Raw genomic sequence first — 72,089 nt, 5'->3', positions numbered from 1 at the left:
CGGTGTACGCTGGTAACCAAGATAAATATCGGGTAACCAAGCAAAGCACTTTGCTTACTTACCCGATATTTACCCTGGCTATGTTTGCAGGGAGCCCGACACTTTCCCGCTCGGCTCCGCCCCCTCCCGCACTCCACTCCGCTTGTACACACGCACACACACACACACACACACACTCACCTGTCCCCAGCCATGCAGTCCCCGGCCCTGACGTCCTCAGCGCCATGGTCCCGCTCGGCTCCACCCACCCCGCACTCCGCCCCCCGCACACATTCTCGGCGGACGAACGATCAGCTGATCACCCTGCGGCCGGCTGCTGTGAGCGATCAGCTGATCACCTGGCGGCCGGCTGCAGTGAGCGATCAGCTGATCACCCGGAAGCCGCGTGATCAGCTGATCGTTCACAATAGTCTGCCGCCGGTAAAACTGTAAAGAAAAAAAAATAAAGCAAATTACGTTGTTTTGTACGATCCATTGCATCAGTTGTGCCACTATATGCAACGCATCCGCTGCATCCATCACACAATGCAATGCAACGGATGCCGTTCAACGCAAGTGTGAAACTAGCCTAACAATTTTAAAAAATTAAAAAATAAAACCAAACTATTAGTTACATAGTTACTAGTTACATAGTTACTAAGGTTGAAAAAAGACCTAGGTCCATCTAGTTCAACCTAGTGATCCTAAAAAGGAAACAAGTCAATAATGTCCATTCTTTACTAACAATGTATCCTAAAGTAGGGTGTTAGGGTGGAAGAGCTGCCAACAAATTTTATTGAGAGCAAGTCTGACCATAAGTGAAAAAGCATAATACAATCCAAGGAGTGAGCTTGTAAGAGTCTGAATTTTATGTCAAGTCCAAACGAGTATAAAGAAGATTTGCCAAGAAATTGTACACTATGTAATCACAGTATTTCATGATGTTGGGTTCTGGAACCATTTCCTTTATTTAATGAAGAAATTAAGTTTAATCCCTCCTCGGTGGATCTAATGGGGACTATTTTTCCATTCAACCATACTAATAGCTTGGTGGGGAATCCCCATCTGTAGAGGATGCCCCATTCTTGAAGCTGTTTGGTGGTTTCACAAATGTTCTCTGTAGGACCACAGTCTCCCTTTGAGACATGACTGAAGACCTTCATTTGTCAAAAAGGCTCAGGTAGAGATCTGTTCTCTTTCAAGAACTTTAACAGTAACTCCTTTGTAAAGAAGAAATGGAGCCTTAAAATAACATCCCTAGGTATATGGGTTTGGGTAGGTGGTGCACCCTATCGATTGTAATTTCTAGTTCCGATAGTGGCGGTAGAGCTGATTTGAAGATCCGCTTTGCAAAGGCCGCAAGATTGCAGCCGCTACACATGCACTCTAGCACCATATTACTAACTCAGCTTGGTGGTTGAGGTAGCACACAAGACTGCTTCATCAACTCAGAAAACAAAATTATCCTGAGCAAAGTTTTAAACAGAACAAAGTCCATATAAAGAACTGTATATACTCTGTGTGCAGAATTATTAGGCAAATGAGTATTTTGATCACATGATACTTATTATACATGTTGTCCTACTCCAAGCTGTATAGTTTGAGAGCCAACTACCAATTAAGTAAATCAGGTGATGTGCATCTATAAAATGAGGAGGGGTGTGGTGTAATGACATCAACACCCTATATAATGTGTACTTAATTATTAGGCAACTTCCTTTACTTTGGCAAAATGGGTCAGACGAGAGATTTGATGGGCTCTGAAAAGTCCAAAATTGTGAGATGTCTTGCAGAGGGATGCAGCAGTTTTGAAATTGCCAAACTTTTGAAGCATGATCACCGAACAATCAAGCGTTTCATGGCAAATAGCCAACATGAACGCAGGAAGCATGTTGGGCAAAAAAGACGCAAAATAACTGCCCATGAATTGAGGAAAATCAAGCGTGAAGCTGCCAAGATGCCATTTGCCCCCAGTTTGGCCATATTTCAGAGCTGCAACGTTACTGGAGTATCAAAAAACACAAGGTGTGCCATACTCAGGGACATGGCCAAGGTAAGGAAGACTGAAAAACGACCAGCTTTGAACAAGAAACATAAGATAAAACGTCAACACTGGGCCAAGAAATATCATAAGACTTATTTTTTAAAGGTTTTATGGACTGATGAAATGAGAGTGACTCTTGATGGGCCAGATGGATGGGCCAGAGGCTGGATCAGTAAAGGACAGAGAGCTCCACTTCGACTCAGACGCCAGCAAGGAGAGGTGGGGAACTGGTATGGGCTGGGATCATCAAAGATGAACTTGTGGGACCTTTTCGGGTTGAGGATGGAGTGAAGCTCAACTCACAGACCTACTGCCAGTTTCTGGAAGACAACTTCTTCAAGCAGTGGTACAGGAAGAAGTCGGTATCGTTCAAGAAAAACATGATTTTCATGCAGGACAATGTTCCATCACATGCATCCAACTACTCCACAGCGTGGCTGGCCAGTAAAGGTCTAAAAGATGAAAAAATAATGACATGGCCCTTTTGTTCACCTGCACTGAACCCCATAAAGAACCTGTGGGCCCTCATAAAATGTGAGATCACCTCTCAGAACAGTGTCTGGGAGGCTGTGGTGGCTGCTGCACACAATGTTGATCGTAAACAGATCAAGCAACTGACAGAATCTATGGATGGTAGGCTGTTGAGTGTCATCATAAAGAAAGGTGGGTATATTGGTCACTAATTTTTTTGGGTTTTGTTTTTGCATGTCAGAAATGTTTATTTCTAACTTTTGTGCAGTTATATTGGTTTACCTGGTGAAAATAAACAAGTGAGATGGGAATATATTTGGTTTTTATTAAGTTGCCTAATAATTCTGCACAGTAATAGTTGCACAAACAGATATCCTCCTAAGATAGCCAAATCTAAAAAAACCCTCTCCAACTTCCAAAAATATTAAGCTTTGATATTTATAAGTCTTTTCGGTTGATTGAGAATATAGTTGTTGATCAATAATAAAAAAAATCCTCTAAAATACAACTTGCCTAATAATTCTACACACGGTGTATATATATATATATATATATATATATACAGTATGTGTATATATATATATATATGTATGTATATATATATATATATATATACATGTGCCGCCCCCGTGGAGTAGCCGAGCTGCTCGGATCCGGATTCTCTGTGGCTTGAGGGACTTCGGACCCGGGGGTCGTGCGGCCAATCAAATGAAGGGGGGTATTTACAAGGGGTATTATAGAGTTTGTGACGCCACCCGTGATATGTGGTAACTAGGAGTACCACCGCTGCAGTTGGGGAGTACCCGAGGAAGTTGGAATGGGGCAGCCAGGTGTTATAACCCTCCACAGGTAGGGGGGAATACCCCGGGACTCGGTGGTTGAGGGGGATGCCATTGGATGCAAGAAGATCACTGTGGTACTCACTCAGTCCATTAAGCAGACACAGACAACTGGTCAAACAAGTCTCTGGACACCGCTGCAGCTGAGGGGAGCTTAGTTCGGGTCCCGTCCCCAATGGTGCTGCCTGGTGATCCGTGACCTGCCTCCTGGCACTAAGTTTACTTCTCTGATGGTCCCGGTAATATGAAACTTGCCGGGTCCCGCTCCCCACTATGACTAAGTGTGGAAGCTTGCTCTCAGGGCTCATGCTTGGGATTTTTTGGACTGTTTTGGATTGGAAAGTCCTATCCCCCTCGATGCGCTAATGCCCCGATTTTGGAGTGGGTGTGAACGGATCTTGAAGACTCCGTTCTCCTTGGGTAAATTATCGGGTTGCCTGAAGATACTCCCCGACCTAGGGTCCACGTACCTCGTCATGCTTCAGTGCCGGACCATTGACTGTGTAAGGTCCGTACCCCTTGCCACGATCCCCTGCGACCGGGGGTACGAATCCTCTAGGCCCAGACCACCGTCTGCCACCTAGATCGTTTCCCAGGAAACGTAGCTTGTCCACGTGCTACAGGACATAAGAGGTTTTTTTTTTTCAAAACTGTAGAATAGAAAAAGAAGAACATTTTTATTTACCGGTTTCATCCCACATTAGGGAGGCATACACTTAAACGTTACTGTAACTTTTGAGTTCATCATATCAACAATGGAATGCTACCAGTTATGTTAGTAGCGGAGGCTCAACCTGCTCCATTTCAACCTCTTCCTGCGACAGTCCAGTCCCAACGTCCCGGGTTCCCATCAACCTACCACCCAAACAACCTGACCTGCTGCATACCTATTCGTGAGTCTGTGACCAGGTTAAGGTCCCGGGTGTTGCAAACAACGACTCTGGTGGGCACAGGAGGTGCAACTATTTACAATACACAAGTCTGTGTTGGCCACAACCAGTCTCGTGGCCATGGTCCATTTTTACCAATAAACATAGGTGCACAATATAAATAACGGGGTCCATGCACCTGGTGTGCACACTATATTAACCTCTTCTTAATCAGGTGACTTTCTCTATTGATTAAACCTGGTTGATTAAAACTCTTTTGTTTCATAACATTACTCTATATCGAAAATAATAAACTATGTAAAACAATAAAAGAAAACATAGATACCTAAGAGTTTATACTTTTACATTACAGGGTACCACTCACTTGGAGGCTGGTAACTAACAGCGGCGGCTGGTAGAACCTGCTCGTTAACCGTAGCGAGCCTCTTCACATCTAAGGCATACTAACCCCGCTCACTCCAATGCCGAGTATAGGTGACCACTAGAGATGAGTGAGCGGTGTTCTAATCGAACTGTTAGCCAATCTCAAGTTCGACCTGTTTTTGGCAATGTTCGAGTCGTTCGACGAACTCGAACGATTAGCTTCACGTTCGACAGTTCGAGCTACCGTTCGATAACGGTTCGATCACCAAAAGCGTAGCTAGTTACTAGCTGGCTTTTCACAGTAATACTGTCATTCAATGTTAATAATAATATTCTCCAAATTCAGCGTATAGTGTGTGGGGGGGACGGGGTTTAGATCAGTGCTGCTGAGTGCTGAAAGAATGGCGATCGCCATTTTTTTCTCCCTAACTGCGCGTCCAGTGGAGCGAGCCAGGCTGTCAGCCAATCACAGACACACACACACAGCAAAGTGCATTTTTGGCAGACAAGCAAGAGCATGTGTCATTGGCTGTGTATGTCACATGTCCTTGCCCTATAAGATCCGGCCATTTTCCCCATCGCCGCCATTATCTCAGTGCTGCAGTGGTGTGTCAGTCACCGCTCCCGTTGCTGCTGCTGTGGGTGCTATAAAGTGCAATCGAGACATTGGTTTAGGGAGTAGGGACTAGTTGTAATTTCAGCCCTTTTCAGGGCTAGATTAGAGCAGTTCATAGCAATATTTGCTAGGTAGGTCTGTGCCAGTGCTGTGCAAGTGTTTTTTCACAGCATCTGTCCAAATCAGCTCAGGCAATTAGTGTGTGATAGTCAGCGGTGTAGCAGGCTTGTAAAGTAAGATACACCACCTGTCTTCATCTCTATTAGCCAATTTTTAACTGCAAAAAGTCCAGGCAATTCCTTTGGGCATAGTATCTGTGTGTGATAGTGGCATAGCACTGCTGTCAAGAAAACTACCCCACCTCTCCATCTGTAGTAGCCAATTTTTGACTGCAGCTAGTCCAGGCAATCCCTTGGGCATAGTATCAGTGTGTGATAGTCAGTGGCGTACCACTGCTGTCAAGAAAGCTACTCCACCTCTCCATCTGTAGTAGCCAATTTTTAACTGCAAAAAGTCCAGGCAATTCCTTTGGGCATAGTATCAGTGTGTGATAGTCAGCGGTGTAGCAGTCAAGTAAGATACACCACCTGTCTACATCTCTAGTAGCCAATTTTTAACTGCAGCTAGCCCAAGCAATCTGTGATGAAGGTGCAGGCGGCGATATAATGTTGCCTTCATCCAAAGGGGGTGCTCTCAATGTCTGAGAGAGCTCAACAATAGCAGCTGTTTCCACTTTCAAAACAACTGACGACCTGCCAATCACACTGCCTGTTGCGGGTAAAGAGGTGGAAGGTCTGCATCCAAAATCATGTGTGACTGCTGTCCCCACAGTCATAGAGAATGAAGAGCACGCAGATGCACTTGATGGGGCAGACGCTGGTTGGCCCGCCCCGCTAGGCCGCACAGTGAGCTTCCCACTGCGACTTATGCTTCATTGAAAGTCGTGTACAGGGTGGGCTCCCCAGTATACAGCTAAATTACACACCAGGAAGAGGACTCTAGACAGTTGGGTCGATAAATGATTGTTTTATTTTACCAAAGCAAAAAAAAAAAAACATGCATGAAACAGAAAGAATAGAACAATCTATTCACAAGGCCAAAAGCCTACACTCCTATGCTGCGCCACTCATAATGGCGATTTATACCGCCTTCTCACCAACATTTGCCTAACCTAGGGACTGTCTAAACAGTCGCCTAATACCTGGTAATCCCTCTGGGTAGCAGGAGTAAATGTGTGTGTGTGTGTGTGTGTGTGTGTGCGTGTGTGCGCGCTGCGCGCGAACACGACCTACTAGTGGCACAGCACAAGAGCTTACAACATATCTACCTAAACATAGGCAAAACCCATTAACCCCCCTGAATACCCTTATTTGCTGAAGCCTCACAGATAAAGTAGATGATAACAGTGGGGAGGCAAACCACACAGCTCAGCAACACAGTCCTGGAAATCTTCTACAGCAACATTCAATGCAAATATTTGGCGCTGTCACTTTAAGATATTAACTGTAACTGACGAACTGACAGAGCAGAGTCAGCAAGTCTTATTGTCTATATAGTCGGCCTAAACAGAACAGATATGTGTTTTGGTACCAAAACAAAGTGTTGCGTGCACGCACTCCTGGGCCCAGCCTACTGTACCCGGGTACTGTGGTGTCCAGCTGCCATAAATAGAGACTTGAAGATCCTCTCATGGTAATCAGTATAGCCAGCAACTACAGAATGGCGGTCTCAAGCACAGGATGCTGCTCACACGCGTTACGGTCCTCCTCACTAAACTCTAACACGAGTCTCCTCACAATCTACCTAAGCATTCCTGCATCGGCTCCTTTCTGTTACGCACATGTGATGCCCTGGACTAGCCAGGTAGTCACAGGTAGACCCCCTGCACAAACACCAGCCCCTAAAAAGGTGACAGCAGCCAACCTACAAACCCTGAGTCACCTCCCTCAGAGCTTAATGAACACACCAGGGGGCAGAGCCAGGCGGTTGGCCACGCCCACCGAAGAGTTCAGAGGGCCTGAGGCAGGAAACACAAGCAGTTTAGTGACAGGAGTGAAGGAGAGTGGTAGCAAAGTGTAGACATCTGCAAGGGGTCTGGGTAGGAGCCCGGACACCCCAAGACCAGGAGGCAGATGGTGGTGGCCACCTGCAGGAGCCAGGAAGACGGCTGGTGGAACTGTAAGGGACCTGGACAGGGTAGTGGCTCGCTGGTACCGAACCGAGGAACCAACTGGAAACTGGAGCACCAGGAGGGGTACTCAGACCCAGAACGAGGTCCAGAAGCCACTGGACCACGTCAAATTTACTGATTGAGGTCTGGACCTTAGGTCCTTTCCCATCCCAAGACCCGAAAGACGGCAACAGCCCACCGAGGGGGATAGAAAGCCACCGCACAGGCGGAGAGATCCCACGGGCCAGCACCTGCGGGCAAACGGGTTCCCCGACACACATAAAGCCTGGGAGCAGACTACCGTTGCTGAAGCATAGGCAGTCAAGATCTACAAACAAAGGTGCAGGAGAAAGGCGGAAGCCATCAACCCGAGTAAGGGGCAAAGCGCAGCCAGCTGCGGGCACCGACCACCATCCTTTTTGGTTTATCAGAGACTCCAGTGTATCTGTCATAGTCAGTACAACAGTGCCCTCGGGCCGCGCACTGCACCGCACCAACACGCCTGCACCTATCCCAACCACCGGGCCCCGGGACCATCATCGCCCCTGCCCACGGAGGGGTTAACACCAGGCTGCATAACACCGTCCCCAGGAGCCTAGTTAATGGCAGCGGTGGTGTCCACATTCACCACAACCCGCGGGTGGCGTCACAAACTTAAATCCCTAAAACACCACGGCCCCGGCCGTGAACCTCCCCACCGAAATCCCTACACGTAGCACCAGCTTCCCTTCAGAGCGATGTGACCCCCGGTTCCGGAGGCGCTCAAGCCACCCACCAGAAACGATCCCAGACCCGAGCGGCTCGGCAGGCAGCCGAGCACGGGGCGGTACACACACCTTTCGCTTTTTCTTCAGCTCACATACAGCATCTCCTCCGGTCTCCAAGTCCACAGCCGAAGACCGTTTTGCTGTTGCTATGGTGACCAAACAGTCAAAGGCAGATGCAAAACAGCAGCCCCTTGTTGGTGGTCAGCAACAATGCACACAATAGACAGTAAATAAGCCTTTTGCATTTAAAGTGAATAAAGGTCATTTATACACTTTTACCCTTTTACAGTGAATAACAATGCATACAATGAACGGCAAATAAGCATCTTGCATTCACAGTGGATAAAGGTCAGCAATGCACCCTTACCCTATCACATTATATCCATGTGACGGTTCATGGACGAATTACTCAAACTAGTAAGTTTTTGGCCTCTACTTAGAGATTGGTGATAAATCTTACAGATGACAAGAGTTGGGTGATCCTTTGCAATGACAAAAAAGGCCCAGGCTAGGCAAGGCTTAGAGCCCATGCGACCTGCAGAGCTACCACGACTTCTGTTCAAAGGCAGAGTTGTGGCTGAGGATGCACTTGTTGACGTGCTTCCAGTACTCCGTTTCTGTCCAGGAAGGCGCAACCTAACCTCGTCGTCAATAGTATCCTCCTCCACCTGCTCTGCAGACCTCATCGACTGGCTGACTGTGGGTTGACAGTAAGTGGGATCTCCAACCTCATCATCACCCTGTGTGTTCTCACTCCCCTCGTCCTCAGAGCCAACCTCTTCCTGCCCTGACCGAATAGTAAAGTTGGCGTTCCAATCACGTATCTGAGTCTCATCAGAACTAGATGGACCTAGGTCTTTTTTCAACCTATGTAACTAACAATGTAACTATGTAGCATGTTCCTCATTGTCTCCACCAAGAGGAGTTACAGTTTGGGAATGAAGGTCTACATTATGCTCAGAACCTTCTTCATCTGGGCCTGGATCCGACTCACAAAGCTTCTGGGCATCAGTGCACATCATTTCCTTGTCTGGACTCACTGCAGCTTTGGAGCAGACCTCTGATTCCCAGGCTTTAGTGTGACTGAACAGCTCTGCAGACTTAACCATCTCTGTTACACCATACTCAGTAGGGCGGGTGGAGACTTGAGAGCTGTTAGGAAGCAAGTGCTATTGGGGTGACACCACAGAGGAATGGAGTATTTGGGATATATAAGTTGAGGTGAAGGAGAGGCCACTTGATGGAGCACTTGAGATCCATTCAAGCACCTGCTCTTTTGGTGCCTCATCTACATTTGGTAGCGATGGTCATGTCCGTAAGAAAGGGATCATATCAGATTGTCCACGGAAAGAAGTAGACATCTTACTTTGGCTGGAAGATGGTCTTTCTTCAGCAGATGTTACTGTTGCTTTACCACCTACCCCACGGACACAAACTTTTTTCCCTTTCCAACATGCCTGTTCCCCTTTCCACCAGCATCTGGCCTTTTTCCACTCATTTTGTAGATGACCAAATTTGCAACTCTGCAGGGACACCCTACTCAACGCCGTCTCAGCACAGCAGCCAGCCCTCGATCCCTCAGATGTGGACAAGTAAAAGACCATTTCCTCCTAGCCATGACAAACCTGTGAGATTCATTCTGTGCACCACTGGTGTTTATTGGAAAAGCCAATCTAAGATTGCGTAACAGCTTTTGCTGATACTCCTGCACACGTGCGTCCTTTTTATATAGCAGGAATTATGTCGCCAAATTTTTTCTTGTACCGGGGATCTAACAGTGTGGCAACCCAGTAGTCAGCATTACTTCGAATTCTGACAATCCGAGGGTCATGTTGTAGGTAGTGCAGCAAGAAGGTGCTCATGTGTCTTGCGCATCCAGGAGGAACAAGTCCTTGCTGTGTTGTTGGCGGCGAGGTGAGTATCATGCTTCTTCCTCTGCCCTCTCCCCCCAACCTCGCACAACAGAAATGTGATCAAGGTGTCCCTCATCTGCTGAGTCTTCCATGCCCATCGCCAGTTTGTCATCCAATTCTTCCTGGGCTCCTGCACATGCCTCAATAGTTTGGCTGCTACCATGCGCCCTTGTTAATCCCTCTCCCCCATCGTCGCATGCCTGACGCCTTGGTGCTGCTGACTGTCTGGACCTTAGAGATCTTGTTATCCCTTCTGCATATCACTCCTCCTGTACTTCCTCCCATTCCTCTTGTCCCACCACCTGACTCTGAATACTGTTTATAGTGTACTCCAGCATGTAGATGACCGGAATTGTCATGCTGATAATGGCATCGTCAGCGCTAAACATCTTCGTCGCCATTTCAAAACTGTGCAGAAGGGTGCATAGGTCTTTGAACTAAGACCACTCCAGCAGTGGGATCTGCCCCACCTCTGGATCTCGTTGGCCCAGGCTATACGTCATAATGTATTGCAGCAGGGTTCGTCGGTGCTGCCACAGTCGCTGCAACATGTGCAGATTCGAATTCCTGTGTGTCGGCACATCGCATTTCAGCCAGTGAACCGGCAGGCCGAAAGACTTCTGGAGCGATGCAAGTCATTGAGCTGCGGGGTGTAAATGGCGGAAGTGAGCACATAGCGAACATGCCCTGTGCAGAAGCCCATGTAGGCCGGGATAGTGGTTTAAAAATTGATGGACAACCAGGTTCAAAACGTGAGCCATACAAGGCATGTGTGTCACATTGCCCAGGCGAAGGGCCGCACCCAGGTTTGCAGCATTGTTGCACACGGCCTTCCCTGGCTGCAGGTTGAGTGGAGACAACCATTGATGAAACTCGGTCTCCAGAGCTAACAGTCCACAACTCCTCAGTGGTGTGACTCACATTTCCCATATATTTCAAAGTAAAGAGTCGACCGCCTGATGCCATTGAGCTCTGCTGCCAGCATAGTAACGAGGTGTGCGGGATTCTTTGTGCGCAGTTACAATGCAGGTGGCGTTACCAGACAGGCTTGGGGTGGAGGTGGAGGACCGAGACGAGGTGGAGGATGCAGAAGCAGTGGAGGAACTTCTATATACAGAGGATTGACGCACAACTCGTGGGAACGGCAAGATTTGTACAGCAGACCCTTCTCCATCTCTCACCATAGTTACCCACTGCCCATTCAGCGACATGTAACGCCCCTGTCTATGCTTACTGTTCCAAGTATCTGTGGTGAAATGCACCCTGTCACACACAGAGTGTCTCAAGGAAGCGGTGATGTTGTGTTTGACTGTAAGGGGGTGTAAGGCTCGGTCACCCCGAACCTGTGTGTATGATGTATATGTAAAATGTGTAATATGTAAAGTCCATGTTATAGTGTAATGTTATATGTAAAGTCTGTGTTATAGTGTAATGTAATATGTAAAGTCCATGTTATAGTGTAATGTAATATATAAAGTCTGTGTTATAGTGTAATGTAATGTATTCAAATGGCCACTAGGTGGCCACAGTGTGTGGGCTGTTTCCCTGGTGATCCCGAACAGTGAGGGGGAGGAGTCTAGTTTGAAAAAGAGCGGTTAGAAATCAGTTGGTGAGGAAGGTCCCTGAGGAGAAGTACACTGCATCTGTGAGAGGCGTAGTGAAGAAAAAGCCCAGTAAAATTAATTTGGTATGGCCTTCTGGGCGGAATCCGGTTATTTTTTCGGACACAAAAAGCGGTCCGGAAAAAGGGTGGCTATTCCCTGGTGAGATCTTACAAATCCTTCAGTGAGAAAAGAGTCAGTGGGCCTCTAGAGGCAAGAGTGGTCCTGACTGACTGAAAAGATGGTTAAGTCTACCATAGCTAGTGTAATTGGGTATCCCAATATGAGCCAGAACACCAAAGAAACAGTCAGCCGGATGATATGTAAAGAAAAATGAAATTTTGTGGGAAAGAAAAAGATATTCCCTGTAACGTTCAAGCAATGTGCCCGCCTAAGGCGAGAAAAAGGAATGTATATAAGTTTATAAGTTGACAAGTAAAGAAATTTAGTTAAAAGATCCTGTGACCATGTCTGTGACGCCTGAAGAGAAAATGCGCTTAATACTGAATTGCACTGGAGTGGTGGTTGGGGCGCAGAGGAAGAGTACCGGGCTATGCAACAGCCAGAGGGCAGTATCTGCCTCGACTACAATGGCCCTCGATCGCCCCTCTAACACGACATGCTGGTGTAGCGCAGGCACACCTTTCTTGGAGAAGTAGTGGTGACTGGGCATTTGGTACTGGGGCACTGCGACGGGCATAAGGTCTCAAAAATCCTCTGTATCCACCAGGCGGAAAGGCAGCATTTCTGTAGCCAACAGCTTGCGGATGCTGAATGTCAACCTCTTAAGGCCACTTTACACGCTGCGACATTGCTCAAGCGATCTCGTTGGGGTCACGGAATTTGTGACGCACATCTGGTCGCTTTAGCGATGCCGCTGCATGTGACACCTTTGAGCGATTTTGCATCGTTGCAAAAACGTGCAAAATCGCTCATCGGTGACATGGGGGTCCATTCTCAAATATCGTTGTTGCAGCAGTAACGAAGTTGTTCCTCGTTCCTGCGGCAGCACACATCGGTACGTGTGACACCGCAGGAACGAGGAACCTCTCCTTACCTGCCTCCCGCCCTCAATGCGTAAGGAAGGAGGTGGGCAGGATGTTCGTCCCGCTCATCTCCGCCCCTCCGCTTCTATTGGGCGGCGGTTCAATGACGCAGCTGTGATGTCGCTGTGACGCTGAACGAATCGCCCCCTTAGAAAGGAGGCGTTTCGCCGGTCACGGCGATGTCGCAGAGCAGGTAAGTAGTGTGACGGGTCTGGGCGATGTTGTGCGCCACGGGCAGCGATTTGTCCACATCGCATAACCGATGGGGGCGGGTACCCACGCTAGTGTAAAGCGGCCTTTAGGCATATTATGCCCTTCTAAAATCATGTAAAACACAGCAAGGGGACTCCAACAAGAGTCTCCATGTTTTCCAAAAATTTGGCCACAGACACCACTTAAGTGGCATCAATTGTCCCACAGTTGCAAACTTAAAATGGTTATTTGCATGAAGCACATTAAAAAATCCATAAGCCTTTAGTCTCCCCAGGATGACACAGGGGTAGAAAAGTCCTTGAAGATCCATGAATTGTTCATCTTGATGAACGATCATCTAAAACACAGTAAGGTGACTCCAAGAAGAGTCTCCATTTTTTCAAAAACTTTGGCCACAGCCACCTCTTAAGTAGCATCAATCGTTCCACAGTTGCAAGCTTAAAATGTTGATTTGCATGAAGCACAATCAAAAATACACAAGCCTTTACTCTCCCCAGGATGACACAGGGGTAGAGAAGTCCTTGCGGATCCATGATTTGTTCATCTTCATGAACGTTAGTCTGTCCACATTGTCCACAGCACCCCCCCAGCAGTACTGAATACACGTTCTGAGAGAACGCTGGCTGCAGTACACGACAAGATCTCCAAGCGTAAGTGGCGAGCTCAGGCCATTTTTCCAGATTGGAAGCCCAAAATGAGCAAGGCTCCAGTTGCACAGTCATGGCATCGATGTTCATTTGGAGATACTACTACATCTGTGTCTCCTCCTCCTTTTACTCGTCCAGCTCTTTTCTTTCAGCATGTGTGACACCCTGGACAAGCCAGGTAGTCACAGATAGAGCCCCGCATTACACCAGTCCCCTAACAAGGTTTCATCAGCCAACCATTTAAACACTAGTCACCTCTCTCAGTGCTGGATGGACACACCAGGGGGCGGAGCCAGGTGGTTGGCCACGCCCACTGAGGAGTTCAGAGAGCCTGAGGCAGGAAACCACAAGGCAGTTCAGTCTAGTCTGGGAGTTTGAGTCTAAAGCCTGCTTTACACGGGACGACCGATTGTGAAATCGCACAATCGATCGTACCCGCCCACGTCGTTTTGCGTCACGGGAAAATCGCTGCCCGTGGCACACAAACTCGTTTAATTCCTGTCACACGCACTTACCTTCCGGACAACCTCGCTGTGGGCGCCGAACGTCCACTTCCTGAAGTGGGAGCGACATTTGGCATCACAGCGACGTCACACAGCCGCCGGCCAATAGAAGCGGAGGGGCGGAGATGAGCGGGACGTAAACATCCCACCCCCCTCCTTCCTTCCGCATAGCCGGCAGGTGCCAAGGGACGAAGGTAAGCTGCTGTTCATCGTTCCCTGGGTGTCACACGGAGCGGCTTGTGCTACCCCCGGGAACGATGGGCAACCGGCGCCATTTTAATTAAACGAGATTATGAAACCGAGCGACGAGTACACAACTCACGATTTGTGAGCGATACTGCGTCGCTCGGAGGTGTCACACAGCCCGATGTCTCAAGCGATGCCAGATGTGCGTCACAAAAACCGTGACCCCGACGATCTATCGCACGATAGATCGTCTCTTGTAAAGCACCCTTTAGGCAGGCTTTGCACGTTGCGATATCGGTAACAATGTGTTACCGACGCTGCAGCGATAGTCCCCGCCCCCGTCGCAGGTACGATATCTTGTGATTGCTGCCGTAGCGCACATTATCGCTACGCCAGCTTCACATGCACTCACCTGCCCTGCGACGTCACTCTGGCCGGTTAACCGCCTCCTTACTAAGGGGGCAGGTCATGCGGCATCATAGCGACGTCACACGGCAGGCAGCCAATAGAAGCAGAGGGGCGGAGATGAACAGGACGTAAACATCCCGCCCACCTGTTTCCTTCCGCATATCCGGTCGGGACGCAGGTAAGAGATGTTCCTCGCTCCAGCGGCTTCACACACAGCGATGTGTGCTGCCTGCTGGAACAAGGAACAACATCGTACCATTGCAGCAGCGGCATTATGAAAATGTCGGACCCTACACCGATCATACGATAACGACGCTTTTGCGCTCATTAATCGTATGTAAAAGGCTTTACACACTACGATGTCGACAGCGACGCCGGATGTGCGTCACTTTCGATTTGACCCCACCGACATCGCACTTGATATATCGTAGTGTGCAAAGCCCGCCTAACAGTTGTGGAAGAGGTCAGGCCTGTGTGACAGGCCTGTAGCAGACTGACAGGTGCCAGGGTTGGAGCCCAGGCACCTTTAGCTAGGAGGCAAAGTCCCTCATAGAAGACAACAGCCCAACGAGGGGGATTAGCAGCTACCGCCACGGCTCAGAGATCCCACGGGCCAGCGTCTGCGGGCAAACGGGCTCCTTTGGCCACATCAAGCCAGGGAGCAGACTCCTGAAGTTGCAAACAGCAGGTAGTCCAACATCTCAAACAGGTGCAGGAGAAAGGTAGAGACCACCAACCGGGTGGGGGACCAGACTGCTGCAGGCACCAACCACCATCATCTTGGTTTACCAGAGACTCGAGTGTTTCATTTTAATAGTGAGTACACCAGTGCCCTCCGGCCGCTCATCTCCCTGCATCGCCAAAACACCCCAACGGGTCCCGGGGCCACCATCCCTGCCCACGGAGGGGTTAACAACTTGCTGCACACCATCTCCCCCGGGTGCCCCGTAACTGCAGCGGTGGTGTCCACCTTCACCACATCCCGTGGGTGGAATCATGAACTTAAAACACGGCTCCGGCCATACACCTACGTCCCCATACCACAAATCCCCCTTTTTCAGTTGGAGCGACCGCAGGACCCCCGGGTCCGGAGACCCTTGAGCCACCCACAGAAGGTCCGGATCTGAGCGGCTCGGCTGCCGTCGAGCACGGGGCGGTACACACTCCAATTTCTGGCGTCACGAACAGGATACTTATCCATCCACTTACCTTGTGGAAGTGCGCCTTGTAGAGAAGTCAGCGGTGACCTGTTGCAAAATTTTCAAAGTCCGCCATCTTGCCGCCATTGTTTGGCGCGAAGATTCACGCCAGAGTCTTATTCCCCATGAAAACTGAAGCCCCGCCCCCTGGGAACATGGCCGTAAAGCAAGGCCGGAAGTTGCAAAACGAAACTTACCGGCCAGAGAGAGGAAGGCCGCGAAAAGACCAAGGGGGAAAAGCGGGAAGATGTCCGCACCGAACCCTGATTGCGGAGTGGCGCCAGCCGCTAAAGTGATGGCGCCCGCAGGTGCGCTTGATGACGGGAATATGGTGGCGTCCGCTCCGGTCGCAGGAGCGAGACAGGCCGTGGCTCCAACGGTCACCCAGGTAATGCCAATCTCCTTGCCCTACGTGCCCGGTGCTGCCTGGCTACCCCAGTACGATGGGAAGCCTGATGCGTTGCAGGTGTTCCAGAAGATAATATGCACAATCCTTGACTTGTATGCCATGACTGGCAAGCAGCGTGCAGCGGTAGTACTCGGGCAGCTGACTGGCGCCGCTGAGAAGGAGGTGGAGACCTGGGCAGACATGGACCGGGCCTCGGTAACCGCCATTTTCGATAAACTCCAGGTCGCCTTTGAAACCCGCATGGAAGTGGAGTTACGGATGCAGTTTTATCATTGTCGGCAGCGACCGAAGGACAGTATGCGAGACTATGCCTTGCGGCTGCAGATGGCCTTGTGTACACTGAGGCGGGTGGACCCCATCAACGAGACTGACATAACAAAATGCTGGTAGAACAGTTCCTGCAGGGACTGGGGTCCGCCGAAGATCGCAAACAACTGTGGCTGTGGTCTCTAGAGCATGCCATCTGGACTTTGCACTACTAAAAGAGTGGGCCATCAAAGCCCTGCAGGCATCGGATGTTGGTGCCCCGGTTCCGCTATCTTGGCCGGCTGACACCGCTCCCGTCTCAGTAGTACCCCCCTTTGTTGGCCCTGCCGGCCCCCGCTGCAGCCACTGGGGTTCCGGAAGATCTGTCATCGCAAGTTCGGCACCTGAATGAGGACGTCGTCAGGATCCTTGCCGCCCTGCAGTTACCGACAAAAGTCAAGCCAGCGGAGAAGATACAGCTCGCCGACAGCCCGGAAGACGTCCCCTATATGCAGCGGAGAAAGAACAACGACCCCCGGTATGGACCACCTGTTTTCTACAAGTGTAACAAAACCGGGCACTACTCCAGACGGTGTCCGTTAAACGAGCAACCCCTGAGGCCAAGGGCCAATCCTCAGAAGTAGATCCTCAAGGCGCAGCTGACTGGCGGGACCGGTATGTTGGAGGTCGCCCCATCATCTCCCTGGCGGTAGACGGTGTCCCGACTATGGCTCTTCTCGACACCGAATCGCAGGTAACGACTATACCTATACGTTGTACCACCGGTATTGGTCTGATAGCGAACTTGCCCCCCCCGGACGATAGTCTAACCATCAATGCACTCCCTATGACCCAAGTGAGGTTCAAGGAAGTGACTTTGACTGCAGGGCGAACAGTGCTGAAACGTCAGGGGATGATTGTGGTGCTGAATGATTCCAGTGACCGTAACCCAAAAGTGGTCCTAGGGACCAATGTGATTGAGAACTGCATGGGGGAGGTGTTGAGCCTGTTGCAGCAATTATCTGCCACTGCGGGAGGGGGCCGGCAGAGGGCTCTGCAACGCGAAATCCGGGCCCTCCTACAGCAGCAACAGATGAATATGACCGGTGGAGAGGTCGGTGGTGTGTGAGTGATGGATGCAGCGCCTTTGGTGATGCCGCCGCAGAGTGAGATGATGATTTGGTGCAGGGCAGCAGTAGGCCCCCAGGGACAGGATTTCTTGGCAGTGGTGGAACCGCTGCCTTCAGAGCATTGGCCCACAGTGATGGCAGCCAGAGGGGTGATTGATGTCAAGAAGGGGAGAGTGCCCGTGAGAGTGCTGAACTGCAGAGAGGAAGAGGTCAGGCTACCTCGTTACGCCACCATAGCCAAATTGTTCACTGTAGACGCACACGCTATCCATGAAACAGCCGCCACAAACACCACACCACATTCGGACAGCGACCCTCCACCCACACAGTTAGAGAAGTGGTGTTGGGAGTTGCATGTCGGCACCGAGTCCACACCCATGCATCAGAAAGGAGGGGTATATCGGGTAGTGCAAGAGTACGGGCAAGTTTTCAGCAAGCACCCGTTAGATTTTGGGAGAATTAAGGGGGTTCAGCACCTTATCCCTACAGTCACACATCCACCCCTTAAGGAGAGGTACAGACTGATCCAATCTGCACACTACCAATGCGCCAAAGATATGTTGAGGAACATGAAAGAGGCAGGGGTCATCCGGGATAGTTGTAGTCCCTGGGCAGCTCCGTTGGTGCTGGTGAAGAAGAAAGATGGTACCATGAGAATGTGTGTGGATTACCGGAAGATTAATCAGATCACGCATAAAGATGCATGCCCTCTCCTACGCATTGACGAGTCACTGGCTGCGCTGAAGACTGCTAATTATTTCTCTACCCTTGACCTTACTAGTGGCTACTGGCAGGTGGCGGTTGCAAAAGAGGACCGCGAGAAGACTGCGTTCGCTACTCCCATGGGACTCTGCAAGTTCAACAGTATGCCGTTTGGACTGTGCAAAGCCCCGGGAACCTTCCAGAGGCTCATGGAATGTTGCTTAGGGCATCTCAACTTCGAGACTGTTCTACTGTATTTGGATGATGTGATCGTTTACTCCAAGACGTATGAAGCCCACCTGGAGAACCTGGCAGAAGTGTTTGCGGCCCTCTCCAAGTATGGGATGAAGTTGAAACCCTCTAAGTGCCACCTGCTAAAACCCAAAGTGCAGTACCTAAGGCATGTGGTGAGCATGGAGGGCGTGACCCCGGATCCTGAGAAAATCACCGCTATCCAGAGTTGGCCGCAACCTACCACTGTTAAGAGAGGTGAGGCAGTTCCTCGGCCTGGTGGGCTATTACCGTCGCTTTATCAAGGGATACACGAAGATGGCCGTGCCCATGCAGAACCTCCTCATGGGACAGACCAAGAATGGCAGAGCTCCCAGATCCCCGTTTGTCTGGGGTGAGAAGCATAAGGAGTCCTTCCAGCAGCTGAAGTCGGCCTTGAGAGGGGAAGAAATCTTGGCTTATCCCGATTACGGCCTCCCGTTCATTCTTTACACTGACGCCAGCAATGTGGGCCTAGGTGAGGTCCTGTCCCAGATGCAAGATGGCAGGGAAAAGGTGATCGCCTATGCGAGCCGGAAGCTCCGGCCGACAGAGAAGAATCCCGAGAATTACAGCTCCTTGAAGCTGGAGTTCCTGGCCCTCATCTGGGCAATAACAGAAAGGTTTAAACATTGCCTGGCGTCAGCGAAGTTTACGGCCTACACGGACAACAATCCATTGACCCATTTGGACACGGCCAAACTGGGTGCCCTGGAGCAGCGATGGGTGGCCTGACTATCCAACTACGACTTCACCATTAAGTACAGGGCTGGCCGAAAGAACACCAATGCAGACGCCCTGTCTCGAATGCCACACCTACCCGATGAAGGGGAAGAGGAAGACGGTCTGGAGGAGATCGAGCTGCCCGCATTTCATCAGCCAAAGTACGAAAAACCCTGTGTTGGCCAGCAGCAAGTGAACCTCGACCCGATGCCCAGCCGGGGGTGGCAGGAAGCCTAGGATCAAGAGCCTGCAGTCCAGCTTGTCAAAATGATGATTGCCCAAGGTGCCTCCAGGCTGACCCTACCGCTCCCTCCGAGGCTCAGCGGTTGTGGAAAGAGAGGGACCGCCTCTTTCTGCATCAAGGCAAGCTGTATAGGGGGTTGATTAACCCAAAAACGCACAAAAAGGTTCGCCAGTTGGTGGTACCCCAGGCGTGTGTGCCCAGGGTCCTGCAGGCCTACCATGATGGCACAGGGCACTTCGGCTGGAAGAAGCTGGAGATGATGCTGAGGGAACGCTTCTATTGGAGTGGAATGCGGGAGTCCGTGGAAGCCTGGTGCCGAGAGTGTGGTCCGCTGAGAAGACAGGACGAAGCCAGTCAGAAGGCCCCGCTACAGCCGATCGTCACCCACCAGCCGCTAGAGTTGGTCGCTTTGGACCATGTCAAGCGCACACCCAGTCGGAGCGGGTACACCTACGCCCTAACCATTGTGGACCTTTACTCAAGATTCTTGGTGGTCATCCCCATTAAAGATTTAACCGGCTGCACTGCAGCCAGAGCCTTCCAGGCCTACTTTTGCCGGCCACATGGCTACCCGGAAAAGGTGCTCACGGATCAGGGCCCAGCCTTTGAAGCAGAGGTGTTCCAGGAGTTCTGCCACTTGTACGGGTGCAAGAAGATCCGGACCACGCCTTACCATGCCCAAACTAATGGGATGTGTGAGAAAATGAACCATCTGGTCCTTAATCTCCTCAAGACACTGCCCCTGGAAGAGCGGAATTTGTGGCCCGAGAAGTTGCCTGACTTGATGGACCTGTACAATAACATCCCTTGCAGCTAAACCAAGTGCACACCTGCATACTTGATGAGAGCCCGGCCTGGACGGCTGCTAGTGGACCTAAAATTGGACATAGAGGTGCCTGAAACTCTTCCTCCCACTGCCAACTGGGATGCCAAACGAGAGAAGCAGTACCGACACATCCAGGAGTATGTGGAGAAAAATCTGCGTCAAAGCCGAGAGAGGCAGAAGCAACGCTTCAACACATGGGCTAAGGCTGCCCCTTTTGGACCTGGAGATGTGGTGTTGAAGCATAAAAGGAGGACGCACAAGCTGGATGATCAGCGGGAGAGGACCTCCTACGTCATACAGCCAACCGGGTGGGAGGACAAGAAGACCTATCTGATTAGTCGCGACCAGGGGAAGACCACGGCCACTGTTTCCCGGGACCACCTGAAGAGATGCCCAGGGCCCCTGAAGCTGATGGACAAGGTTCCTGTTCCCACGCCGAGCGTGGAGAAGAAGAAAGAGGTGATCAACACAGTGATGGGTGATTTTCCAGCTGATTGGCCTATGCAGAATGGCGCGGTGATTGTTCCCGTTATAATGTTCCCACAACCAGTGGAAGAAATAGAGCCAGAGAGGTCCGTCAGCAAAACACCAGAACAAGCGCCCAGGGATGCACCTACACCACGCCCCCGCAGGTCTCTGCCAGCCATACCTGACACTCAGGAAGAGGGACCTGCTGTCCCCTCTCCTCCCCCTACCCCACGTGAGAGTAGTGGGGTCAGAAGGTCCACACACCCTAACTTCGGTCAGCCCCCACTCAGATACAGGGAGACCGCAATCTAGGGGTGTTGTATGTTGATTGTTTGAATGAATGCCAATTAACCGAATTCTCACCAGATTAAGAATGTTGAGAGGTAGCGGTTCCCGGCTACCATACTGCCCGTCCCCGTTGGGACTAAGTTAAAATTCCCGTTTCAAAAGGTTAAAAATAGAGACAAGGCCGAGAACTTGCAGGCCACCCAAAAACATTATTGGGCCTTGTAAATAGTCCCTGGACCACATTTTCATTGTCCTGCAGCCTCCGGAGAAGCAGGTTGGAGGAAGGGCCTGCGGGAATGCGATGGCCGAGGTCCTGTCACCATGCAGACTGGTGACAACCCTCCGGGTCATGGGTCCCCTGGACGTGGGGCCTCTGAGAGAATGCTGGGTAAGGAACTTATTACCCGGCCCGTGTGGGCAACACCCGGACCCGAACCCGTTTCCTGGAGTGGGGAAAAGGGGTGCTGACCTGTTTTTAGAGGCAGCATTAAAGTTTAGGTTTGCTTGGGTGGGCAAAATGGAAAGGACCCGGTCCCGTCCCGTTCCCGGTTAAAATAAAAAAAAATAAAAATGTTTTCATATTTTTCAGCAACGTTAAAGTAAACTGCCTCCCGCAAGGGAAGAACATAAGGTTTCATATAATGTAAATATGTTATTATACTTGCAATATGTTATTTTATCTTTTACAGTTTAAAGCAAAATAAACCGGTGGTGGTCGGACAGCCCATGGACGGTCTGTGGTTAACCAACGGGGAGTGTGACAACCTGGACAAGCCAGGTAGTCACAGATAGAGCCCCGCATTACACTACTCCCCTAACAAGGTATCATCAGCCAAGCATTTAAACCCTAGTCACCTCTCTCAGTGCTGGATGGACACACCAGGGGGTGGAGCCAGGCAGTTGGCCACGCCCACCGAGGAGTTCAGACAGCCTGAGGCAGTAAAACACAAGGCAGTTCAGACTAGTCTGGGAGTTTGAGTCTAACAATTGTGGAAGAGGTCAGGCCTGTGTGACAGGCCTGTAGCAGACTGACAGGTGCTAGGGTTGGAGACCGAGCACCTTTGGCTAGGAGGCATACGGAGGCCTCAGCCTGCAGGAGCCGGGAAGACGGCTCGTTGGAACCGTGGTGGACCGGGACAGGGTAGTGGCCCACCGGTACCGACCCGGTGAACCGACTCGGAAACCGGAGCACAAAAGGGGGTACTCAGACCCTGAAACGAAGTCCAGAAGCTACTGGACTGAGTTAATTAACTGATTGCGGTCTGGACTTGAGGTCCTTTCCCACCCAAAGTCCCTCATAGAAGACAACAGCCCAATGAGGGGGATAAGCAACCACCGCCACGGCTCAGAGATTCCACGGGCCAGCGTCTGCGGGCAAACGGGATCCTTTGGCCACATAAAGCCGGGGAGCGGACTACGGAAGTTGCAAGCGCAGGTAGTCCAACATGGTGCAGGAGAAAGGCAGAGACAACCAACCGGGTGGGGGACCAGACTGCAGCCGGCTGTGGGCACCAACCACCATCATCTTGGTTTACCAGAGACTTGAGTGTTTCATTCTAATAGTGAGTACACCAGTGCCCTCCGGCCGCCCATCTCCCTGCACCGCCAAAACACCCCAACGGGTCCCGGGGCCACCATCCCTGCCCACGGAGGGGTTAACAACTTTCTGCATACCATTTCCCCCGGGTGCCCCGTAACTGCAGTGGTGGTGTCCACCTTCACCACATCCCGTGGGTGGTGTCACAAACTTCATAACACGGCTTTGGCCGTACACCTACGTCCCCATACCACAAATCCCCCTTTTTCAGTTGGAGCGACCGCAGGACCCCCGGGTCCGGAGACCCTCGAGCCACCCACAGAAGGTCCGGATCCGAGCGGCTCGGCTGCCGCCGAGCACGGGGCAGTACACATGAGTATATGTACTTGTCACTTTTCCATGTGTTTGTGGTGTCTTCTGAGTTGTTTGTCACCTTTTGGACACCTTAGAAGGTGTTTTCTATCTGTTTGTATGTGTTTGTGTTTGCCTGCCATTGTTTTCAATGGGGTTCAACGGTGTTCAACGAACATTCATCGACCGTTCGACGAACACACCCGCCGTTCGACGAACCGAACTCGAACACTAGGTTGGTGGCTCATCTCTAGTGACCACCTCTCTCGGCTCCAGGTTACGGCCCGAGTGTTCCCTCGGGAGATGTTGCTCTATATCTCCCCGAGCGACAAACGTCTCTTCCTGGAGGCCCGCTTCCCATAGGAACCCCCATCTTTTGTCAGGGTCAAAACACGTCACATGGCCCCCTGCACAGCAGCCCTCTAACACGGAAGGTGGCCCTCCTTAAACGCTCTTTCTCTCTCCGGGCACGGGCAACATTCTCCCGTTGCCACTGGTCTTGGGTTGTCATCTCCGGTCACAGCTTTTGCTGTTGTCATTCCCAGTCAGGGGTGTCAGCGTCCGGCCTCGGCTTCCTTACTGGCATAGGTTTTAGCTGTGCTTTAATGGCCCCAACAGTCTTTGGGATACTGCGCGGTGGCGGAACCGGCAGCTCTTCAGGTTCCACCTCCGCCATTGTGAATAAAGGAACCGACTGCTCTGCAGCCGGGGTTGCAGAGTCCAGGCGCTCTGCCTCTAGGGACGGGCCAGGTGATGCGGCCGGGTCTGGTCGGGCCGGTGTCGGGGTGACCGCTGTCGTGACCTGGTCGGGTGACGGAACCCGGGGTTCTGCAGCTTATTCTTCACAAACGGGGGCAGAAGGTTCCGCTGCCATGGTGGGGGCAGGTAGCTCGGCGTCCGCTGAGGACGGGGTTGGTGGCGGCGAAGTGCTTGCCGGGAGCGGGGGCGGTCCGGATCCCACAGCCGCATTGGCCGGATTAGGGTAATCAACTGGGACTGGGTAACTACTTACCCTCTCTTCACGTGGGATTTCGATCTCACTGGTTCGCACTGCCACTGCCAGGCTCCTCATCTCTTTCCTCCAGTGGTCCAGTATAAATAGGAACTGCGTCCGCCTCCTTCTGCAAAGCTGCTCTGTCTCTTCCTCAATCCAGGTCACGATCCCGGGAACAACACGCTCCGGTGATCAGCTCCGCTCAGCGGTCATCTTTCCTCTGCGGGGTCCAGAAACGTTATGCCAGAGTCCTGGCATCCTGCTTCTCTTCCACTGCTACATGCCGTCACGCCCCCTTGGTTTTCACCCACCACTCACTTTTGTGCTTTGGCCCTCTGGGAGCTTCCGGTTCCGGGCTCACTCTCAGGATGAAGGGCGGGGCTTCGGCTTTGCGCGCTTTTGATGGAGAAGACGGCGTTTTGGTGCCAAAAGATGGTGGAAGATGGCAGAATTGGCAGGAAACGGGACTTGACTTTTTTTGACAGTTTCGACTTCTAAGGCGCACGTCACCCAGGTAAGTGGGTCCTGCTCGAATCCTGTTTGTGACGCCAGGAATTTGAGGTGTGCTGCCCCCGTGTCAGCAGCCCAGCTGCTGGGATCCGGATTTTCAGTGGCTCGAGGGACTCCGGACACGGGGATCGTGCGGCCACTCAAATGAAAGGGGGTATTAATAAGGGGTATTATAGAGTTCGTGACGCCACCCATGGTATGTGGTAACTAGGAGTTCCACCGCTGCAGTTGGGGAGTACCCGGGGATGATGGAATGGGGCAGCCAGGTGTTATAACCCTCCACGGGTAGGGGGGAATACCCTGGGATTCGGTGGTTTAGGGGGATGCCGTTGGATGCAAGGAGATCACTGTGGTACTCACTCAGTCCATTAAGCAGACACCGACAACTGGTCAAACAAGTTTCTGGACCCTGCTGCCACTGAGGGGAGCTTAGTTCGGGTCCCGTCCCCATTGGGTGCTGCCTGGTGATCCGTGACCTGCCTCCTGGCACTAAGTTTACTTCTCTGATGGTCCCGATAGTATGAAACTATGGCTAAATGTGGGAGCTTGCTCTCAGGGCTCATGCTTGGGATTTTCTGGACCATTTTGAATTGGAAAGTCCTATCCCCCTCGTTGCGCTAATGCCCCAATTTTGGAGCAGGTGGGAACGGATCTTGAAAGCTCCATTCTCCTCGGGTAAATTATCGGGTTGCCTGAAGCTACTCCCCGACCTAGGGTCCACGTACCCCGTCGTGCCTTCGTTCCGGACCGGTGATGGAGCAAGGCCGCCGACTGTCCTCCTCGACAGGTCCGTACCCCTTGCCACGATCCCCTGTGACCGGGTGTCCGACTCCTCTAGGCGCAGACCACCATCAGCCCCGCTCCTGACCTTCTCTCACTCTCACTCCTCAGACTACACTCTCCTTTTGACACTCCTCATCTCCCCTCTCCAACCCCCCCAGGTGGGCGACTGTATTCCACTCAAGTCGTCCACTGGTGTGTTTGATGGGTGTGGTGCAGGGTGTATCTAGGATCTGATTAGCTGATGTAGGCAACACCATATAGTTAGGGACCCAAAACCAAGAAGGAGGTGGATACTGCACGGGAGGGCAGATTGTGCAATACCCTGTGACAACCCGATAGTTCAGGGGCGTCACATATATATATATATTATATATATATATATATATATATATATATATATATATATATATATATATATATATATATCTGCATGGTTCGCCCCACAGGATCTCTCACACAGATCCCACAGAAGGTGTTCCAACCTCCTCACACAGACCATGTACCAAGCAAACTGCCACCATTTTACAAACCTGAGACACACTCATGTGTGGAGATATGTAGCTAGCATACCCCATTGTCTCTCCAGCTATCCATAAAATCTGTACTTGGAATGACCTGACCAAAGCACGTTCATCTCTGATACATAGAACCAGAGGCGTAACTAAGGGTTCATACTAGGGGGGGTGAAACATCTACAAGTGGGGTCCCAACCTAAGTAATATTTGTTTACAAAATTATAGTGATTTTAAACACTGTTGTGGGCACCTCAGTGCACTACTGTGCACTCCAGATGAGTTAGGCTACATGCGCACGCTATGTTTTTTGTTGCTTTTTGTTTTCAGAACTTGTCAGAACTTTCTGACATTTGACTTTCCAGCAAAGTCTATGAGAAGTCAGATTTGCTATGCACACATTGTAGTTTATTTGTCAGCGTTTTGCCAAAAGTTTGTGACATAAAAAATGCAGCATGTTCATTCTTCCTGCGTTTTTGTCAACATTTGTCACAAAAATGCAGTAAAAACGCATGTTGTGAAAAAACGCACCAGAAACGCACTGAAAACGCAGCAAAAACGCACCTACAATTACAAGCGTTTTTTGTGACATTTTCAGGCTGTCTCTGACAAGGAGCAGTTTTGGCTGCAGTTTGTGAACACAAAAAGATGCAGCGTGCGCATGTAGCCTAAGATTGTAAGCTCCTACATCACTTCATATGAATATCCAAACAAATAGCCACATGGTCACAAATTGGAGTCTCATATGGGTTACACCGGATAGGGCATAATTGAACCCTCCCAGTGTGACCCCGAGACAGCACACTCCAAAAGATATATAACAAACAAGAGCACTGGGAGTACTGATGCAAATAATATAAATTTATTAAATATTTATAAATGACAAGTAGAAAAAGTAGTAGGACGTTTACAAGCATAGGTTCAGGGAATAAAATTCTGGATCCCACTGACCACAATAGGAAACTTCAGTAACAGGTAAGTACAAAGCTTGAGCTCAAATCACAAACTGATGGTACATAAGAGTGTGATTTTTGATTTGTGAACAGATATGAAGAGATGGGGAAGAACTGGTATATATTGAGCTCACTCAATGAAAAGGGGGGCCAAGTAAGAATAATGTCACAAAGAATTAGTGATAATTAGAACAAGGCCCATATCCACGGCATAACATGGCGCTTAGCTGGTAGTAAAGCATTTTGCCCATACACTAGAATACTACAGGGAAGCCAAATCTAAAAGGCTGGGTTATCACAGGTCTGAATCGCATAAGCCACAACCGTGAACTCAATCACATCTATATGTAGCAAAATAGCAAGTGGTGCCCAAGTGGGTAAATAAATGTGATATGAGAGATAATTAGGTAAAAGACAAATATGAAAGAAATGGAGGGGAAGGAAAGGACAGAATGGTTTGAGCTCATAAGATGTCTGTGGGAGCAGGGCTAAATATAATGTGGTATAAGTAAATATAGCCCATATCATAAATAGCATAACGCCTATGTCGCGGGCGGAGGAGGGGACGCTGCGCTCTCCCACTGCTCGGGTCCGGCTGCCGCTGCTGCTGCGGCCTCTGCTGCTCGGTGGCTCGAGCGATGGGCCGGATCCCGGGGACTCGAGCGGCGCTCCTCGCCCGTGAGTGAATAGGGGATTGGTTTTGGGGATTTATTGTCCGTGACGCCACCCACGGTTGTGGTGATTGTGTGGACACCACCGCTGCTCTGTATGGGGATCCCGGGAGTGGTGACAGGGAGCAGCTTTGTTGTTATTTCTCCCCTCCGTGGGTAGGGGGTTGGTTGTCCCGGGGCCCAGTGATGGGGTAGGGGTGGATGACAGGCCGGGTGCAGGGCCTGGTGAGGTGCAGGGTCGCGGGGGCAGCGCTGTGCCGTACGGCACGGTGGTACTCACTCAGCCTGAGACGTTGACACAGTTCTCGGTAAAACACACGGCTGGAAAGACGATTCCCACGGACGGCTGCTGTAGTTAACAGTGACTGTCTCTTTCCCTGCACCTTGTGTAAAGTTGGTAGCGATGGGTTCCCACCGGTAACCCACTCCCCGAATTGGATATGGGCCGGAGGAGCCCCTCTTTGCCCGCAGGCGCTGGCCCTGAGAAACTGGTGCCTTGGCGGTGGCGGTGTCTCTCTCCTACGGTTGGACTGTTGCCTTCAATCGGGATTTAGTTGCTGGGAGACCCGGAGGTCCCCTTCACTGACGGATTTAGAAAATTCACGGCGACTCCTAGCCTTGCTGGGATCCGAAAGGCCCCTGCCAATGGTGCTGGCTTCTCTTCGTATACCAGTCCGGTACCGCCGGGCCACCACCCGTCCACGGTCCTTTCGGCAACCTCCGATCAGCCTCTCCTGCAGACGGTCACCGCCGTCTGCCAACCTTGCTGTCTCAGTCCGGGGTACACACCCGGACCAACTTCAGGCTTTCAAACTGTCACTTTCCTCTTTCTTCTACTTTCACTACTTTTACTGCACTACTACTCAGCTCCTCTCACTTCCTCCTCCAAAACTAATCTGCCTGGTTTTCCCGCCTCCAGGACTGTGAATTTCTCGGTGGGCGGAGCCAACCGCCTGGCCCACCCCCTGGTGTGGACAGCAGCCCCTGGAGGAAGGCAACAAGGATTTTAGGTTTAGCTCAGGTGTACCTATCCGGGGTGTAGGGTGTGGTGGGGTCTTTACCTGTGACCCCTGGCTTGCCCAGGGCGTCACATTCCCCCTTAGCAAAATGCAGACCGTCCGCGGACTGCCCGTCCAACACCGGTTTTATTTTTCTGAAAAAGATAAAGCATAATACAAATAATATAACATCATCCCACAACGGGAGGCACTTTTCTTAAACCTTACGGTAACGGTTGCGGCTGCCGCTCTCTCCCACCCAAGTAACCTGGCCCTGATGCTGCCCCTAAGAAACAGGCAGCACCCCTTGACCCCAGTCCTGAACCAAGTCACCCGAGCGGGATCTGTCCTTCCCCTCCAGAGGGTAGGCCACCGGTTCCTGTGGTGGCTGGGCCCCAGCCTGCTCCACTGCGGGCCCTCCCTCCAACCTGCCTCTCCAGAGGCGGTAACGGTAAGCTGCAACAAAACATATTTACATGCCACTAACGTTTGTGGTTGCCCTGCAAGTTCACGGGCTTGTCTGTAAGGAGTCCCTTACGCAACTTTTCAAATGGTCCCCACGGGGACAACGGTGTCGGCAAGGGCCGGTTCAAATCACAGTTGCTGACAATCAGATGAGACTTCGGTGATCATTTTTATCTTTAAGAACTTTCAGAACTTTCAAACACACATATTCACCCCCCCCTCTAAATAGTAGTTTCCCTGTACCTAAGTGGGGGGTCTTTCTAGGTTGGGGCGAGTGGACCTGCGGGGTCCAGTGTCAGTGGTGGCAGGCAGCGGGGGAGAGGGAACAATCAGTCCCCCTTTCCTGTTATCATGTGGGGCAGGCGGAGGCATAGGGGAGCTGGGCACAGGTTCATCCCTGGGCACTGGCACTGGCTCTGGCTCACGGTTGACCACCTCCATCATTTCTTCATCCACGGGTTGTGGGAATAGTATCACTGGAAGAATCACCGCGCTGTTCTGTGTTGGCCAGTCCACTGGGAAGTCACCCATCACGGTGTGGATTACCTCTTTTGCCTTCTCCGCTGGTGGAGGAACCGGAACTTCAGCCATTGCCCTCAATGCTGGTGGGCACCTTTTCAGATGGTCCCGGGAAACCGTGGCCAAAGTTCCCCCTTGGTCACGACTGATCTGGTAGGCCTTCCCATCTTCCCATCCTGTGGGCTGTATGACGTATGGGGTTTGTTCCCATTGATCATCTAGCTTGTGGGTTCTCCTTTTCCGCTTCAGCACCACATCTCCAGGCTGGAAAGGGCCAGCAGACGCCTTCTGGTTGAAGCGCCGCTCCTGTTGTTCCCGACTCCGACTTAAATTCTTCTCCACATATTTCTGAATCTGTCGGTACTGAACCCTCCTCCGGGTGTCCCATTCAGCCGTCGAGGGGAGTGTTTCTGGGGCTTCCAGTCCCATTTCCAGGTCCACCGGCAGTCGGCCGCGGCGAGCCCTCATCAGATATGCTGGGGTGCAATTCGTTGAGCTGGACGGGATATTGTTGTACATATCGACCAAGTCAGGCAGATTCTCCGGCCACAGGTTCCGCTCTTCTAGCGGCAACGTCTTGAGGAGGCCAAGGACCAAATGGTTCATCTTCTCACACATACCGTTAGTTTGGGCATGGTAAGGCGGGGTCCGGATCTTCTTGCAGCCATACAGCTGACAGAACTCATGGAACACCTCCGCTTCAAAGGCTGGGCCTTGGTCAGTAAGCACCTTCTCAGGGTATCCATGTGGTCGGCAGAAGTAAGCTTGGGTGTACCCACTTCGGCTGGGGGTGAGCTTTACATGGTCCAAGGCAACCAGCTCCAGCGGCTGATGTGTAATGATCGGGTGTAGGGGCGCCTTCTGGCTAGCCTCGTCCTTCCTCCTCAGCGTGCAAGGACCGCACTCTCGACACCAGGCCTCTACAGACTCCCGCATCCCACTCCAATAGAACCGCTCTCTCAACAGCATCTCCAGCTTCTTCCATCCGAAGTGTCCGGCACCATCATGGTATGCTTGCAGAACGGTGGGTACATTAGCTTGGGGAATCACCAACTGGCGGATTTTCTCATGAGTCTTCGGGTTGATCAGCTCACGGTACAACTTCCCTTGGAGTAGATACATCCGGGTCCGTTCCTTCCACAAGCGTTGGGCTTCAGCTGGGGCGGCAGGGTCTATCCCAGCAGCGCCTCGCTCCACCAGGGTCTTGAGTAGGCGGACAGCGGGCGCCTGGTTTTGAGCTTCCTGCCACTCCTGACTTGGCAGCGGGTCCAGGTTCGCCCGTTGCTGGTGGACATGTACCTTCTCAGTTGGCGGCTGGTGAAATGCAGGCAACTCGATCTCTTCAAGGTCGTCATCTTCATACCCTTCTTCTGATGAATGGGGCATCCGAGAGAGTGCATCAGCATTAACGTTGACACGACCGGCCCTGTATTTGATTGTGAAGTCATAGTTGGCTAGCCTGGCCACCCACCGCTGCTCCAACGCACCCAACTTGGCCGAGTCCAGGTGAGTCAGTGGATTGTTATCCATGAAAGCGGTGAATTTTGCTGCAGCCAAGTAATGGCGGAACCGCTCGGTGATAGCCCATACCAATGCCAGGAGTTCAAGCTTGAAGGAGCTGTAGTTCTCAGGGTTCCTTTCAGTCGGCCAGAGCTTTCGGCTAGCATAAGCAATCACTTTTTCCTTCCCGTCCTGGACCTGGGATAGGACTGCCCCCAAACCCACATTGCTGGCATCAGTGTAGAGGATGAATGGGTGGCTGTAATCAGGGTACGCTAGGACTCCTCTCCAGTCAAGGCCGCTTTCAGCTGGCGGAAGGATTCCTCATGCCTTTCTTCCCACACCAGTGGGGCTCCGATGGGTCTACCATCTTTGGTCTGTCCCACGAGGAGGTCTTGCATGGGGGCAGCAATCTTCGTGTACCCCTTGATGAAGCGTCGGTAGTACCCCACCAGACCCAGAAACTGCCTTACTTCCCTCACTGTGGTTGGTCTTGGCCAGTCTTGGATGGCAGTGATCCTCTCAGGGTCGGGGGCGACAACTTTTGCACTCACTACATGCCCCAGGTACTGCACTCTGGGTTTCAGCAGGTGACACTTAGAGGGCTTCAACTTCATCCCGTATTTGGCAAGGGACGCGAACACCTCGGCCAGGTGCTCCAGATGGGCTTCATACGTCTGAGAGTACACAATCACATCATCCAGGTATAACAGGACGGTCTCGAAGTTTAGATGTCCCAGACAGCACTCCATCAGCCGTTGGAAGGTTCCAGGGGCATTGCACAGCCCGAACGGCATACTATTGAATTCACAGAGCCCCATTGGGGTGGTGAAGGCAGTTTTCTCCCGGTCCTCCGGTGCCACCGCTACTTGCCAGTACCCGCTGGTGAGGTCAAGGGTAGAGAAGTAATTCGCAGTTCTCAGTGCGGCCAAAGACTCTTCAATACGGGGCAGTGAGTAAGCATCTTTATGCGTTATCTGATTAATCTTCCGGTAATCCACACACATCCGCATGGTGCCATCCTTCTTCTTGACCAGTACCAACGGGGCGGCCCAGGGACTACAGCTGTCCCTAATAACCCCTGCCTCTTTCATGTTCCTCAACATATCCTTGGCACATTGGTAGTGTGCAGGGGGAATAGGCCTGTACCTCTCTTTGATAGGGGGGTGCTCACCAGTGGGGATGTGGTGTTGGACCCCTTTGATCTGCCCAAAGTCTAGTGGATGTTTGCTAAAGACTTGCTCATACTCCCGGACCACCCTGTATACCCCTTCTTTGTGATGTGTAGGGGTATCGTCAGTGCCCACGTGTAACTGCCACTCGTCTAACTCCCCTTGGGGCGGGTGAGGGCTGGTAGCAGGTGGGGAAACTGTAGGAGCTGCCCCGTGGATGGTGTGGGGATCCAGGGTGAGCAACTTGGCAGGGGTAGCATACCGGGGAAGCCTGACTTCTTCCTCCCCACAGTTCAGCACCCTCACGGGCACTCTCCCCTTTTTTACATCTACCACCCCTCGGGCGGCCATTACTGTGGGCCAGTGCTCGGAGGGCATGGGCTCTATCATGGCAGGGTAGTCACGCCCCTGAGGCCCTACTGTTGCCCTACACCAAATCATCATCTCACTCCTAGGGGGCACAATCAACGGAGCAGCATCCATCACTCTCACTCCACCAATCTCTCCTCCTGTTGAGTTCACATGCTGACGGTACATCAAGGCTCGGATCTCACGCTGCACAGCTCTCTGTCGGCTTCCCGTCGCCATGGCGGCCAGCTGCTGCAGTAGGGCCAACACCTCACTCATACAGGGCTCCATCACATTGGTTCCCAGCACTATCTTCGGGTTATGATCACTGGGTTCATTCATGATCACAATCATACCCTGGTGTTGCAGTTCAGCTCGCCCCACAGTCATGGCCACTTGTTTATACCCCACTTGGGTCAGTGGGAGTCCATCAGCAGCAATCAGTGTTATACTAGTATCTGGGGGAGCCAGCTCGTCTGTCCCCCAATACCGTTGGTACAATGTGTATGGTATGGTGATTACCTGTGATCCAGTGTCCAAGAGAGCCATCACCGGTATGCCGTCCACAGCCACGGGGATGATGGGCCGGGCCCAGATATACCGGTCCCGCCAGTCTGGGGGGCCATGGGGTTCTACTCCTGAGGATTGGCCCGTGGCCCCATGGGTTGCTCGTTTAACGGGCACTGTCGAAAGTAATGGCCAGGCTTGCTGCACCTGTAGCAGGTTGGAGGTCTGTTCCGCGAGTTGTTAGCACTTCTCCGCTGCATCCAGGGAACATCCTCAGGGCTGTCAGCGAGCTGTATCCTGGTTGCAGGCTGGGATCTGGTCAGAGGTTGGAGTGCAGCGAGAATCTTGGCGAGGTTTCCATCCATGCGACGGACCTGGGCAGCCAGTTCTTCCATCGTGCTGCTTGGAGCTGTAGGTACTGGAGAGGTTGGTAGGGCAGGGGCCACCACGACGGGGGCCGTCTCAACTGGCCACGGGGCTGGTTCCAAGGCTTCCAAAGCTGGGGGTTGCAGAGCTTTAATGGCCCGTTCCTTTAATACAGCAAAGTCCACATCAGGGTGTTCTAGGGCCCACAGCCGGAGTTGTTTGCAATCCTCAGAGGACGTCATCCCCTGCACAAATTGCTCTACTAACATTTTGGTGCTGTCCGCCTCATTGATGGTGTCCACCCGCTTCAGTGTGCGGAGGGCGGTTTGCAGACGTAAAGCGTAGTCCCGAATGCTATCCACAGGCCGTTGCCGACATTGGTAAAACTGCATCCTCAGCTCGGCCTCGGTACGGGTCTCAAAGGCAGTCTGTAGTTTCTAAAAGATGGTGGCTACAGAGAACCGGTCCCCCTCGGCCCAGGTCTCCGCCTCCTGCTCAGCCGCGCCGGTTGGCTGGCCCAGCACTACCGCTGCACGTTGCTTATCAGTCAAGGGGTACAATTCCAGGAGCGTGTTAAGCTTTTTCCGGAAGACCTGTAACGCATCAGGCTTCCCGTCGTACTGCGGTAGCCAGGTAACTCCGGGCACATAGGGCAAGGAGAACGCATCACCTGAGCGAGAGCTGGGACCGTGGTACCCCCCGCCAGTGCGGCCGGGACCTGGGCAGGCCCATTCCCATCAACGGGTGCCACTGCGGCTGCGACCACCGCTCCTCCAGCAGCTCCGTCGGGCGCAGACATCTTGTTTCCGTCCCCCTTAGCCTCTTTCTGGCCCCTCCTCTATCGGGGCGGGGTTTTGGCCTTCGCGCCTCCACTACTCGAGGAGACGCTTGAGCGGGAACTCTTCGTGCCAAAGATGGCGGCTTCTGAAATTTTCCGGCCGGACACCTCCGGCGGTAACAAGGCGCACCTCTACCAAACGGCAGAGCGGTAAGATCCTGTTCGTGACGCCAAGTTGTCGCGGGCGGAGGAGGGGACGCTGCGCTCTCCCACTGCTCGGGTCCGGCTGCCGCTGCTGCTGCGGCCTCTGCTGCTCGGTGGCTCGAGCGATGGGCTGGATCCCGGGGACTTGAGCGGCGCTCCTCGCCCGTGAGTGAAAAGGGGATTGGTTTTGGGGATTTATTGTCCGTGACGCCACCCACGGTTGTGGTGATTGTGTGGACACCACCGCTGCTCTGTATGGGGATCCCGGGAGCGGTGACAGGGAGCAGCTTTGTTGTTATTTCTCCCCTCCGTGGGTAGGGGGTTGGTTGTCCCGGGGCCCAGTGATGGGGTAAGGTGGATGACAGGCCGGGTGCGGGGCCTGGTGAGGTGCAGGGTCGCGGGGGCAGCGTTGTGCCGTACGGCACGGTGGTACTTGTGACGACATGGACTCTCATGGGTTAAAGTTTCTTAAAATCCAGCCAGACAGCATGATAGATTGTCTATAGATGGGGAGAAGTCCCTCATTGTTTTTACAAGACTCTTGTTGACTCAATGTAATTGTGTTGGCCACTGAAAGCTAGACGTATTGTTCTCCAGACATTTCCAGTAACCATTGTATTGTAGTTGTGTATTGATAATGTAATTACCTTAGTAACCATTGTCTAGTCGGTGACTCCCAGTTTACATGTACACCCTCAGTCTTTCTATGCACATCATTTAAATGAACATTGTCCATGCAGCTTGAAATTCCTCCAATGGGAGAAGCAATCTTGTCCAACCAATCGATGAGGACGCAGTGTATCCAAGTGGAAGGTTGTGGCTATAAAAAGGACTTCTTTAAGCCACCAGGGGTTGTTGATGGATGCTGATGGATCCAGTCTAAGCTCTTTGGAGCTGACTAGAGGATCAGGATATCTTATGGCTTCAATCTAGGGACTCCGGACCCGGTTGGAGACCATATCCACAGCCTAGGGATTTCGACTCCGGCTGCCAGGATTTTATCATCAAACCAGGACTACCTAAGGAGGACACTCAGGTTGGGACAGTTCAGTCACCTGTTACAGACTTTGCAGACCTCAGACAGCTTAAAACCTGTGAGGCATGGACATTCTAATCCCTGGTGAGCCAGCGGAAGGGTGAGACTCTGTTGCCTGTTACATTTGTGTGTTTTGCTGGTTATGTGTTATGTGCTGTTAATTGTTTGGGGATCCAATAAAGTCTAATTATTGTGGTTCCCTCACCCTGTGTTGTCTGAGTAGTGTTACGCCCACGGTTAGGGAGGCCGGCATTCAGTTGGGATGAGCCCTGAGCCACGCTGTCTTTCTAAAGGCGGCGGGTTTTAGTGGACGAGAGCACCCACTGAGCCCCGTGTCTCCACACTTGGTGGCAGCAGTGGGATACTACTCAGCCTGGTTTACCCAGGGGAGCTGCAGTGGACTGGTGTTTTTGGACACCGTCCAGGGCTCAACAACCAGGGAGGCACATAAGCATACCCAGCAGGCCATAGGGGAGGCATTCAGGTTTCGGACGCTGCCATGTCCAACCCCACCAGCTCAGCCATGGGACAAGGACAAGAGAGGAGTTACGACCGCTGCAGTAAATGGATGCTGCAGGATCTGTGCCGGAGGCGAGAGATTGTCTGCTGGAGCGCTGAGACTCGGTCGGACTTGATCCGGAAATTAGTCCATTGGGATGCCCAGAATGATGCAGAGGACGATGAGGATCCTGCCGATATTGACCCAGAGGATGTAGACTATGTGCCACAACATGGATCTAGTGACAATTGGGAATCAACTTTGTCCAAAATGGCCCAAGCCACAGCGTTGTTGGATGCATTGGGGCCTAGATCCTCAAGAGAAGAGAGGGCTTATGTTCTGTAATATGTTCATGGGATTCCAGCTGCAGTACTGCTAACACCAGCCGCTCGAGAAGGATGGTCCCGCTACCCAGCAGAAGCTGCGCCAAAACGAAGGACTACAAACAGGGCCTTTGACTCGCCCAATCTATGGCGCTGTTATACATGTGGGCGCAATGGACATCTAGATAAAGATTGTCTCCAAAACCGAGGCCGCATGCTTGGAGCCCGTCTGCCACTCCAACCAGTCAACATATGCCGAGATGAACCAACGAGACCTGAGGAATGCTACTCCCAAGAAACACCAATAGCTGAGGAAGTGATTTATCCAGTCCACACCCTACGGCAGGCTGGACACCGTACACCAGCCATCCTCCATCCCCACATCCAGACGGTCAAGGTCGGTGATATACAAGCTCAGGGACTTCGAGACATTGGATCTTCCATCACTCTGGTAAGCCCAGTTATTGTTTCCCCAGAAGACCCTGTACCAGATTCCCAATTATCCATCTCCCTGGCTGAGGGCCAGCGCTCAGACGTCCCTCTGGCATGTGTGCAGTTGGACCTAAAAACCGACCAGGGAGAGGTCGAGGTGGAGCTTGTGGATAGCCTGCTCACACCTGGTATTTTGGGGACCATCCAGGAAGTGATCGATGTGGGGATTGTGAACAGCCTCCCCATACCTGACATTGTGGAGACTGACCAGAGCAAGGCTGATGTGGAGCTTATGGACACCGTCCACACACCTGTTGTTTCGGGGACTAGCCAGGAGGAAGTTGAAGTGGGGTTCATAGATGGCCCCACCAAGCCTGTTGTTTCGGATACCACTCAAAGGGAAATGAAAGTGGGGCTTGTGAATTACCTGCTCACACCAATCATTTTGGAGAATGACCTAGGACAAGGACTAGCCAGTCAGTTTGAAGAAGCCATCACCCACCTCCAAGCCAAGCAGGACCCTGATGTGGATCTTTCTAACATCTTTTCCAGGGATGGTTTGCATTCCCGGTCTCCATCATCGACTTCTGAGCCAAGAACCGTGAGTAAGCCTAACCACACTGTGGCTATTGACTGGAGAAGGATTGATAGTGGGAGATTTGTGCAGGCCCAACTCATGGACCCCACCTTAGTGCTTGCCCACAATATGGCTGCTCAACTTGGGGGAGGTAATCAGGGGGAGGTGTATAGATGCAAGCCTCTGTTGCTGACCTCACCATTAAAAAGGACAATGCCGTCAAGAGGAGAAGGATGATCGGAAGCCTATCATGTCTGGCTAATATTAAGAAGGGGGAGGAATGTGACGACATGGACCCTCATGGTTTAAAGTTTCTTAAAATCCAGCCAGACAGCATGATAGATTGTCTATAGATGGGGGAGAAGTCCCTCATTGTTTTTACAAGACTCTTGTTGACTCAATGTAATTGTGTTGGCCACTGAAAGCTAGACGTATTGTTCTCCAGACATTTCCAGTAACCATTGTATTGTAGTTGTGTATTGATAATGTAATTACCTTAGTAACCATTGTCTAGTCGGTGACTCCCAGTTTACATGTACACCCTCAGTCTTTCTATGCACATCATTTAAATGAACATTGTCCATGCAGCTTGAAATTCCTCCAATGGGAGAAGCAATCTTGTCCAACCAATCGATGAGGACGCAGTGTATCCAAGTGGAAGGTTGAGGCTATAAAAAGGACTTCTTTAAGCCACCAGGGGTTGTTGATGGATGCTGATGGATCCAGTCTAAGCTCTTTGGAGCTGACTAGAGGATCAGGATATCTTATGGCTTCAATCTAGGGACTCCGGACCCGGTTGGAGACCATATCCACAGCCTAGGGATTTCGACTCCGGCTGCCAGGATTTTATCATCAAACCAGGACTACCTAAGGAGGACACTCAGGTTGGGACAGTTCAGTCACCTGTTACAGACTTTGCAGACCTCAGACAGCTTGAAACCTGTGAGGCATGGACATTCTAATCCCTGGTGAGCCAGCGGAAGGGTGAGACTCTGTTGCCTGTTACATTTCTGTGTTTTGCTGGTTATGTGTTATGTGCTGTTAATTGTTTGGGGATCCAATAAAGTCTAATTATTGTGGTTCCCTCACCCTGTGTTGTCTGAGTAGTGTTACACCCACGGTTAGGGAGGCCGGCATTCAGTTGGGATGAGCACTGAGCCACGCTGTCTTTCTAAAGGCGGCGGGTTTTAGTGGACGAGAGCACCCACTGAGCCCCGTGTCTCCACAGTACTCACACAGCCTGAGACGTTGACACAGTTCTCGGTAAAACACACGGCTGGAAAGACGGTTCCCACGGACGGCTGCTGTTGCTTTTCCCCGGTAGTTAACGGTGACTGTCTCTTTCCCTGCACCTTGTGTAAAGTTGGTAGCGATGGGTTCCCACCGGTAACCCGCTCCCTGACTTGGATATGGGCCAGAGGAGCCCCTCTTTGCCTGCAGGCGCTGGCCGTGAGAAACTGGTGCCTTGGCGATGGCGGTGTCTCTCTCCTACGGTTGGACTGTTGCCTTCAATTGGGACTTAGTTGCTGGGAGACCCGGAGGTCCCCTTCACTGACGGATTTGGCAAATTCACAGCGACTCCTAGCCTTGCCGGGATCCGAAAGGCCCCTGCCAATGGTGCTTGCTTCTCTTCGTATACCAGTCCGGTACCGCCGGGCCACCTCCTGTCCACGGTCCTTTCGGCAACCTCCGATCAGCCTCTCCTGCAGACGGTCACCGCCGTCTGCCAACCTTGCTGTCTCAGTCCGGGGCACACACCCGGACCAACTTCAGGCTTTCAAACTGTCACTTTCCTCTTTCTTCTACTTTCACTACTTTTACTGCACTACTACTCAGCTCCTCTCACTTACTCCTCCAAAACTAATCTGCCTGGTTTTCCCGCCTCCAGGACTGTGATCTCCTCGGTGGGCGGAGCCAACCGCCTGGCCCACCCCCTGGTGTGGACAGCAGCCCCTGGAGGAAGGCAACAAGGATTTTAGGTTTAGCTCAGGTGTACCTATCCAGGGTGTAGGGTGTGGTGGTGTCTTTACCTGTGACCCCTGGCTTGCCCAGGGCGTCACATTCCCCCTTAGCAAAATGCAGACCGTCCGCGGGCTGCCCGTCCAACATCGGTTTTATTTTTCTGAAAAAGATAAAGCATAATACAAATAAAATAACATCATCCCACAACGGGAGGCACTTTTCTTAAACCTTACGGTAACGGTTGCGGCTGCCGCTCTCTCCCACCCAAGTAACCTGGCCCTGATGCTGCCCCTAAGAAACAGGCAGCACCCCTTGACCCCAGTCCTGAACCAAGTCACCCGAGCGGGATCTGTCCTTCCCCTCCAGAGGGTAGCCACCGGTTCCTGTGGTGGCTGGGCCCCAGCCTGCTCCACTGCGGGCCCTCCCTCCAGCCTGCCTCTCCAGAGGCGGTAACGGTAAGCTGCAAAAAAACATATTTACATGCCACTAACGTTTGTGGTTGCCCTGCAAGTTCACGGGCTTGTCCGTAAGGAGTCCCTTACGCAACTTTTCAAACGGTCCCCACGGGGACAACGGTGCCGGCAACGGCCGGTTCAAATCACAGTTGCTGACAATCAAATGAGACTTCGGTGATCATTTTTATCTTTAAGAACTTTCAGAACTTTCAAACACACATATTCACCCCCCCCTCTAAATAGTAGTTTCCCTGTACCTAAGTGGGGGTCTACCTAGGTTGGGGCGAGTGGACCTGCGGGGTCCAGTGTCAGTGGTGGCAGGCAGCGGGGGAGAGGGAACAATCAGTCCGCCTTCCCTGTTATCATGTGGGGCAGGCGGAGGCATAGGGGAGCTGGGCACAGGTTCATCACTGGGCACTGGCACTGGCTCTGGCTCACGGTTGACCACCTCCATCATTTCTTCATCCATGGGTTGTGGGAATAGTATCACTGGAAGAATCACCACGCCGTTCTGTGTAGGCCAGTCCACTGGGAAGTCACCCATCACGGTGTGGATTACCTCTTTTGCCTTCTCCGCTGGTGGAGGAACCGGAACTTCAGCCATTGCCCTCAATGCTGGTGGGCACCTTTTCAGATGGTCCCGGGAAACCGTGGCCAAAGTGCCCCCTTGGTCACGACTGATCTGGTAGGCCTTCCCATCTTCCCATCCTGTGGGCTGTATGACGTATGGGGTTTGTTCCCATTGATCATCCAGCTTGTGGGTTCTCCTTTTCCGCTTCAGCACCACATCTCCAGGCTGGAAAGGGCCAGCAGACGCCTTCTGGTTGAAGCGCCGCTCCTGTTGTTCCCGACTCCGACTTAAATTCTTCTCCACATATTTCTGAATCTGTCGGTACTGAACCCTCCTCCGGGTGTCCCATTCAGCCGTCGAGGGGAGTGTTTCTGGGGCTTCCAGTCCCATTTCCAGGTCCACCGGCAGTCGGCCGGGGCGAGCCATCATCAGATATGCTGGGGTGCAATTCGTTGAGCTGGACGGGATATTGTTGTACATATCGACCAAGTCAGGCAGCTTCTCCGGCCACAGGTTCCGCTCTTCTAGCGGCAACGTCTTGAGGAGGCCAAGGACCAAATGGTTCATCTTCTCACACATACCGTTGGTTTGGGCATAGTAAGGCGTGGTCCGGATCTTCTTGCAGGCATACAGCTGACAGAACTCATGGAACACCTCCGCTTCAAAGGCTGGGCCTTGGTCAGTAAGCACCTTCTCAGGGTACCCATGTGGTCGGCAGAAGTAAGCTTGGAACGCTCTAGCGGCGGTACGGCCGGTTAGGTCTTTGACCGGGACAACTACCATGAACCTTGAGTAATGATCCACTATGGTCAGAGCGTAGGTGTACCCACTTTGGCTGGGGGTGAGCTTTGCATGGTCCAAGGCAACCAGCTCCAGCGGCTGATGTGTAATGATCGGGTGTAGGGGCGCCTTCTGGCTAGCCTCGTCCTTTCTCCTCAGCGTGCAAGGACCGCACTCTCGACACCAGGCCTCCAATAGAACCGCTCTCTCAACAGCATCTCCAGCTTCTTCCATCCGAAGTGTCCGGCACCATCATGGTATGCTTGCAGAACGGTGGGTACATTAGCTTGTGGAATCACCAACTGGCGGATTTTCTCATGAGTCTTCGGGTTGATCAGCTCACGGTACAACTTCCCTTGGTGTAGATACAGCCGGGTCCGTTCCTTCCACAAGCGTTGGGCTTCAGCTGGGGCGGCAGGGTCTATCCCAGCAGCGCCTCGCTCCATCAGGGCCTTGACTAGGCGGACAGCGGGCGCCTGGTTTTGAGCTTCCTGCCACTCCTGACTTGGCAGCGGGTCCAGGTTCGCCCGTTGCTGGTGGACATGTACCTTCTCAGTTGGCGGCTGATGAAATGCAGGCAACTCGATCTCTTCAAGGTCGTCATCTTCATACCCTTCTTCTGACGAATGGGGCATACGAGAGAGTGCATCAGCATTAACGTTGACACGACCGGCCCTGTATTTGATTGTGAAGTCATAGTTGGCTAGCCTGGCCACCCACCGCTGCTCCAACGCACCCAACTTGGCCGTGTCCATGTGAGTCAGCGGATTGTTGTCCGTGAAAGCGGTGAATTTTGCTGCGGCCAAGTAATGGCGGAACTGCTCGGTGATAGCCCATGCCAACGCCAGGAGTTCAAGCTTGAAGGAGCTGTAGTTCTCAGGGTTCCTTTCAGTCGGCCGGAGCTTTCGGCTAGCATAAGCAATCACTTTTTCCTTCCCGTCCTGGACCTGGGATAGGACTGCCCCCAAACCCACATTGCTGGCATCAGTGTAGAGGATGAATGGGTGGCTGTAATCAGGGTACGCTAGGACCTCCTCTCCAGTCAAGGCCGCTTTCAGCTGGCGGAAAGATTCCTCATGCCTTTCTTCCCACACCAGTGGGGCTCCGATGGGTCTACCACCTTTGGTATGTCCCACGAGGAGGTCTTGCATGGGGGCAGCCATCTTCGTGTACCCCTTGATGAAGCGTCGGTAGTACCCCACCAGACCCAGAAACTGCCTTACTTCCCTCACTGTGGTTGGTCTTGGCCAGTCTTGGATGGCAGTGATCTTCTCAGGGTCAGGGGCGACACCTTCTGCACTCACTACATGCCCCAGGTACTGCACTCTGGGTTTCAGCAGGTGACACTTAGAGGGCTTCAACTTCATCCCGTATTTGGCAAGGGACGCGAACACCTCTGCCAGGTGCTCCAGATGGGCTTCATACGTCTGAGAGTACACAATCACATCATCCAGGTATAACAGGATGGTCTCGAAGTTTAGATGCACCAGACAGCACTCCATCAGCCGTTGGAAGGTTCCAGGGGCATTGCACAGCCCGAACGGCATACTATTGAATTCACAGAGCCCCATTGGGGTGGTGAAGGCAGTTTTCTCCCGGTCCTCCGGTGCCACCGCTACTTGCCATTACCCGCTGGTGAGGTCAAGGGTAGAGAAGTAATTCGCAGTTCTCAGTGCGGCCAAAGACTCTTCAATACGGGGCAGTGGGTAAGCATCTTTATGCGTTATCTGGTTAATCTTCCGGTAATCCACACACATCCGCATGGTGCCATCCTTCTTCTTGACCAGTACCAACGGGGCGGCCCAGGGACTACAGCTGTCCCTAATAACCCCTGCCTCTTTCATGTTCCTCAACATATCCTTGGCACATTGGTAGTGTGCAGGGGGAATAGGCCTGTACCTCTCTTTGATAGGGGGGTGCTCACCAGTGGGGATGTGGTGTTGGACCCCTTTGATCTGCCCAAAGTCTAGTGGATTTTTGCTAAAGACTTGCTCCTACTCCCGGACCACCCTGTATACCCCTTCTTTGTGATGTGTAGGGGTATCGTCAGTGCCCACGTGTAACTGTTGGTGCCACTCGTCTAACTCCCCTTGGGGCGGGTGAGGGCGGGTAGCAGGTGGGGAAACTGTAGGAGCTGCCCCGTGGATGGTGTGGGGATCCAGGGTGAGCAACTTGGCAAGGGTAGCATACCGGGGAAGCCTGACTTCTTCCTCCCCACAGTTCAGCACCCTCACGGGCACTCTCCCCTTTTTTACATCTACCACCCCTCGGTCGGCCATTACTGTGGGCCAGTGCTCGGAGGGCATGGGCTCTATCATGGCAGGGTAGTCACGCCCCTGAGGCCCTACTGCTGCCCTACACCAAATCATCATCTCACTCCTAGGGGGCACAATCAACGGAGCAGCATCCATCACTCTCACTCCACCAATCTCTCCTCCTGTTGAGTTCACATGCTGACGGTACATCAAGGCTCGGATCTCACGCTGCACAGCTCTCTGTCGGCTTCCCGATGCCGTGGTGGCCAGCTGCTGCAGTAGGGCCAACACCTCACTCATACAGGTCTCCATCACATTGGTTCCCAGCACTATCTTCGGGTTATGATCACTGGGTTCATTCATGATCACAATCATACCCTGGTGTTGCAGTTCAGCTCGCCCCACAGTCATGGCCACTTGTTTATACCCCACTTGGGTCAGTGGGAGTCCATCAGCAGCAATCAGTGTTATACTAGTATCTGGGGGAGCCAGCTCGTCTGTCCCCCAATACCGTTGGTACAATGTGTATGGTATGGTGGTTACCTGTGATCCAGTGTCCAAGAGAGCCATCACCGGTATGCCGTCCACAGCCACGGGGATGATGGGCCGGGCCCCGATATACCGGTCCCGTCAGTCTGGGGGGCCACGGGGTTCTACTCCTGAGGATTGGCCCGTGGCCCCATGGGTTGCTCGTTGAACGGGCACTGTCGAAAGTAATGGCCAGGCTTGCTGCACCTGTAGTAGGTTGGAGTTCTGTTCCGCGAGTTGTTAGCACTTCTCCGCTGCATCCAGGGAACATCCTCAGGGCTGTCGGCGAGCTGTATCCCGGTTGGAGGCTGGGATCTGGTCAGAGGTTGGAGTGCAGCGAGAATCTTGGCGAGGTCTCCATCCATGCGACGGACCTGGGCAGCCAGTTCTTCCATCGTGCTGCTTGGAGCTGTAGGTACTGGAGAGGTTGGTAGGGCAGGGGCCACCACGACGGGGGCCGTTTCAACTGGCCACGGGGCTGGTTCCAAGGCTTCCGAAGCTGGGGGTTGCAGAGCTTTAATGGCCCGTTCCTTTAATACAGCAAAGTCCACATCAGGGTGTTCTAGGGCCCACAGCCGGAGTTGTTTGCAATCCTCAGAGGACCTCATCCCCTGCACAAATTGCTCTACTAACATTTTGTTGCTGTCCGCCTCGTTGATGGTGTCCACCCGCTTCAGTGTGCGGAGGGCGGTTTGCAGACGTAAAGCGTAGTCCCGAATGCTATCCTCAGGCCGTTGCCTACATTGGTAAAACTGCATCCTCAGCTCGGCCTCGGTACGGGTCTCAAAGGCAGTCTGTAGTTTCTAAAAGATGGTGGCTACAGAGAACCGGTCCCCCTCGGCCCAGGTCTCCGCCTCCTGCTCAGCCGCGCTGGTTAGCTGGCCCAGCACTACCGCTGCACGTTGCTTATCAGTCAAGGGGTACAATTCCAGGAGCGTGTTAAGCTTTTTGCGGAAGACCTGTAACGCATCAGGCTTCCCGTCGTACTGCGGTAGCCAGGTAGCTCCGGGCACATAGGGCAAGGAGAACGGCATCACCTGAGCGAGAGCTGGGACCGCGGTACCCCCCGCCAGCGCGGCCGGGACCTGGGCAGACCCATTCCCATCCACGGGTGCCACTGCGGCTGCGACCACCGCTCCTCCAGCGGCTCCGTCGGGCGCAGACATCTTGTTTCCGTCCCCCTTAGCCTCTTTCTGGCCCCTCCTCTATCGGGGCGGGGTTTTGGCCTTCGCGCCTCCACTACTCGAGGAGACGCTTGAGCGGGAACTCTTCGCGCCAAAGATGGTGGCTTCTGAAATTTTCCGGCCGGACACCTCCGGCGGTAACAAGGCGCACCTCTACCCAACGGCAGAGCGGTAAGATCCTGTTCGTGACGCCAAGTTGTCGCGGGCGGAGGAGGGGACGCTGCGCTCTCCCACTGCTCGGGTCCGGCTGCCGCTGCTGCTGCGGCCTCTGCTGCTCGGTGGCTCGAGTGATGGGCCAGATCCCGGGGACTCGAGTGGCGCTCCTCGCCCGTGAGTGAAAAGGGGATTGGTTTTGGGGATTTATTGTCCGTGACGCCACCCACGGTTGTGGTGATTGTGTGGACACCACCGCTGCTCTGTATGGGGATCCCGGGAGCGGTGACAGGGAGCAGTTTTGTTGTTATTTCTCCCCTCCGTGGGTAGGGGGTTGGTTGTCCCGGGGCCCAGTGATGGGGTAGGGGTGGATGACAGGCCGGGTGCGGGGCCTGGTGAGGCGCAGGGTCGCGGGGGCAGCGCTGTGCCGTACAGCACGATGGTACTCACTCAGCCTGAGACGTTGACACAGTTCTCGGTAAAACACACGGCTGGAAAGACGGTTCCCACGGACGGCCGCTGTTGCTTTTCCCCCGTAGTTAACGGTGACTGTCTCTTTCCCTGCACCTTGTGTAAAGTTGGTAGCGATGGGTTCCCACCGGTAACCCGCTCCCCGACTTGGATATGGGCCGGAGGAGCCCCTCTTTGCCCGCAGGCGCTGGCCCTGAGAAACTGGTGCGTTGGCGGTGTCTCTCTCCTACGGTTGGACTATTGCTTTCAATCGGGACTTAGTTGCTGGGAGACCCGGAGGTCCCCTTCACTGACGGATTTGGCAAATTCACGGCGACTCCTAGCCTTGCCGGGATCCGAAAGGCCCCTGCCAATGGTGCTGGCTTCTCTTCGTATACCAGTCCGGTACCGCCGGGCCACCACCCGTCCACGGTCCTTTCGGCAACCTCCGATCAGCCTCTCCTGCAGACGGTCACCGCCGTCTGCCAACCTTGCTGTCTCAGTCCGGGGCACACACCCGGACCAACTTCAGGCTTTCAAACTGTCACTTTCCTCTTTCTTCTACTTTCACTACTTTTACTGCACTACTACTCAGCTCCTCTCACTTCCTCCTGCAAAACTAATCTGCCTCGTTTTCCCGCCTCCAGGACTGCGAACTCCTTGGTGGGTGGAGCCAACCACCTGGCCCACCCCCTGATGTGGACAGCAGCCCCTGGAGGAAGGCAACAAGGATTTTAGGTTTAGCTCGGGTGTACCTATGCGGGGTGTAGGGTGTGGTGGTGTCTTTACCTGTGACCCCTGGCTTGCCCAGGGCGTCACACTTACCAGAATCAATGGTGGTTCAGGGGAGCCAGGCCAGCCCAGTAGGTCCTCTCTGGGCTGGGCTGGCTCCCCTGAACCACCATTGATTCTGGTAAGCGTTATGCTATTTATGATATGGGCTATATTTACTTATACCACATTATATTCAGCCCTGCTCCCACAGACATCTTATGAGCTCAAACCATTCTGTCCTTTCCTTCCCCTCCATTTCTTTCATATTTGTCTTTTACCTAATTATCTCTCATATCACATTTATATACCCACTTGGGCACCACTTGCTATTTTGCTACATATAGATGTGATTGAGTTCACGGTTGTGGCTTATGCGATTCAGACCTGTGATAACCCAGCCTTTTAGATTTGGCTTCCCTGTACTATTCTAGTGTATGGGCAAAATGCTTTACTACCAGCTAAGCGCCATGTTATGCCGTGGATATGGGCCTTGTTCTAATTATCACTAATTCTTTGTGACATTATTCTTACTTGGCCCCCCTTTTCATTGAGTGAGCTCAATATATACCAGTTCTTCCCCATCTCTTCATATCTGTTCACAAATCAAAAATCACACTCTTATGTACCATCAGTTTGTGATTTGAGCTCAAGCTTTGTACTTACTAGTGATGAGCGAGTATGCTTGTTACTACTCGGTACTCGCACGAGTATCACTGTACTCGGGCTACTCGGCGGGTACCGAGTAATTTTGCAATACTCGTGCTTTACTCGTGGTCTTCATCCCTGCATGTTGGCGCTCTTTTGAGAGCCAGCCCTCATGCAGGGATTGGCTGGCAGACCACTGCAATGCCACAGCCCTGTTAGTTGTGGAATTGCAGTGATTGGCCGGCCCGCACAGCGTGACCGAGCCTTTATACCGGCAGGCGCGCTGTGCTCTGTACACAGCCATCTCATATTCCCTGCTTTCCACGCCCACAGGCGCCTATGATTGGTTGCAGTGAGACACGCCCCCACGCTGAGTGACAGGTGTCACACTGCACCCAATCACAGTAGCCGGTGGGCGGGTCTATACTGTGCAGTAAAATAAATAAATAAATAATTAAAAAAAACGGCGTGCGGTCCCCCCAATTTTAATACCAGCCAGATAAAGCCATACAGCTGAAGGCTGGTATTCTCAGGATGGGGAGCTCCACGTTATGGGGAGCCCCCCACCCTAACAATATCAGTCAGCAGCAGCTGCCCAGAATTGCCGCATACATTATATGCGACAGTTCTGGGGCTGTACCCGGCTCTTCCCGATTTACCCTAGTGCGTTGGCAAATCGGGGTAATAAGGAGTTAATGGCAGCCCATAGCTGCCACTAAATCCTAGATTAATCATGTCAGGCGTCTCCCCGAGATTCCTTCCATGATTAATCTGTAAATTACAGTTAAAAAACACACACACCCGAAAAATCCTTTATTAGAAATAAAAAACACTAACAAAGTCCCTCATTACCAATTTATTAACCCCGACAAACCCTCCATGTCCGGCGTACTCCACGGACTCCGGCGTCGCGTCCAGCTCTGCTGCATGGAAGTGACAGGAGCTGCAGAAGACACCGCCGCTCCGGTCACCTCCACGCAGCTAATGAAGGGAATAGCGCGATCAGCTGCTGTCAGTCAGGTAACTCCCGGCCACCGCTGGATCCAGCGGTGGCCGCGATTAACCTCAGTGACAGCAGCTGATCGCTATACTCACCTCAGTTGGTGCATGGAGCTGACCGGAGCGGCGGTGAGTAGCGCGATCAGCTGAGCTGTCACTGAGGTTACCCGCGGCCACCGCTGCATCCACCGCTGGATCCAGGTAACCTCAGTGACAGCTCAGCTGATCGCTATACTCATCTCATTAGCTGCGTGGAGGTGACCGGAGCGGCGGTGTATTCTGCAGCTCCTGTCACTTCCATGCAGCAGAGCTGGACGCGACGCTGGAGTCCGTGGATTACGCCGGACATGGAGGGTTTGTCGGGGTTAATAAATTGGTAATGAGGGACTTTGTTAGTGTTTTTTATTTCTAATAAAGGATTTTTCGGGTGTGTGTGTGTTTTTTAACTGTAATTTACAGATTAATCATGGAAGGTGTCTCATAGACGCCTGACATGATTAATCTAGGATTTAGTGGCAGCTATGGGCTGCCATTAACTCCTTATTACCCCGATTTGCCAACGCACTAGGGTAAATCGGGAAGAGCCGGGTACAGCCCCAGAACTGTCGCATATAATGTATGCGGCAATTCTGGGCGGCTGCTGACTGATATTGTTAGGGTGGGGGGCTCCCCATAACGTGGAGCTCCCCATCCTGAGAATACCAGCCTTCAGCCGTATGGCTTTATCTGGCTGGTATTAAAATTGGGGGGACCGCATGCCGTTTTTTTTAATTATTTAATTATTTATTTCACTGCACAGTATACACACACCGGCTGCTGTGATTGGGTGCAGTGAGACAGCTGTCACTCAGTGTGGGAGCGTGTCTCACTGCAACCAATCATAGGCGCCGAAAAGCAGGACAGCAGGGAATAGGAGATTGATTAATGAGCGGCCGGCTTTTTCAAAAGAGGAAAAGCCACCGGAGTTTGAACAGCTGTGCAGCGCCGCGGCAGTGATCGGGGAACGGTAAGTAAGAGAGAGGGGGGGGAACTGACCGACAGACTGTGAGAGGGGGACAGACAAGACAGAGCGAGACAGACCGACGGGAGATAGAATGAAAAAAAAAATGACCGACATCGTTAGTAAAAAGCACAAAACGTGTGTTTTGGACATCGGAGTGCCACACAAGGTTTTCACGTAAAATCTTTCATGTATTAATCTCAAAAAGTAACATACACCAGCTCTATCTCACTATTGGGTATGTGCCCTTAACATTTCCGCCATGAAAATTCATTTTGGTGTCATTTTGGAAGGTTTTCTGGTGAGTCCGTAAAAATGGCGTAAAACTTGGACAAAATTGTTCACAGCTGTGACTTTTGAGTGATAAATGCTTCAAGGGGTCTTCCCCATGCTGATGCCATGTCATTTGAGCACTCTTCTGAGACTTTTGTGACATTTTTAGGGTTTCTACATGCTGCCGGGGGGTCATTTCACAAAAATACTCGGGTCTCCCATAGGATAACATTGGGCTCGGTGCTCGGGCCGAGTACACGAGTATCTTGGGAGGCTCGGCCCGAGCTTCGAGCACCCGAGCTTTTTAGTACTCGCTCATCACTAGTACTTACCTGTTACTGAAGTTTCCTATTGTGGTCAGTGGGATCCAGAATTTTATTCCCTGAACCTATGCTTGTAAACGTCCTACTACTTTTTCTACTTGTCATTTATAAATATTTAATAAATTTATATTATTTGCATCAGTACTCCCAGTGCTCTTGTTTGTTATATATCACTTCATATGAATAGATACTACATTATGAATAACAGTCTTTAAAAGCATAATTCTAAACCCCCAAATACAGAGCACCTACAATCACAACCACAGATAGGCCTAAGGAATGAAAAAATGTATTCTCTGACAAAAAATATAAAAACATATTAATTTAAATAATAAATGATGTGACTCACCAAATTGATGTCCATGTTGTTCCAAAATAACTAAAAAAATATTTTTTTTCCAAAAAGATGAACTGAACAAATCCAAAACTTTGAACTATGTACAAGGAAAATGTTACGGTTGCTGTGGCTCTGGAGACTATGTCCGGATTTCTTGCTACTGCACATGTGCAAGCGCTGGAGACTAAGTCCTATCTTGGAGCCATTGCACATGTGCGGGTGACATCATCGCTGACACGAGGTCACATGTCTCTGACACCTTCTAAGCTGATTGGCCACTGGTCATGTGCTTGTGACACGTGGTCACATGTCTCTGACACCTTCTATGCCGATTGGTCGCTGGTCATGTGCTTGTGATGCTTTGCTCGGTGATAGGCCAGCGTGATATCATTGCTGTCATTCTGGCAGCGGATTGGCTCTGGTGTCCTCCATCTTGGATGAGGCACAGAGTCTATATAAGACCCTGACGCACGCCGCCCGGCGTTCAGTCCTCTTGGTTCTTGCATGAGGGTAGACGCCCTGTGCACGTCCCTCTAGGCATCTCTCTGTCTATGTTAGGTGAGCGCTACCGGCAGGGTAGCGTTCTTATACCTTACAGCTTCGGCTGCAGTCCGTATCCTTACCTCTTAGTGGAGCGGACATAGGAAGGTGCCTGAGGCACATGGTCCGGCTGGGCCTTGTGATTCTACTCGTAGGTGGACGTTGCCGCTAGAGTAACGTTCCTTATACTGCATCTGGCACACTAGTGGAGCGAACGCAGGTAGGAGCTTTGTGCGGCTTACGCTGCTGTCCATCTCTTTTGCACCACTAGAAGAGCGGACCTAGGCAGGTGCCATATCTAGTGGTTCGTGTCCTCGCACACTAGTGGAGCGAACGCAGGTAGGAGCTTTGTGCGGCTTACGCTGCTGTCCGTCTCCTGGCACCACTAGAGGAACGGACCTAGGTAGGTGCCATTTCCCACTCACTGCTTTTGTCTCTGTGATCTTTAACAGAGACCATTCCACACACTCTCCAAGTAAGGGAGGAATTGCTTTATTTTCTAATTATATTCCTCTGTGAGTTTAACAGAGGTATTGCACTCTGCACTTGTGCTATTATTTTTTACAGTGGCACACTTATATACCCCTTATCCTCTGCCATAGTCTGCAGCAGAGTCTTTGCACGGTGGACCCTGACTGTCTGACATTCCTTTAGGTTTTATTATCAGACAGCCCCCCGTAACATTAGGACTAGAGTTGAGCGCGGTTCGTGGTTCGTGGTTCTCCAGTTCGCGGCTCGAGTGATTTTGGGGCATGTTCTAGATCGAACTAGAACTCGAGCTTTTTGCAAAAGCTCGATAGTTCTAGAAACGTTCGAGAACGGTTCTAGCAGCCAAAAAACAGCTAAATCCTAGCTTGGTTTCTGCTGTAATAGTGTAAGTCACTCTGTGAATCAAACTATTATCACATTTCAGTGTATAGTGTGCGTGAACAGCGCCTTCAGATCACTGCTGTTTCTATAATGGCGATCGCCATTTTTTTTTTTTTTTTCTTGTCTTCCTTCCCTAAGCGCGCGCGTCTTGTGGGGCGGGCCAGCATGTCAGCCAATCACAGACACACACACACCTAAGTGGACTTTGAGCCAGAGAAGCAACGGCATGTGTGATAGGATCTGCATGTCACATGTCCCTGCATTATAAAACCGGACATTTTCTTCACGAACGCCATTATCTGCCTTCTGCGTCTTTGGTGTCAGACATCAGTGTCGCAGCTCCGTCCTCCTGAGTCCTATAGCCAATACAGCTGTATGCGCTGCATACACAGCGTTAGACAGCTTAGGGAGAGCACATTCTAGCAGTCCTTTTAAGGGCTCAAAGCGGCAGGGTCAGAGAGCCATAAGTGACAGGTCCTGCAAACAGCAACAGCGTCTGTGTAGCCCAGGTCAGGGATTTCCTCCCTGCATTTCACCATTAGGAGGGAATAGAAAGGCAGGCTTCCATTCCTCTACCCAGAGCACCACAATCCTGCCACTGTACCCTCTTGTCCTCTGCACACTCCAACTCATTCTAAGTAAGCCATTATACTAGCAAACATTCAGTGTACCTAGTGGCATCCTATACGTGGCTATTGGACTTTGCTATAGTCCCACTAGTGCAAAGACATTTGCAGAGCACGTCTGCCTGCATTGCACACTACAACTTTTTTAAACTAAGCAATTTTACTAGCAAACACTCAGTGTACCTAGTGGCATCCTATACGTGGCTATTGGACTTTGCTATAGTCCCACTAGTGCAAAGACATTAGCAGAGCACATCTGCCTGCGTTGCACACTCCAAGTTTTTTAAACTAAGCAATTTTACTAGCAAACACTCAGTGTACCTAGTGGCATCCTATACGTGGCTATTGGACTTTGCTATAGTCCCACTAGTGCAAAGACATTTGCAGAGCACGTCTGCCTGCATTGCACACTACAACTTTTTTAAACTAAGCAATTTTACTAGCAAACACTCAGTGTACCTAGTGGCATCCTATACGTGGCTATTGGACTTTGCTATAGTCCCACTAGTGCCAAGACATTTGCAGAGCGCATCTGCCTGCGTTGCACACTCCAACTAATTATAACTAAGCCATTATACTTGCACACACTAAGTGTTTTTTAGTGGCATCCTATACGTGGCTATTGGACTTTGCTATAGTCCTACTAGTGCCAAGACATTTGCAGAGCGCATCTGCCTGCGTTGCACACTCCAACTAATTATAACTAAGCCATTATACTAGCACACACTCAGTGAACCTAGTGGCATCCTATACGTGGCTATTGGACTTTGCTATAGTCCCACTAGTGCCAAGACATTTGCAGCACGTCTGCCTGCGTTGCACACTCCAACTAATTATAACTAAGCCATTATACTAGCACACACTCAGTGTACCTAGTGGCATCCTATACGTGGCTATTGGACTTTGCTATAGTCCCACTAGTGCCAAGACATTTGCAGCACGTCTGCCTGCGTTGCACACTCCAACTAATTATAACTAAGCCATTATACTAGCACACACTCAGTGTACCTAGTGGCATCCTATACGTGGCTATTGGACTTTGCTATAGTCCCACTAGTGCCAAGACATTTGCAGCACGTCTGCCTGCGTTGCACACTCCAACTAATTATAACTAAGCCATTATACTAGCACACACTCAGTGTACCTAGTGGCATCCTATACGTGGCTATTGGACTTTGCTATAGTCCCACTAGTGCCAAGACATTTGCAGCACGTCTGCCTGCGTTGCACACTCCAACTAATTATAACTAAGCCATTATACTAGCACACACTCAGTGTACCTAGTGGCATCCTATACGTGGCTATTGGACTTTGCTATAGTCCCACTAGTGCCAAGACATTTGCAGCACGTCTGCCTGCGTTGCACACTCCAACTAATTATAACTAAGCCATTATACTAGCACACACTCAGTGTACCTAGTGGCATCCTATACGTGGCTATTGGACTTTGCTATAGTCCCACTAGTGCCAAGACATTTGCAGCACGTCTGCCTGCGTTGCACACTCCAACTAATTATAACTAAGCCATTATACTAGCACACACTCAGTGTACCTAGTGGCATCCTATACGTGGCTATTGGACTTTGCTATAGTCCCACTAGTGCCAAGACATTTGCAGCACGTCTGCCTGCGTTGCACACTCCAACTAATTATAACTAAGCCATTATACTAGCACACACTCAGTGTACCTAGTGGCATCCTATACGTGGCTATTGGACTTTGCTATAGTCCTACTAGTGCCAAGACATTTGCAGAGCGCATCTGCCTGCGTTGCACACTCCAACTAATTATAACTAAGCCATTATACTAGCACACACTCAGTGAACCTAGTGGCATCCTATACGTGGCTATTGGACTTTGCTATAGTCCCACTAGTGCCAAGACATTTGCAGCACGTCTGCCTGCGTTGCACACTCCAACGAATTATAACTAAGTTACATTGTCAGGGATATTTATTCTTTATTATTCTGCTGTTAATAAAGCTAGACCACCACTGCAATCTTCACCACCTCTCAATTTTTACTACCACATTTTCAGTCCACAATCTTGTCGCAATCAACATGAGTGGCAAAATGACAGATGCTGGTGGAAAGGGGAAGAGGCGTGGTGGAAAAGGCAAAAAAGGTTTTGTCAGTGGGGAAGGTGCCAAAGCTCCATTATCATCTGCTGAAGATAGACCATCTACTAGCAAAAGTAAGATGTCTACTACTTATTGTGGACAATCCGATGTGCTCCCTTTTTTACGGACACGAACAAGAGGAACAAAGGTAGATGATGGGCAAAAAAGGAAAATGCTTGAATGGATCTCAAGTGGTCCAACAAGTGCCCTCTCAGCCACTTCAAGTACCGCATCCAAAAAACACCATTCCTCTGAGTTGTCATCCCAATCACACTTGATTTCTCCCAGCTCTGAAGTCTCCATCAGCCCTGCACAGTATGGTGGAACTGAGATGGCTGAGTCTGCAGAGCTGTTCAGTCACACTATAGCCTGGGAATCAGAGGTCTGCTCCCAAGCTACAGTGAGTACAGAACAGGAAATGGTCTGCAGTGATGCCCAGAACCTTTGTGACTCAGATTCAGGCCGTGAGGACCAAGTTTCTGAGCATAATGTTGACCCTTTGTCACAAACTGTAACACCTGTGGTTATAGACAATGAGGAACATACTGATGAAGATGAGACGCAGATACCCGATTGGGATGACAACTTAAATATTCGGTCAGGGCAAGAAGAGGCTCGGTCTGAGGGGGAGGGGAGTGCGAACACAACAATTGATGATGACGTTCTAGATCCCACCTACTGTCAACCCCCAGTCAGGCACTCGAGGAGGTCAACAGAGGCGGTGGAGGAGGATGCAACCGACGACGAAGTTACCTTGCGCCTTCCTGGACAGAGTCGGAGCACTGGTAGCACGTCTACAACTGCATCCTCAGCCACCACTCTGCCTATGAGCATTATTCGGGGTGGATCAACAGGTCGCATGGCCTCTAAGCCTTGCCTAGCCTGGGCCTTTTTTCACATCGAAAAAGATCGCCCAACTCATGTGATATGTAACATTTGTCATGATTCTGTTAGTAGAGGTCAAAACCTCAGCAGTTTGACAACTTCTTCCATGAATCGTCACATGAATAAATATCATAAGTCCCGGTGGGAAGCTCACCGTGCTGCAATGCCAGCTAGCGGAGCGAACCATCCACCGCCCGCCCCTTCCAGTGCATCCGCGCGCTCTTCATCTTCTAGGACTGTGGGGACAGCTGTCACACCTGTTTTTCCACGCAAAACTTCCACCACTGTAACCGCAACAGGCAGTTTGCTTGTAAGGTCGTCAGTTGGTTTGGAAGGGGAAACAAGTGAGTGTGTACAGCTCTCTCAGACATCGATAGCACCAACGTTGGATGAAGGCAACATCATGTCTCTGCCTGCACTTTCCTCACAAACCTGCATTTTTCCAGGGACACCCTACTCAACACCGTCTACACACAGCAGCCAGATCTCTGTCCCTCAGATGTGGTCAAATAAAAGGCCACTTCCTCCGACCCATGACAAAGCTAAGAGGTTGACTCTATCCCTCTGTAAGCTGTTGGCTACCGAAATGCTGCCTTTCCGCCTAGTGGACACACAGGATTTTAGAGACCTTATGTCTGTCGCTGTGCCCCAGTACCAGATGCCTAGTCGCCACTACTTCTCTAAGAAAGGTGTGCCCGCGCTACACCAGCATGTCGCACACAACATCACCGCTTCCTTGAGAAACTCTGTGTGTGAACGGGTGCATTTCACCACCGATACTTGGACCAGTAAGCATGGACAGGGACGTTACATGTCGCTGACTGGGCACTGGGTAACTATGGTGATAGATGGTGAAGGGTCTGCTGCACAAGTCTTGCCGTCCCCACGACTTGTGTGTCAATCCTCTGTCTGTCCAAGTTCCGCCACAGCTTCTGCATCCTCCACCTCATCTGGGTCCTCCACCTCCGCCCCAAGCCTGCCTGGTCAGGCCACCAGCGTTCTCACTGCGCAGAAGGAATCACGCACGCCTCATTACTATGCTGGCAGCCGAGCGCAACGGCATCAGGCGGTCTTTAGCTTGACATGTCTTGGTAATAAGAGTCACACAGCTGAGGAGTTGTGGTCAGCTCTGCGGTCCGAGTTTAATAAATGGTTGTCTCCACTCAACCTGCAGCCTGGTAAGGCCGTGTGCGACAATGCTGCAAACCTGGGTGCGGCCCTTCGCCTGGGCAAGGTGACACACGTACCTTGTATGGCTCACGTGTTGAACCTTGTCGTGCAGCAATTTTTAACACACTATCCCGGCCTAGATGGCCTTCTGAACAGGGCACGAAAACTGTCTGCTCACTTCCGGCGTTCAAGCGCCGCAGCTGAGCGACTTGCATCGCTACAGAAGTCTTTCGGCCTGCCGGTTCATCGCCTGAAATGCGATGTGGCGACACGCTGGAATTCAACTCTCCACATGTTACAGCGACTGTGGCAGCACCGCAGAGCCCTGGTGCAATACGTCATGACGTATAGCCTGGGCCAACGAGATGCAGAGGTGGGGCAGATCACCCTGATGGAGTGGTCTCAGATCAAGGACCTATGCACCCTTCTGCACAGTTTCGACATGGCGACGAATATGTTTAGCTCTGACAATGCCATTATCAGCATGACGATTCCAGTCATTTACATGCTGGAGCACACGCTAAACACTATTCGGAGTCAGGGGGTGGGACAACATGAAGGGGAGGAACTACAGGAGGATTCATATGTGCAAGGGACAACAACATCACCAAGGTCCAGACGTTCATCATCACCAACGCAGCAGGCATGGGACCATGGGGAACAGGGATCGACAAGGGCGCATAGTAGCAGGCGAAATGTTGAGCAAGGTGCAGGAGAACATGAAGAAATGGAGGACGAACTGTCCATGGACATGGAAGACTCAGCGGATGAGGGAGACCTTGGTCAAATTTCAGTTGAAAGAGGTTGGGGGGAGATGTCAGAGGAAGAAAGAACGGGTAGCACCTCTATGCCACAAACACAGCGTGGACTTGGTCCGCATGGCTGCGCAAGACACATGAGTGCCTTTTTGTTGCACTACCTCCAACATGACAGTCGTATTGTCAAAATTAGAAGTGATGATGACAACTGGATTGCCACACTATTAGATCCCCGGTACAAGTCCAAATTTTGTGACATAATTCCAGCCATAGAAAGGGACGCACGTATGCAGGAGTATCAGCAGAAGCTGTTACTCGATCTTAGCTCGGCTTTTCCACCAAACAACCGTGCAGGTGCAGGGAGGGAATCTCCCAGTTGTAACTTGACAAACATGGGACGGTCTCGTCATCTTCACCAGTCTACCCGTACCAGTAGGACCGTATCTGGTGCCGGTAACAGCAATTTTATGGAATCTTTTCATAATTTTTTAGACCCTCTTTTGCAAGGCCACCAGAGACAACAAGTCTGACACATACTCAACGGCTGGAGAGGATGATACAGGAGTATCTCCAAATGAACATCGATGCCATGACTGTGCAACTGGAGCCTTGCTCCTTTTGGGCTTCAAACATAGAAAAATGGCCAGAGCTCTCCAGTTACGCCTTGGAGATTTTGTCGTGTCCAGCTGCCAGCGTTGTCTCTGAACGTTTATTCAGTGCTGCTGGGTGTGTGCTGACAGATAAGCGCACGCGTCTGTCCAGTGACAATGTGGACAGACTGACGTTCATCAAAATGAACAAGTCATGGATCCAGAAGGAATTTACTACCCCTGTGTCATCCTGGGGAGAGTAAATGCTTGTGGATTTGGAATGTGCTTGATGCAAATCAAAACATCCTGTTTGCAACTAGGGCCCAAGTGCTGCCACTGATGGGGTGGGTGTCTGTGTGGCCCAATTTTTGGAAAAAAGGGAGACTCCGCTTGGAGTAACCCTTGCTTACATTGTTTTTAAAAGAAGCCAAGATGAACAAGTCATGGGTCAGCAAAGACTTTGCTACCTACCCCGGTGTCATCCTGGGGACGGTTAATTATGGGGTATTTTTGAATGTGATTGATGCAAATGTAGCTGTGAAGTGTACAACTAGGGCCCAAGTGCTGCCACTGATGGGGTGGGTGTCTGTGTGGCCCAATTTTTGGAAAAAAAGGGAGACTCCGCTTGGAGTAACCCTTGCTTGATGTGTTTTTAAAAGAAGCCAAGATGAACAGAGCTGGGATCAGGAAAGACTTTGCTACCTACCCCGGTGTCATCCTGGGGACGGATAAGAATGGCGTATTTTTGAATGTGCTTGATGCAAATCAAAACATCCTGTTTGCAACTAGGGCCCAAGTGCTGCCACTGATGGGGTGGGTGTCTGTGTGGCCCAATTTTTGGAAAAAAGGGAGACTCCGCTTGGAGTAACCCTTGCTTGATGTGTTTTTAAAAGAAGCCAAGATGAACAGAGCTGGGATCAGGAAATACTTTGCTACCTACCCCGGTGTCATCCTGGGGACGGATAAGAATGGCGTATTTTTGAATGTGCTTGATGCAAATCAAAACATCCTGTTTGCAACTAGGGCCCAAGTGCTGCCACTGATGGGGTGGGTGTCTGTGTGGCCCAATTTTTGGAAAAAAAAGGGAGACTCCGCTTGGAGTAACCCTTGCTTGATGTGTTTTTAAAAGAAGCCAAGATGAACAGAGCTGGGATCAGCAAAGACTTTGCTACCTACCCCGGTGTCATCCTGGGGACGGATAAGAATGGCGTATTTTTGAATGTGCTTGATGCAAATCAAAACATCCTGTTTGCAACTAGGGCCCAAGTGCTGCCACTAATGGGGTGGGTGTCTGTGTGGCCCAATTTTTGGAAAAAAAGGGAGACTCCGCTTGGAGTAACCCTTGCTTGATGTGTTTTTAAAAGAAGCCAAGATGAACAGAGCTGGGATCAGCAAAGACTTTGCTACCTACCCCGGTGTCATCCTGGGGACAGATAAGAATGGCGTATTTTTGAATGTGCTTGATGCAAATCAAAACATCCTGTTTGCAACTAGGGCCCAAGTGCTGCCACTGATGGGGTGGGTGTCTGTGTGGCCCAATTTTTGGAAAAAAGGGAGACTCCGCTTGGAGTAACCCTTGCTTGATGTGTTTTTAAAAGAAGCCAAGATGAACAGAGCTGGGATCAGGAAATACTTTGCTACCTACCCCGGTGTCATCCTGGGGACGGATAAGAATGGCGTATTTTTGAATGTGCTTGATGCAAATCAAAACATCCTGTTTGCAACTAGGGCCCAAGTGCTGCCACTGATGGGGTGGGTGTCTGTGTGGCCCAATTTTTGGAAAAAAGGGAGACTCCGCTTGGAGTAACCCTTGCTTGATGTGTTTTTAAAAGAAGCCAAGATGAACAGAGCTGGGATCAGGAAAGACTTTGCTACCTACCCCGGTGTCATCCTGGGGACGGATAAGAATGGCGTATTTTTGAATGTGCTTGATGCAAATCAAAACATCCTGTTTGCAACTAGGGCCCAAGTGCTGCCACTGATGGGGTGGGTGTCTGTGTGGCCCAATTTTTGGAAAAAAAGGGAGACTCCGCTTGGAGTAACCCTTGCTTGATGTGTTTTTAAAAGAAGCCAAGATGAACAGAGCTGGGATCAGCAAAGACTTTGCTACCTACCCCGGTGTCATCCTGGGGACGGATAAGAATGGCGTATTTTTGAATGTGCTTGATGCAAATCAAAACATCCTGTTTGCAACTAGGGCCCAAGTGCTGCCACTGATGGGGTGGGTGTCTGTGTGGCCCAATTTTTGGAAAAAAGGGAGACTCCGCTTGGAGTAACCCTTGCTTGATGTGTTTTTAAAAGAAGCCAAGATGAACAGAGCTGGGATCAGGAAATACTTTGCTACCTACCCCGGTGTCATCCTGGGGACGGATAAGAATGGCGTATTTTTGAATGTGCTTGATGCAAATCAAAACATCCTGTTTGCAACTAGGGCCCAAGTGCTGCCACTGATGGGGTGGGTGTCTGTGTGGCCCAATTTTTGGAAAAAAGGGAGACTCCGTTTGGAGTAACCCTTGCTTGATGTGTTTTTAAAAGAAGCCAAGATGAACAGAGCTGGGATCAGGAAATACTTTGCTACCTACCCCGGTGTCATCCTGGGGACGGATAAGAATGGCGTATTTTTGAATGTGCTTGATGCAAATCAAAACATCCTGTTTGCAACTAGGGCCCAAGTGCTGCCACTGATGGGGTGGGTGTCTGTGTGGCCCAATTTTTGGAAAAAAAGGGAGACTCCGCTTGGAGTAACCCTTGCTTGATGTGTTTTTAAAAGAAGCCAAGATGAACAGAGCTGGGATCAGCAAAGACTTTGCTACCTACCCCGGTGTCATCCTGGGGACGGATAAGAATGGCGTATTTTTGAATGTGCTTGATGCAAATCAAAACATCCTGTTTGCAACTAGGGCCCAAGTGCTGCCACTGATGGGGTGGGTGTCTGTGTGGCCCAATTTTTGGAAAAAAAGGGAGACTCCGCTTGGAGTAACCCTTGCTTGATGTGTTTTTAAAAGAAGCCAAGATGAACAGAGCTGGGATCAGGAAATACTTTGCTACCTACCCCGGTGTCATCCTGGGGACGGATAAGAATGGCGTATTTTTGAATGTGCTTGATGCAAATCAAAACATCCTGTTTGCAACTAGGGCCGAAGTGCTGCCACTGATGGGGTGGGTGTCTGTGTGGCCCAATTTTTGGAAAAAAAGGGAGACTCCGCTTGGAGTAACCCTTGCTTGATGTGTTTTTAAAAGAAGCCAAGATGAACAGAGCTGGGATCAGCAAAGACTTTGCTACCTACCCCGGTGTCATCCTGGGGACGGATAAGAATGGCGTATTTTTGAATGTGCTTGATGCAAATCAAAACATCCTGTTTGCAACTAGGGCCCAAGTGCTGCCACTGATGGGGTGGGTGTCTGTGTGGCCCAATTTTTGGAAAAAAGGGAGACTCCGCTTGGAGTAACCCTTGCTTGATGTGTTTTTAAAAGAAGCCAAGATGAACAGAGCTGGGATCAGGAAATACTTTGCTACCTACCCCGGTGTCATCCTGGGGACGGATAAGAATGGTGTATTTTTGAATGTGCTTGATGCAAATCAAAACATCCTGTTTGCAACTAGGGCCCAAGTGCTGCCACTGATGGGGTGGGTGTCTGTGTGGCCCAATTTTTGGAAAAAAAGGGAGACTCCGCTTGGAGTAACCCTTGCTTGATGTGTTTTTAAAAGAAGCCAAGATGAACAGAGCTGGGATCAGCAAAGACTTTGCTACCTACCCCGGTGTCATCCTGGGGACGGATAAGAATGGCGTATTTTTGAATGTGCTTGATGCAAATCAAAACATCCTGTTTGCAACTAGGGCCCAAGTGCTGCCACTGATGGGGTGGGTGTCTGTGTGGCCCAATTTTTGGAAAAAAAGGGAGACTCCGCTTGGAGTAACCCTTGCTTGATGTGTTTTTAAAAGAAGCCAAGATGAACAGAGCTGGGATCAGCAAAGACTTTGCTACCTACCCCGGTGTCATCCTGGGGACGGATAAGAATGGCGTATTTTTGAATGTGCTTGATGCAAATCAAAACATCCTGTTTGCAACTAGGGCCCAAGTGCTGCCACTGATGGGGTGGGTGTCTGTGTGGCCCAATTTTTGGAAAAAAGGGAGACTCCGCTTGGAGTAACCCTTGCTTGATGTGTTTTTAAAAGAAGCCAAGATGAACAGAGCTGGGATCAGGAAATACTTTGCTACCTACCCCGGTGTCATCCTGGGGACGGATAAGAATGGCGTATTTTTGAATGTGCTTGATGCAAATCAAAACATCCTGTTTGCAACTAGGGCCCAAGTGCTGCCACTGATGGGGTGGGTGTCTGTGTGGCCCAATTTTTGGAAAAAAAGGGAGACTCCGCTTGGAGTAACCCTTGCTTGATGTGTTTTTAAAAGAAGCCAAGATGAACAGAGCTGGGATCAGCAAAGACTTTGCTACCTACCCCGGTGTCATCCTGGGGACGGATAAGAATGGCGTATTTTTGAATGTGCTTGATGCAAATCAAAACATCCTGTTTGCAACTAGGGCCCAAGTGCTGCGACTGATGGGATGGGTGTCTGTGTGGCCCAATTTTTGGAAAAAAGGGAGACTCCGCTTGGAGTAACCCTTGCTTGATGTGTTTTTAAAAGAAGCCAAGATGAACAGAGCTGGGATCAGGAAATACTTTGCTACCTACCCCGGTGTCATCCTGGGGACGGATAAGAATGGCGTATTTTTGAATGTGCTTGATGCAAATCAAAACATCCTGTTTGCAACTAGGGCCCAAGTGCTGCCACTGATGGGGTGGGTGTCTGTGTGGCCCAATTTTTGGAAAAAAAGGGAGACTCCGCTTGGAGTAACCCTTGCTTGATGTGTTTTTAAAAGAAGCCAAGATGAACAGAGCTGGGATCAGCAAAGACTTTGCTACCTACCCCGGTGTCATCCTGGGGACGGATAAGAATGGCGTATTTTTGAATGTGCTTGATGCAAATCAAAACATCCTGTTTGCAACTAGGGCCCAAGTGCTGCCACTGATGGGGTGGGTGTCTGTGTGGCCCAATTTTTGGAAAAAAAGGGAGACTCCGCTTGGAGTAACCCTTGCTTGATGTGTTTTTAAAAGAAGCCAAGATGAACAGAGCTGGGATCAGGAAAGACTTTGCTACCTACCCCGGTGTCATCCTGGGGACGGATAAGAATGGCGTATTTTTGAATGTGCTTGATGCAAATCAAAACATCCTGTTTGCAACTAGGGCCCAAGTGCTGCCACTGATGGGGTGGGTGTCTGTGTGGCCCAATTTTTGGAAAAAAGGGAGACTCCGCTTGGAGTAACCCTTGCTTACATTGTTTTTAAAAGAAGCCAAGATGAACAAGTCATGGGTCAGCAAAGACTTTGCTACCTACCCCGGTGTCATCCTGGGGATGGATAAGAATGGCGTATTTTTGAATGTGCTTGATGCAAATGTAGCTGTGAAGTGTACAACTGGGGCACAACTGCTGCCACTGAAGGGGTGGGTGTGTGTGTGGCCCAATTTTTGGAAAAAATGGAGACTCCGCTTGGAGTCACCTTGCGGTGTTTTACATGATTTTAGAAGGGCGTGCCATGCCTATATCTGTGTGTCCTCCTCTTTTTCCTTGTCCAGCTGTTTTGTTTTCGCATGAGTATATGTCCTTGTCACTTTCCAATGTGTTTGAGTTGTTTGTCACCTTTAGGACACCTTTGAGGGTGTTTTCTAGGTGTTTTCTGTGTTTGTGATTGCCTGCCATTGTTTCCTATGCAGTTCGAGTTCGGTTCGTCGAACGTTCGACGAACCGAACTCGAACGGGAGGTCCGTTCGGCGAACCAACCTCGAGCCGAACCGCGACCGGTTCGCTCATCTCTAATTAGGACTGAGCCAAGGGTCTGGCAGTTATGGCAGAATATCAGCAGTTACACCGTTACATACAAGTACTTGAGTCGCGGCTCAAGAGTATAGAGGATAAACCTCAGACCATGGTGACATCTGCACATGATCCTCGACTTGCTCTGCCAAACAGATATTCTGGCGATGCCAGATCATGTCGTGGTTTCATTAGTCAGTGTCAGATACACCTAGAGGTCAACTCTTCTCGCTTCTCTACGGAGAGGTCCAGAGTAGGCTTTATCATCTCCTTACTTCAGGACAAAGCCTTAGAATGGGCGACTCCCTTTTGGGAGCGCTCTGATGTGGTTACTCTGAGACATCAAGACTTTCTTGATGCTCTTAAAGCGGTATTCATGGGTCCGCAGGTTACCCATGATGTGGCCCTGAGACTCTTAGATCTATCTCAGGGTTTGTTATCCACTAGTTCTTATGCCATTGCTTTTAGAACTCTGGTGGCAGAACTAGATTGGCCAGAGAAGGTGTTGATTCCTATCTTCTGGAGAGGGTTGGCAGGCTATGTCAAGGATGCCCTTGCTACTCGTGAGGTCCCTGCTTCTCTGGAGGACTTGATCACAGTAGCAACGAGGATCGACGTACGCCATAGGGAACGTAGACTCGAGGTCGCTTCCTCACGCCCTAAGCATCGGGCTATTCCAGTTGTTGAGGGTCCACTACCATCTTCCTCAGCATCTGAAACATCTCCCACTCCTATGGAGTTAGGTCATACGTCCTCCAGACTACGCAAGTCTGGTCCTCCTATATGTTACGTATGTCGTCAGGCTGGGCACTATGCCAACAAGTGTTCTAGTCGTCAGGGAAACTCCCAGGCCTAGTAACCATTAGAGGGGGGTTACTAGAGATGTCTTCTGCACCCTCTAAGTGTAGTATCCCAGGTCAGCTCTCATTCTCTGAGAATACATGGCCTATTATAGCTTTTGTGGATTCCGGAGCTGACTGGACTTTTGTGTTTTCAGGATTTGTAAAAAGACACAATATTCCCTCTATCATGTTAGAGGCGCCTATTCCTGTCCATGTTGTTAATGGGACTATGTTGTCTGACTCCATTACATTGAGGACAGTTCCCTTGCGCCTTTCCCTGCCTCAGGGTCACATAGAGGAGATTTCTTTTCTTGTTTTGCCTGAGGGTATAGACAACGTCCTTCTGGGTCTCCCATGGCTTCGGACTCATGCTTCTCACATTGACTGGGAGTCCGACAGCATTATTAGTTGGGGTTCGAAATGTCAGTCCCGATGTCTTCCCTTACCACCTAAGGTCGTTGCGGTTGCATCAACTGATCTCTCTCCCATACCTACACCCTATTTGGATTTCGCTGACGTGTTCTCCAAACAGGGTGCTGAGGTTCTTCCACCCCATAGGCCGTATGACTGTGCCATAGACCTTATCCCAGGTTCGGTTCCACCTAAGGGCAGGGTTTACCCCTTGTCGATACCTGAGTCGGAGGCCATGTCGACCTATATAAGAGAGAGTTTAGAGAAGGGGTTCATTCGTAAGTATGTCTCTCCCGCGGGAGATGGGTTTTTCTTTGTTCGGAAGAAAGAGGGTGATTTGCGTCCCTGCATAGATTACAGGGGTCTCAACGCAATCACAATAAAGAACAAATATCCGTTACCTTTAATTTCGGAGCTCTTTGACAGACTGAGCGAAGCTCAGGTTTTTACGAACTTGGATCTGCGGGGTGCGTATAACTTGGTACGAATTCGAGAGGGTGACGAATGGAAGATCGCTTTTAACACCCGAGACGGTCACTATGAATACCTCGTCATGCCTTTTGGTTTATGTAATGCACCCGCAGTATTTCAGGACTTCGTAAATGATGTGTTCAGGGATTTACTGTTATCCTCCGTCGTGGTGTATCTGGACGACATCCTGATTTTTTCTCCTGATCTGGAAACTCATCGTCAGGATGTCGTTCGTGTCCTTTCCCATTTAAGGGAGCACTCTTTGTTTGCTAAACTCGAAAAATGTGTATTCAAGCAGTCATCCTTACCTTTTTTGGGCTACATTATCTCACAAGAGGGTCTGGCTATCGATCCTGCGAAGCTCTCTGCTGTCCTGGAATGGTCCGAACCTCATTCCTTGAAGGCGGCGCAACGCTTCTTAGGATTCATAAATTATTACAGGCAGTTCATACCCCATTTCTCTACTTTGGTGGCCCCTTTGGTGGCCTTGACTAAGAAAGGTGCTAATCCAAAAGTCTGGTCTACTGAGACATCCCAGGCTTTTGAGGCAGTAAAAAGACACTTTTCAACTGCTCCCGTTCTTCAAAGACCCGATGAGAATAAGCCCTTCCTCTTGGAGGGTGATGCCTCTTCAGTGGGTGCTGGTGCGGTCTTGTATCAAAAGAACGGTGCAGGTAGAAAAAGGCCGTGTTTCTTCTTTGCTAAAACCTTTTCACCGGCAGAGAGAAACTATACCATTGGGGATAGGGAACTGCTCGCCCTGAGATTAGCCTTGGAGGAGTGGCGTCACTTGCTGGAAGGAGCGAAACATCCTTTCCAGGTCTATACAGACCATAAGAATCTGACGTACTTACAAACCGCTCAGCGTCTGAATCCTCGCCAAGCCCGCTGGTCCTTGTTTTTCTCCCGCTTTCACTTCTCCATCAACTATCTGTCTGGGAGTAAGAATAACAAGGCAGACGCTCTGTCTCACTCTATGGTTTCTACCCAGGAAGAGATTGACGAACCTTGTCTTATCCTTCCCTCCAGGGTTTTTCATACGCTCTCCCCTGTGACGTTAGACCAAATCCCACCGGGCAAGACCTTTGTGCCGCCTGATCGACAGAATGATATACTGTCGTGGGCCCACACCTCAAAGGTGGGTGGGCATTTTGGTATTAGGCGGACACGAGAGTTACTGGAGAGGTGGTATTGATGGCCATACTTAGCCAGCCACGTCAAGAGATATGTCGGTTCCTGCTACTCGTGTGCTCGCAACCGTCCATTACGGCAGAGACCGGCTGGGCTCCTGCATCCTTTACCAGTGCCAGATAGACCATGGGAGGTGGTAGGCATGGACTTTGTGGGTGATCTTCCGTGTTCACAGGGACATAGATTTGTGTGGGTCATTACGGACCATTTCTCCCGGATGGTTCATCTCGTACCGTTATCGAGAATCCCGTCTTCCAGGGTACTAGCCAAACTATTCCTCAAGCATGTCTTTAGGCTTCACGGGATGCCAGATTGTATCATTTGTGATAGAGGCCCGCAATTTGCTTCCCGTTTCTGGCGAGATCTTTGTAGCCTTCTGCAAATTGAGTTGAATCTCTCTTCGGCATACCATCCGGAGACCAATGGTTTGGTTGAGCGTACCAATCAATCCATGATTATATACCTTCGACACTTTGTTGCTGAGAACCACGATAACTGGTCCTCCCTCCTACCCTGGGCAGAATTTGCCCTTAACAATTCGCTGGCTGAGGCCACTGGGCAGACACTATTCGTACTCAATAATGGGCAACACCCTAGTGTACCGGTACCGTTTCCCGCTGCTGCACCTTCTCCTCTTGTGGCCGACTGGGCAACTAATGCCAGAGAGGTTTGGGATTGGACTCAAGAGTCGATCCAAGCAGCTAAGGACCGTATGAAGACTGTGTCCGATCGGTTTCGTCGCCCGGCTCCTGTCTTTTCTCCAGGGGATTTTGTGTGGCTCTCTGCAAAACACGTGAAACTTAGAGTGAGCTCTGTCAAATTTGCTCCTCGCTTCCTGGGTCCTTATGAGGTTCTTCGACAGGTAAATCCTGTAGTCTACCAATTGAAGTTACCCGTCCATCTTAGGATCCATGACAAATTCCATGTTTCACTTCTAAAGCCGGCTATTTTACCTCACGCTCGTGAAGTGCACTCTCCTGCCTCTGATTCCTCTTGCTCTAGCTATGAGGTACGAGTAACTCGCCCACCCCAGGGCTATGGGACACCCGGTGCCGGGCCGGACTAGTCCGGGGGTAATCAGTGGTGGCGGGGCCCGACTCCGTGGCCCTGGTGGGTGTCAGTTAAATATGGCTGATGACTTGGGGTTTGTGTTCGTGATGCCACCTGTGGTATGCGGCTATTAAGCCGCCGCTGCTGTGTGAGGCCTCTGGGGTGATGATATGGCAGCAATGGTGGTACTGCTCCCCACAGGTGGAGCGGTGCCCCGGGGACACTGTTGTGCTTATTCGTGTCTATGCAGAGAAATAACTGAGGCAACACCAGGGGTGCAGTTTCAAGGTCTTTACTCACAGTTCTTGTCAAGGCCTGCAGGAGCCTTTGGACTGCTGGGACCACCGTCAGGGACCTCCGCCGATCCCGGGTAGATCTGGGGGTTGATGCCAGTGCACCCCTCTAATGGTGTCCTTTCTCAGCTGACTTCACTGGCCACCAGCTCTGAAGCTATCTGTGGCCCTGGAATCCCTTCGTTCCCTGCTTGGTGTCACCTGGACCCTCCGAGTCCCAGGGTCTTCACCAAGAAGCGTCACTTTCTTCTTTCTTTAGCTCCTGCTTGACTAGAGCTCTTCTTCTACTCTCTGTTTCTCTCCTTCTCTGTTGCTTTCTTTCTCTGTTGCGGACACTCTGAACTCACAGAGCTCCTTTCTCTTTCACAGCTACATGCTGGCTCCTCACTCTCTCACTCTCTGAGGTAAACTGAAACTCTGACCTTCCTCTCTGCTCTACACTCGGCTGGCTCTCCCCACCCCCCGGTTGCTAAGCTACCACCCTATGGGAGCAGGGATGGGTCTTATGACCCCTCCCAGCATGCAGCATGGGAGGGTTACTGCCACTATCCCTTGTCCCAGTGTGTGCCTAGCAATGGGTGTAGTGCAGTTTTACCTGTGAACTGTCATGTTCCCCTTTCCTTACCCAGGATGGGACATCACACCTCTGACTGGGGTGCAATGTCTCTGTGGCGACGGAAGCCTCAGGGGCGCCACACGAGCCATAGTTGGTTCTAAGATGGTTAGAGGGCGCAGGTTCTTCTTGATAGATTGGGAGGGCTATGGTCTGGAACATCGCTCTTGGGAGCCTGAGGAGGCTGTCCATGCTCCCGACTTAGTTGCCGATTACCTGTGTCGCCGGGAGGGGGGCCCTTGAGGGGGAGGTACTGTTACGGTTGCTGTGGCTCTGGAGACTATGTCCGGATTTCTTGCTACTGCACATGTGCAAGCACTGGAGACTAAGTCCTATCTTGGAGCCATTGCACATGTGCGGGTGACATCATCGCTGACACATGGTCACATGTCTCTGACACCTTCTATGCCGATTGGTTGCTGGTCATGTGCTTGTGATGCTTTGCTCGGTGATAGGTCAGCGTGACGTCATTGCTGTCATTCTGGCAGCGGATTGGCTCTGGTGTCCCCCATCTTGGATGAGGCACAGAGTCTATATAAGACCCTGACGCACGCCGCCCGGCTCTCAGTCCTCTTGGTTCATGCATGAGGGTAGACGCCCTGTGCACGTCCCTCTAGGCATCTCTCTGTCTATGTTAGGTGAGCGCTACCGGCAGGGTAGCGTTCTTATACCTTACAGCTTCGGCTGCAGTCCGTATCCTTACCTCTTAGTGGAGCGGACATAGGAAGGTGCCTGAGGCACATGGTCCGGCTGGGCCTTGTGATTCTACTCGTAGGTGGACGTTGCCGCTGGGGTAAGGTTCCTTATACTGCGTCTGGCAGTTGTTCGTATCCTCGCACACTAGGGGAGCGAACAGAGGTAGGAGCTTTGTGCGGCTTATGCTGCTGTCCGTCTCTTTTGCACCACTAGAAGAGCGGACCTAGGCAGGTGCCATATCTAGTGGTTCGTGTCCTCGCACACTAGTGGAGCGAACGCAGGTAGGAGCTTTGTGCGGCTTACGCTGCTGTCCGTCTCTTTTGCACCACTAGAAGAGCGGACCTAGGCAGGTGCCATATCTAGTGGTTCGTGTCCTCGCACACTAGTGGAGCGAACGCAGGTAGGAGCTTTGTGCGGCTTACGCTGATGTCCGTCTCCTGGCACCACTAGAGGAACGGACCTAGGTAGGTGCCATTTCCCACTCACTCCTTTTGTCTCTGTGATCTTTAACAGAGACCATTCCACATACCCTCCAAGTAAGGGAGGAATTGCTTTATTTTCTAATTATATTCCTCTGTGAGTTTAACAGAGGTATTGCACTCTGCACTTGTGCTATTATTTTTTACAGTGGCACACTTATATACCCCTTATCCTCTGCCATAGTCTGCAGCAGAGTCTTTGCACGGTGGACCCTGACTGTCTGACATTCCTTTAGGTTTTATTATCAGACAGCCCCCCGTAACAGAAAAGTCCTTTCTTACAGTGCCATTCTTCTCTCCTTTAGATGAGCAAATCTGCCAACCACCTTGTCTTTGTCAATTTCAATGTCCCTCTCAATACTAAGCAAGGTCAAGTTGGACAGTCGGGTCTCATTCATGCACGCTCGTAGGTGTGTTTTAATAAGTTTGAGACGGCTGAAGCTTCTCTCTGCTTTTGCACTACTAACAGGAATAGTGAGAAAAATTCTATAAAGTGTACTTAAATTTGGTAAAGCATGATGCATGTAATTTGCAATTAGAAATGGTAAAATTTTATCAGTTGCGTCCACCTCCTTCTCTATTGACAGCTCACTGTATATGTTCCGGAAAGTGAGAAACTCCTCTAAGACTTCCTTGGGTTCTGTAGACACATCACCTTAGTAGAAACGTGCAAGTTCAATCACTCTGTCAGCTGCATCAGGATCTTGAAAGTGTTTGCTATTGAGTGGACTGAATAATTTGGCCATTTCTCTAAAATCCGAAAAACGGTTCTCAAACTGACCCAAAAAAACATCTAGTATATAATAAAATACTTCAGTTTTGAAGCAAGCTTGGCTATCCTCAATTGGCTCATCTTCAGCTTTTTCATCACAAAATCGTTTTCTCTTACGAACTTTCCTTTCTTGATATGTGGTAGAATTTTTGCATTTGGTAGCCAAGTCTTTGGCTGTGTTTTCTACAGTTTCAAATGTGTCATCTGATCGCAGCTCTCTGATTTGTGACATACATGCATCGATCAAATGTACAGCTGCATTGACATCCATTGACTCTTTCTGTAGGTAATTTGAGAGGACATAAGTTTTCCCTAACAGTGTATTCCAAAAAACTAGCATTAATTTGAATTCATATGTGCTTATTTTTATCAGAAGACCATCTGCTTCAGCAGCAGTTTTCGGGCTGGTGCCATTATGCATTTTGATCCGGCGCAGAGCCTCAAGTATTGCAGGCAGGCTTTGGATTACTGCATCAGTTGCCTGTTTCCTGGAGGCCCACCGCGTATCTGACAACTTCTTAAGTGTTAAAACTGTTACTGCAAGGATCTTATTCTGCTCTTCCTCAAGAATTTTATATCTAGGTAAACTTGATGTTAAAAATGTGTACAGAGTTTCAAGTGTACCAAAGAAAATTTTAACACTGCACAATGCACATGCAGCATCTATCGGTATCAAATTGAGGTTGTGTGCACAACAGTGTACATAAAATGCTTTTTCAGAGCAGTTTTCTTTTACCCTGGCTTGCAGCCCCATTAAATGGCCTGACATTGTCCTTGCCCCATCATAAGCTTGTCCTCTCATTAGAGTCACATTAAGACCAAGTTCTCTGGTGAGTATATTAATTAATATATCATAGAATGACTCTGCACGGCCATCTGGGAGCTCTTCAAATTTTATAAAACGCTCAATGTTGTTTCCTGTTTATGTTACGTATCTAAATGATAAGGAAAATTGTTCAGTTCATTTTATATCAATTGTAGAATCCACAATTACTGAAAAAAATTGTGCTGCTCTTACATCCTCCATGATGGTACACATAGTTTCATTTGCCAGTGTAGAAATCAGCTCATTTTGTGATTCTGAACTCAGATATGTAACACGACCAACTGGATTCTTCAGATGATGTTCAAGAACAGTATCATACTGTGAGAGCAATTTAAGTAGCTCCAAGAAATTGCCTTCATTGACATCTGTGTCACCCAGGCCAGCATATTCTCGGTGACCCCTAAATGCAAGACCCTGTCTTGCTAAAAAAAGAGTGACATCAATTAGCCTATGAACGATTTTTCTATTTCTTTCTATTTGCTCCCTTTCACTTTTGATGAGCCCTGCTATTACGGTGCTGTTCTGACTGATGTGGTATTTAGTTATAAGCAAAGTTTTCTCTGCTTCTCTGTGAGTATTAGACCTCTCATGTTGTTCTATTTTTTCAAGGCCTTTTCTGAAGTTAGAGAAACCTTTGCATGATTCTGCCCAGACTCTAATCTTTTCATCTCTCTTACCAAATAGCCAGCAGCAGAAACAATATAGATGGTTTGCTTTAGGAGAGTAAAGCCAGCTTTACACCTTACAATTAGGTGTGCGATCTCGTATGCGATGTGACACACCCAGTTCGCATATGCGATTGAATGAGATTGCACGTAGGTCGTTCATTTGCTGTCACACGAGCGTTAGTAGTCTATGTTAAATTGATCAATTTTGTGTGCGATCCTTTAGATCATGTGTTGTGTGACGTATGCATTGGGCACCTTTTTTTTTTTTATTTACTGACTTGCCAAGCGTGTGTAATGTGTAGGGATGCGTTTTTACTATGTCATCTGCCATTCAGCTCTGCTACATGGCCGCTGACAGCAGACACAGACAGCCATGTAGCAGCGGTGAATGGCAGATGACAGCAGACACAGACAGAGCCGCACTGTCAGAATGAACTCGGGTAAACCTCACCCGACTTC

Source organism: Anomaloglossus baeobatrachus, chromosome 6, assembly GCF_048569485.1.
Source record: "Anomaloglossus baeobatrachus isolate aAnoBae1 chromosome 6, aAnoBae1.hap1, whole genome shotgun sequence".
NCBI classification, from domain to species: Eukaryota; Metazoa; Chordata; class Amphibia; order Anura; family Aromobatidae; genus Anomaloglossus; species Anomaloglossus baeobatrachus.
Note: the sequence above shows the minus strand (reverse complement) of the source record.